Genomic DNA, 72,089 nt, shown 5'->3' with positions numbered 1-72,089 from the left:
ACTGCCAAAATGGCCAACATGTGTTTGGAAAATATATGTGCTACATAGAGGTCAAACTGCTACGCAGTATACACAGTTTTGGGTTCCTTTAGTTGAGTACAGCCCACCTCGTACTCACCCCGATTATCCGCTTCTTGCTGTGACTCTCTGCTGCTTTTTAAATATTTCATTTCATTCATAATTCACACGCTCTGGAAAGTTAAGAGTGCTTACAAAGGTTGTAATTTGAGAGAAGAAACAAGTGGACGTGGGGAACTGCCTCGCGACAGTGATCGATTCAGGCAGCGCTGATGAGAAATGTACAAATGGAAGTTACATGCATGAGAGCCGAAATGGAGACAGATATATCACGTGTTGGTATACATCCTAGCTCAGCAGAGAGGTGGGATACATTAATGTGTAATTAATTATAAGCAGTGTGGCCTTTATCAAATGACCCACATTCTTTATATCTGGCTCACAAAGTTGGGATCTTAGGAAAAAATCCTGGAGTCTTTCTGCAGCTGTGAGTTAAAGTACGTGATATAGATGGAGAGCTCGGGTAGACAGTCGTTATTGACTCCATGTGGGAAATTGTTGAGGTTAGAAATGATAAATGTAGCCCTATGCACTGTAGGGATTCATTCTTAATGGCAAACAGGCGAATGGCTCAAAAATCAGCAAATCTCAAGGATAACTTTGTCAACAGTGACAAAGATCACACAACAGTTGATTTGGATTCCAATTTGTTAAATAACATGCAAAGACAAGAACTGACTAACTTCTATTGAATTTTGGAAATAAATAAAGAAAACAAAAAGGGGAGAAGTATTTGGTTATTTGATACAAGAACCATTTTTATACACTACCATTATTTAGCATAGTTCAACTTCCTCGATAAAACAAAATGTTCCATTCCATAAAGACTACACGAGCAAAAACGCACACAAAAACCAAAAAACAATTTCACTTAAACAGAATTAGAAAATACAGTAGAAAAACTTAGGAGCGCATTTCCTATTGCTGCTAAACAATGCTCAGCGTCAATTTCTAATAAATACATGATTGATAACTGGTTTTATTGACACTCAAATTGAGCATCATCTTTTCATCATCCACCTGAGTTGGCAGTTCAGTTGATTATTGCACAAAGCAAACCTCTGATTCCTTTGCACATGTAGCCAGCGACTATTAGAGATGGATATCAAAGGACATTTCATATGAGAACACTTCTATTGATAGTGTGCAAAATAGTGATCGTTTTTATGAAGGGGGAAAAAAAAAAAAAGAAACATGCCAAACTGTGGTTCAGGTTGATACTTTGCCTGGCTTTGCCCGAGAACCATTAATAAAACATAAATATCAGTGATAAGCATGAAAATAACCCACTTTGTCGGATTGATTTGTATTGATAATTTCATCTCCCTTTAATGCATTTTTGTCCAATGATTATCTGTACAATTGGTCAGTTGTGAAGGCTTCAAGAAATATGGACAGCTTACCCAATTCACGTCATTGGCTGCCAGTGATGGCTCCTAAATGGTCATTTGATCGCTGCACACCGACCAGTGGAATTAGACTGGACGTCTATTGCCGTCAATGGCAGTGAAACATGATCCCTTGAGGCCAGGCATCCCATTTCAATTGATGTTGATTACTGTCAATGAAGGAGTTAAACTGTAATTTCTTGTGAGGGAAATGTTACGTTGTAACAAATTAACCACAGATGAATAAACTGCTAAACCATTATTTTTAGGAAATAGTTTAGTAAAAATAGCAAGGATTAAATGAACATTATGAAAAACTTGTCATATGATGATCACATTAATGAATGTTTGTAGTAGTATGTACATATGTACTAATGCTGTAAAATAATGAAATTATGAGGGCAAGCAACTTGATGACCTAATTAGTTTTTTTGCAAAATAGTGCAAGCTAGTGCACATTTTACACAGAATACACTAATATATACTTTATAGTATCATTATTGAATGAGAAAAAGCAACATTCTAAACCCTTCTTCAATTACAACGGACAGCGAATGTGGAGGAGATCGAGGGCATGATTATTCCTGACCACATGGGACTGAAACCAAGGGAGAAATAATAGCAATATACAGCTGTGAAATGTCCGAAACTCAAGTAGACTGGGCACAGAGGAAAAAACGGAGGTGTGGCTATTGACCAACAACGCATGACACATGAAAGAGTCCAGCCTGCTGTCTGCTGTCCTTCATTAGAACTTGCCCTGGATGCAGATGGCTATACTTACCTTTAATAGAGCTGATCATTAGCTCCGCCATTCAACGTTCTCCCGATGTAAACACACTGCCAGTCACGCACACACACACACACACACACTTGCACAAAACCACCATATTCTCCTTTTTATACATGGAAGGGAATCATTATCAGGGATAATTTGGACACAATTTTGAGGCTCACCTATTACCTCTGTTTTGGTTCCTCCTGGTCATTAGCGAAGCTGTCAGGAAGATTGAATATTACACATTTAGAGGGGGGGTCCCTGACTCCAGGTGTCAGGAGAGGTTAGGTAGAGCAAACGCAATGACAGACTATCACACACTGCAGCCACTGCCTGTCCCCTCAAGTGCAACCATATTTACGTTTCGGTTTGAAAAATGAGTTTGGTTAGTCATTTTGAACGTTTGTCTATTTATCAACAGAGGTTTTATGGTCCTTCTTGAGATAATTCTCAAGTTCAGTGAGGTAAAGGAGGCATGTCGGGACAATTTTTTTATTAGCTAGCAAAATATTCAACTCTTTTTCAGGAGCTGCACTGAGAATATCAATAACGGCACCAATTATGAAAGAGCCTCAACTATTGTCTTTGCAAGACTTTTGTAGAATTAATTATGCAGCGGTCTTCTACCTGCTGTTTTTATTGAAGCTTTCATGTTAAAACATCTATCTGTTCTTTAGTTATTAATATGCAGATCAAAAAGAAAAGTGATTTTCCCTGGCAAACAGCGAGGTCATGCCTTCATATTTGCATTTTACTAATCTACATGAAATTGCTCCAAAGACACACTGCACTCTCATTAAGGTCCACTCAGCAGTGACAAGGTGGAGCGGACTAGTCCGAAATGTACTTAACACCATTAATATTCATTCATCTTCCATACTGTTTATCCTCACAAAGGTCGTGGGGGGTGCTGGAGCCTATCCCAGCTGACTTCGGGCCAGAGGCGAGGGACACCCTGAATCGGGTGCCAGCCAATCGCACGCCACCATGAAACAGACAACCACCCGATTGTGAATCGAACCCTGACTGTCCACACTGAAGTCAGACGGAAGAACCATTGCACCATCAGTTGGCGCCACAATTATTATAAAGTCACCTTTTTGACTGCTTATATTTGCCCTAATGGTAATGTGTTCACATCTTGGGATTTACAAGTCTTTCATTGGTTATCAGTCTTGTTATTTTTCGCTTCTGTCACTTAAGTTGGCTATTAAGATGAAATTGAAAGGCACATAGAGACAACTCTGCCAATGTTTAATAGCTCGCAGAGAAACAGTGATGGAAAAGACAAGGCCAAACCAATGAATAATCTGCATGTCTATAGTTGATATTTTCCGGCAGGATCGGAATGGCATCGTCTTCATACATCATCTTTGGTCTGATTGTTTTGTATTCTCAGTGCATGACGAGGGTAAAGCAAAGAAAATTAAATCTTGAAATCATTGCTTAGAAAAGGTCAAACTATAAATATTTCATAACCTGATATTTTCTAGAAAAAAAACAGTTTATGGTTGGGGATGATAAGGGTTTGTGAATAGAGGGATATCAAGGTGTTACGTCTTTATCACCAAGGGGAGCCGTCACGCTGTCAGTGGTGGAGATCAACTCAGCTCCTGATGGATGTTACACTTCAATTCAGCTCTCTGGAATTCGTTAATACTTTTTAACACTTGGAGCTGATCATGGAGACGCTCTGTAACTTTGCATAAAACGGTCTGGTAACCCGAGTGTCCGCACTGTGCCCTGTGCTGCTTCTGTACTCTGCTTCTCCACACCCTTCTCGCTCTTAATGATCAGGATTAGAGAGGCTAGGGCCTCTACTGTAGGCGGAAGCAGCTGCTTCCATGCTCATTATAATCTCACAACTCCATAGAGTAGGAACAGCTGGAGCCCACGTTTTGGAGTGAGGGAGCCGAATTCGACCGAGTTCTCTTGTGGGAATAAACATTCCACTGTGAGCTACAGCAGATGACAAGGGGAATTTGGGTAAACTGACTTGTGCATTAGTGGAATCATTTGTTTGATTTCTTTAAATCCCTCCAAGCACAAAAGCATGTGGGAGTGAGGTATAGGGGTGACGTCATTTTGCGGGATGCAGAATGTATCCTAGTGACTAACAAATGCATAAACAAAAATATGGCGAGACAGGATTTGTTTCTCTATTTGTTTGAGAAAAGTCTTTGATTCTCCAGGGGCAGGGAGGTCAAAATCATGTTTGTCTAGCGTTGCATATGGTTTCCAAAAGGTGGACCACTATTAACTGTGAAATCATATACAACTTTATTTACATTTTTTTACAGTAATTAGTCAGTCATTCATACATTTTCAATACTGATTATCCTAGTCAGGGGCGCTGGAGCCTATCCCAGCGGATTTCAGGCGAAAGTCGTAGGGCACACATGGAGACCGACAATGCACTTCAAAAATTCGCTCTCATAATCAAACCAACACACCTGAGTGGGGACCGGTCCCTCACTGCTCGTACTGTTGTCAGGCGAAAGAACCACTACACCATTGAGTAGCTCTATTACCGTTGTTATAGGCAACAGATTTAATGGTATTCATTCATACTAGGCTGGTTGAACACTAAACTGTCCCTAGTTGTGTTTGTTTGTCTCCTTGTGCCCTTACATTTGGCCTGCAGCCAATTCAGGGTGCCCCCCCCCCCCCTGCCTACTGCCTACAGTTGGCTAGAAAAGGCTCTTGCACCCTCATGACCTTTGTGAGGAAAAGTGTTATGGAAAATGAATGAATGAACTATTCAATTTGTTCAATTTTAAATACTGTATATGAGAAGCCTGCAAAAGATCACTGTTTTCAAAACGAGATAATCTGAAATTTAAAACTTACCTAAAAGGTAGATTTGGGAAAACATAAGACTTCTTATCCTCAAAAGAATCGTAGAACTGCAGTGAAGCATGGTGGCGTCGCAGCATGGAGGTGATTTAAGTTCTGTCAGGGTGAACAGTTCCAAACAAGAGTCAGTGTTACCATAAAACCTTCCGTCTTCTGTTAGCAATGTCAGCAAAAGTCTACCAGAGCTGCTGCAATGTAACTGGGATTTAACAGAAGCACTTAAAATGTGTCAAGTTTGAATGTGATTGGTTGATTGTGAACACAGCCACAGTTATAGAAGCGTGGGCCTTTTTTCGTAATGATTTTGTGCTTTGATTATTGACTTATGTAGTTCTTATTTCGATTAAATTGTACATTTCAAAGGTGACAATGATTATGCCAACGATAAAAAACAGAGAAGCAAGCGGTTCAACCTTGGTGGAGGTCTGGTCTATTCTAATTATTGCCATTTTCATCCGATTGCTTGTCATAAATTCTGCTGAACTCTTGATTACTCTCAAGCCGAACCATAATCAAGCAAATTCGCGGAAGAAGACGAGGTTGATTCACGGCCAAACAATATAAGCGTGTCACCTAATAGGACACTTTAATCAAGGTTTCGTGGCGGAGCTGCAAGCACGTTAGCTCCGTCGTGACTCTATCGGCCGCTTATGATCCTAACAAGATGAAGTGTTGTGAACGCGGCGTTAGAAGAGGACGATGCGCTGATAAAGCTGCCGAGTCTGAGCGCCAGGCTCTCAAATCTATCTTATGACTTTGATCGTCCTTTGAATTCTGAATGCAGTCCCTAACTAGATGAAAGGTTTGCTGTATGAGAGCAGCAGGATATATTTTATAGCAGATCTCACCTGCACCACGTATAGGTGGCTGCAGCCATGACACGGGGAGCGAGTTGGTTGAGCTTAATAATGTTTTCAAATGTAATAGCCAAAGCTGTCTCGGTGGACAACCTTTAAATATGCGTAGATATTGAGTTTGCACCCATTTAAGTGGTTTGAAAGCTGTCTGCCTCCAGGCAAGATTGGAGGCCCTCTCCCCTGCTGAGAGAAGTCACAAATATTCCCCGCTGCCAAGTGAGGCCAAGGCTGAGGCGAGACGGACTTCGTAAATTACCCAACACCTCGCCTTCCATAATTCTCCACTAATTGTCTGGAAGGTCTCTGCATTCAGCTGTGGAATAATACTGACCGGGTGGCGTATTGAAATTCCACCACTCTGCTCCCCTGGGGTCACATTTACAATATCCAGCTCCACAGGGCTGTGAATCTTGACTTCAGCCTTCCGCATGAGGTAATGAAGGGCCCGGTGCATTCAGCGGAACTCCTCCTCCGCTCTGATGAGGCAGTGGTACCTTCGGGCCCATTATCGGGCCACTGCTATGACAGTAACAGGCCCTCCACTCCAAGACAGCCCGAACTTTCATTACAGAGAGGCTTTGAGGTGGCGTCACAATCATAACAAGGACGTTTTATGTCCCTACATCTTCCCCATCCGGCCTGTGACACAGCTTGCGAGGGAATGGCAAGGGAATGAAAAGAAAACAAAAGAAAGTCAAAGAAATTATGACGTAAATGAGCGCATAAGTGTGTGTGAGGGGGAAAACTGCTAAACAATCAGAGAGAGAACAGAAAAGAAGAGTCGATTTTGCATGATAAAACAGCACCCAACAAAAGCTCCACAGCAGGCCTAAAGCAACTCTATTCGAGTCCCAATTCCTTTGTTACCCTCCTATTGAATGGATAGGCACCATGCGGACGTGCATATTTCCTGTACCACAAACCCCCGTTCAGTGACTAATGAAGTTGACACAGAGCTTTCAACTATTCATGACTTGAGGCCTGAATTATTTGTTGGCTTGATGGGACCAGGCAAATAGTATTTTAGGCTATCAAGCCCGGGAAAAAAAAGGGTTTCCTCTGTGGGAATTTTCTGACTAGGCAGGACTTTAATTTCTTAAAATGTCTGTTCCGCACATCAAGCCCAAGACGATCACATTGGCTCCTCGGGAGGGACGCGTCGCCCAGCTGTGAGCGTGTGGAAGAGGGATATTGAGACAGAAAAGAAGCAAAATTAATTTATTCTTCTTGCTTACAGGCGTTGGGTGGGTGGATATTCTATTAGCAATCTCGGAAGAGTAATTGTACCAGTGGGGTGGTGGCATTGTCGGGGTGCCAAGCTTTCTTTCAGCGCCTAGCGAAGTGTGGTAATCTCACACACCATCTCATTATGGTTTAAACCCCCAGCAGCTGCTCACATTAGACTTTTATTACATGCTGCCGCTCACAGCTGTGCAATGTGAATAGCGTAGACCTGGACGGGACGGCGAGAGACGGCAACAAAGGCGGACGCACATATACAGACCCGGATTTCGGGATTCCAGCACAGCTATTTGGCTGGCTCTAAACAAAGTGGAAATATTGAAGCGGAGGGTTATAACGACCATAACAGCCTCTCGGTGGGATCACGCCGCAGTCTCCTGAAGCTTGGAAGTGAAAGCCAGGCCAAGGACAGTCGCACAGATGGACCGAGTCAGGCCTGCTAAGACTGGGGTTCAATCAAACCTGCATGGCACGTAGTCATGCTACACCTCACGCAGGGACACCTTCCAGAAGCATTTGTTTCATTCTCAGCACTGCATGGGGCAAATGTTGGCTATCACATCTGTTTTAGACGTCATGTGTGACTATGCATTCACAGAGACAATGAACCAATTCCTATTGCAATAAACCCCCTGACTACTTCATTAGGCACAACATTAAAATGAAATGCATTTCTAGGACATTGTAATGACTCCTACACGGCTTTACATATCATGCACAGTATATTTTAACATTTGTTGTTTACGTTCTCAGAGACAGAATTACCACTTTAAAATGTAAATGGAACGCTGACCCTGAAGAAGAAAATTAGTCAAACGAATATAAACCTATATCAGTATCAAATGTTGTAGATGAGGATAGGATTTAGCCGTGTTTTACATCCAATCCATTAGTAAAACTCCTCAGATGGCTAACCGCATTCTGCCCCAATGATTAAAATACACTCACTAGCTATTATCTGCCCCTTGAGGAAAAAAAAGATTGAGATTAAATTAATAGAAGTAAATGTGTTTGTAATATTTTCCTTTCTCATGTAAGTAAATTGCAAAACCACAACATGGAATGCAGCTTTTATGATGATGCAATACAGTTGTACACTACAGCAAGCCGCAGCCACAGTGATCATATTATACGTTGTTGAATTATTACCCCTCCAGCTGTATCGATCAAAAGTGAGCATTATTATGTTTAGGAAAGCACAGAGTTTATTGTAGCTTTTGTATCGCATATAATCTGTTTGTGCAGGCATACCTCATGTTGGGGCCAGTAAGTGCCTACTGAGATGTTGTTTCCAAATTGAATAGTATTCATTCCACTGTGAATAAGCCTAAAAGAAAAATCTATGATATCTTTGGTAAAAAAAATATTTGATTTAACTTGGCTGAACTTTCATACATTGGGCAATGTTCTCCTGTTCACACGTATGTCTTTATTTTTTTTAATGCACCTGGCTGGGGCACATTGAAGGTTCTGAGATTCTATCGACCGCAACCGACGAAACACCCACTGTGCGTAAACTGGCCAAATGCATGCGGCGATGCAAGCGGTGTGACTGAAGTCTTGAGTTTTTCTGGATCGTTGAATTTTCCTGAGACATGTGACTGCCATACAGATCCATTTGGCAAATATGTCCTACATTAAATGTGAAATCAACTCTCTGTATTTGTAATGACAACCATAACCATGGCTTGATGATATAATGTTGCAAGCCCAAATGGGCAAATTTGGTCCAAACCATCATGTCATCAACCCGTAATTGTGATAGTCATCAGCTATATAGTATGTATACCACACAATCAAAGCTGAAGGCTTCCAGTTAAAGCTCATCATGTTCTATTCATATCAAGTCTATTGTGGCGATGTTTAGAGCAAAAAAAAAAAAAAAGGAAACCTCTATGATAGCTAGCGTCAACCTCATTGGTTTTGACGCGTGACATTTAATACTAAATACAAGAGCGGTGTCATTTCTAAAATTGGAATTCCGTGACATAAGGTTCTTAACCATGGAATAAACACACATGCACATTCCTTCCCTCTCTGCAACCCTATGTACACACATGCCCTGCTTTACTGGACCCCATTCCCCCCTTGCTCTCTCTCTCTCTCTCCTTTTCCCTCTCGCTATCTCTCTACCCTCCCTCTCTCGCTCTCCTTTCAACTCTTAATTATAAATACTTTGTTCATACAGAAGCGGCCATGGTCTTCCTAATCACGCGTGATCACTCAGAATTCCCAATTAGAATAGCTTGGGGGAAAAAATGAAATCCTGGACATTTTCAACACAAATTGTCTTGCAAATGCAATAAAATGACATTAAAGAGGATCAGAAATCCTTTTAAAATGTTTGATCTTCCATTAAATGGCAGACGGTTTAATAAACCTGTATATTCACCATTGGACAAACACATGATTTTTATGTGACTGTGTAAGCAGTGTTCAATTGAACACTGAATCAACAAAACTTAAGTCAAAGTTAAGTCAACAATTTTTGTGCTTGGGACTTGATTGACCTCAACCTATTAGATACTTGTCTTGACATCGACTTGGAAATGATGAGAATCGACTAGACTTCAACCTTAACTACATGACTTGAGTTAGAATGACAATATTGTTGTTCCTTTTGTCATTAAAAGAAAAGTATAGTTTTTTTGCTGTCCATACCGCAAAACTTACAACTGCAGTCAGGATTACTGAGGTCACTTCATTAAGTCAAAATTTTCCCGTAATCATTTTTTTCCCAACTTTTTTTTTAACTGGCCTGGCTAGCGTACCTTTCATCTCTGCTCATTTTCCCATTCAGACTCCTGACACACCCAACATGTCTAACTTGGGGATTTGTATCCAACCACCAAAAAGTTGTGTTTCTTCTTAAAACACGACACTTTTAAGGAAAACAGAGCTTGGAAACTTCATTTGCTTGATTTGTTTGGATCCCTGCTGCATATTGCCTTGCCAGCTCGTCTGGCATTTTTGAAAAGGCAAATCTGCTCTAAACAATGCTAGTAAATAGACTGAATTAATCATCACCTAACACCGCCTCACGTACATTGGTTAGTAGTACTATAAAGTATTTATGCAAATGTAAGGGGGAAAGAGTATGTTTCTAAATAATTTATGTAAATTCTATAGGGATGTTGTTCATTTACTATTTAGAGGTGTTAACCTATAGTTTATTGTTTTATGATCATTTTACAATATATCTCTGAGTTATCTTGTGAATGTACAATTTTTTACAGAAACTTGGGACTTAGTTAAAACTGAGGTTAAGATATACATAAATACGATATGTGAGTTACACGAACCTCTGAAACATTTCAAAAAATTGTCGTTCCAGCATTCAGAATTTTTGACATATTTAAGTGAAATACACTTATATATATTTTATTTGTTAATAAGTTCCTTTGCTCAATTGAGGTCCGGAAACACTGCAGTAAATATGCAGAACATATGATTCATGATTCAAAATATTTATGTTAAGTGGTATAGGATTAAAAAATGTATCTTTTATTAGAAGACCAAGCTAAAATGCTCAGCTACTCTATAAAATTTTAATGCATTATCACCACTTGATTTGAGGCTGGCAGAATGTTTACAAAAATTCAATTGTTAGCATAGAGAGTTGATTTTGGGTGAGAGGCCAAACTGGGCTGACCAAACAATCACAGGTCACCTATAGAAAAAACATTCAATGTTGATGTACTCTTTAGGTTCTTTTTGTTGACGTAACATGGATGTTTTTAGGATGTGGGGGAAGCAATGGCATCCGGAGAAAAACCCACACATCCACTGGGACAATAAAACAGAGTTGGATGTGCTACTTGACCACAGTGAAGCAAAATGAATGATAGAAATATAGACACGTTTTCCCCCCCAAATTAATGAGACGACCTCACGCTGTGAATTGAATGAAATCAGTTTGACTGTCAAGATTGTGTATTACAAGCACATTTATGTTCATAGGTGGTGAAGGATGATTGAATTAACTTTTGTGCAGCTGTTCATGTTATTTTGTCTGTCCACATTAATTTGCCCATGCATATAGTGTGTGGCCGCCTGTCAAAGTGTATGGGTGTGCGTGCATGCGTGTGCGTGCATGCGTGTGTCTCACCTTGACTTGAATGGGAATGCGGCGTTCTGGCAGAGGACACTGGGACATCGAGCCCAGCTGGGGAGGGATGAAGCACAGCTGGGGATAATTAAACCCAGGACTGTCTCTACGAAGCGAGCCGGACAGGCAGGACAGGCTGAGCCTGTTCCATGCGGCCCATACGGGGCAGTTTGGATATGCCCCCCCGCCCTTTTGCTCCTCCCTACTGCATTCCCAGATCACAGGAAGGCCACGAGACTTGACAGCAACGCAGTGGTTGGATTTTTTTTTCTTCTGGATACTAATATGAGCAAACCCAAGAAAAGGCCCGATTTGTTGTCACTTCCCTCAAAGAACAACACACGCTGATGCCCCTCAGACCTTCTCGTGTGTGCATTGCCCATGACACACAATGCACTCACATAGGCATCTGAGAAGCAATTTGGCCGAGGGAGGTTAACCTGTAACAGACCCGGCCAATTTCAGCTCGGAATTTTCCTTGGCTCCATATGAGACGTGGATGGCGGCCATATCACAGCCGGGGCTCGCCTGCATCATGCTGGGGCTGGGGTTTGTACAATTTGAGCAGCGCTGTTTCCTGTTTCTCCTCCAAAAGGCTGATTAATTTACAATGGCACCACTCTCACTGCCTCCCACCCGCTTCTTTCTGCCTCGCCGGTTCTGTATCATTTGAAATGAAAAGGTTTACTTTGGATGCTGCTAACAGTCGCAGTAAAGTGAGCCCTTCTCCCCACCGCCCAAATATCTTTTTAAAAAGCTCGACAGCCTGCCAACTTAAACAACTTTTGACTGGATGAATTGACCTGTCCTATAAAAGCCTGCACTTGCCGGGATGATAAAACGCCACTTTCCGAGAATCCTCAAACTCCGTGCTGTTGCCAGATTTACCAGGGCGAATGACCTAGAACGAAAGAAATTGCAGTGTGATTACCCAGAAAAAGGCCAGAGGGAAGAGCATGATGCTGGATGTGTACATGAGCACTAAACACAATTTTCTTCTTCTTTGTTACCTGGGACACTGATGAACATCAAAATTTGATTACAAGAACTGCATCAGGTCATCAATAATACTCATAATGGCATCTTTCATCATGGGGGAATCAAGATGTTGCGGCATCAATTCAGTCAATACAGCAGTCATTTCACTGCCCTTATTACTTTCCACTTAAGTGGTCCGTATAGTTGGACTGCAGGCATTCTATTTGCCTCTTCGTGACAGCTGTGTTTGAAATATGGCCTTTTGGGATCATGCAGGATGTCAGTCTTATTCCTACCTCATTGTAAGCTTATCTTCTCTGGCTGGTAAACAATGCAGGTGTGCTATATCTATGGCGAAACCTTCAATACCCCTGGGGTCATACAACTTGGAATTTAACAAAAATCCTAGTTAAAGATAACTTCTAACCAGATAAAACTGCCATTAAGCAAGAATTCTGCTTGTCTGGTAACATTTCAGGTCAGTGAACATCTTAATTATAGCGAGTACATCAGGTATTGATTTAACTTTAATGAATAGTCAAGCATCAGTTGACTTTTTTTTTTTTTTTTAATCATTCCAACAGCAGTTAAAGAGACTATAGTGTCAAGATGGTTCCATTTTCTTCACTAACAAGCTTACTTTGTGTATTTGCTTGCATGCTAATGTCAATCCATTTTGGAGCAATCTGTAAATAAGTAATTATTCCTAAAACTGCCCCTAAATTATACAGTAATTGAAGGGATTGAACACTCAATTTGTTCATTAACAAGCACACATAAAGAAGTCATTTATTTATGTATACCTTAAATGAACTACTTACTAATAATTTAGATAGAAGTCCATTCCACCAATACAGATATTAGTGCCATAGTTCAAAGTCTATAAAATGCACTTAAAATCTTTTATTTCCTCCCAAAATAGATAATGTTCCTTTAATCCAGTGCGCCTCATGTATGATTTCTGCTTGTGCTTAATGACCTCAAACCTATTTTGTTGGCGCACAACTGGATTATACTGCTTCAGTAAAATGCCCAAGGCGCATTCATTATTCATCAAAACTATAAATAAACTAATAAAACAAGTACTAAATAAACTAAAAAATAAAACACAATTAGCATGTTGAAATATAAAAAACAAATGACAAATCCAGTACAGAAATACTTTAAAGTCCATTATTATCAGGTGTGCCTTTTGTATGAATATAAACGCATATTTTATAGTCTGCTGCACCTTCCCTTGAGAATCACTGAAACATACATAAATGCTACTTTAATTTAAAACAACCCAGAGGTGGATCATTTTCTTGCTCAACCACTCCAATTAATTTGACTAAAAGACACCAATGCTTGGCCATGTGCACCTTAATTTATGTTTCCTTTGTCACAAAATGAGCAAACAAGGCCAACGGGACACTATTATCTATGGTTAGCGCACTCATTTTTCTTAGATGCTATACCAGCCATCCGTTGTCTAGTCTATGACTGAGCAATATATCTTCATTACTGAAATCATTACAATGTAATCCTAAATAGGTGAGAGGACGTTGGAATAAATAGCTAGGTGCAGCCTTTAATCAAAAGAGTTTCATTGTCGATTTTACTATTTATTGCCTTTACCTTCAAATGAAGCCATATTTGATCAATTCAAGACGTCTTCCACAATTGTAGTTCATTTCAATGACAGGCGTTGATCTTAAATTAGGCTGTCAGCTGTTAGCGATGCAACTAGAAAGATACAGATAAAGACATACAAGTCAAGACATGCTCACAGGCCATAATCGGTCACAAAGGCATTTGAAAAATTGCCTTTGCTGTTTTCTCGAGTCACTGTAAGCAACAAATAAAACGGTAATAACACTCATTTTACATCAAGCAACTCTAGCGATTAAAATTTTGTCAATGTGCATTGATAATAATGATTGACGCACATGTGCCAAACATTTTATTTGTGAGCGTCTTCACATCTACCAATAGTTACCGTATTTCTGGACTATAAGTCACACCTGAGTATAAGTCGCCCCAGTCAAACTATGCACAATGAAAAGGAATGTATACTGTATTTTTGAAAGGGCAATGTTTTTACTTTATCCTTAACCAAAAACAAACATTTTAAAGTAACAATCGTAAAATGGAGAACAACAGGCTAAATAGGCATCTGTTAAAATATTTGTTTTTCATATGGCTATAGCCTAAAAGAACAAAAAACAGGCATTCGGTGGTCACTGAGAAAAAATAAAACATAAGTTAACTATTAGATCACATGTATCAAAGTGGCGGCCCAGGGGCCAAATCTGGCCCGCCGCTTCATTTTGTGTGGCCCGGGAAAGTAAATCATGAGTGCAGACTTTCTTTTTTAGGATCAAATTAAAATAAAGAGTATACATGTATATTAAATTTCCTGATTTTCCCCTTTTAAATTAATAATTGTAATTTTTTAATCCATTTTTTCAGTTTTTAGTTCAAAAATCATTTTGTAAAATCTAAAAATATTTTTAAAAAGCTAAAATAAACATTGTTTTAGATCTATTAAAAAAACAGAATATTCAGGGATTTTAATCCAGTTCTTTTAATCCATTTATTTTAAAAAAAATATCTAAATATTATATCTAAAATGGTCCGGCCCACGTGAAATCAAGTTGACGTTAAAGCGGCCCGCGAACCAACCCGAGTCTGACACCCCAGTATTAGATGCTATGGGAAAAAAATTGCGTCTTATAGTCCGGAAAATACTGTAAATAGCTAAATCATGATTAAGAATGTGCTCCTTTTCCTCTCCTGTATGCTTGTTCCTGTTCCTTTATACAATGTGACATCTCCTCTATTATTAGAGGGGCGGGAGCAACCCTCCAACGTTGAAATCCATCAGGCTTTTGGAGGATGTCTCAGAACAGCTTGTTAAAGAAACACGTATGACCATGAAAGAGCACTAATGAGTTGAGCGCTAGCTGGGAGAATTGTGTCTGAACGGCGGTGAACATAAATCTCCTGTCCTGCTTTGCACCCGGGGGACTGCACCAACTCAAAAACTGTGCTATAGGTGGCCTGAATGTACATAACACTTTTGTGTATGTGTGTGTGTGCACCTAATGGAAATGAGCAGAATTGTATCCTTCTGCGGTTTTCATCCACCACAGTTGAAAGAAGCAGCTTGCGTGAATTATGATCCGACAACAGTGTTCCTCTAGTGCTCTACATACGGTAGACGAATCCAAGAGTGTCTTATACATCATTACCACAGGACTAGCTCTCGGTTTCCTCTTTTATTTGCAGCCAGTTTGCAAATCAATCCAGTCACTGTCTGCTTTGCATAAACTATGCTGCAGGTTATGGTAATGTCTTTTTAGATTCACAGTACATAAACTGTAATTGAGTGTGTGGCATTGATCTGATTTAGTGCATATCGCGCCTTTCCTTCCTTCTTTATTCCAGAGAGAACTCTTATCATCTGGGCTTGATTAAATATAGGCTTCTCGTCTGTTTCCCAGTGATGTGCCATTGGACAAATGACTGCAGTATTAAGGGTCGAATGAGGGTTTGAGATGTCTATCGACTGAAAAAGTAAAGGTCACCCTTTCCCCGTAGCTGTGTTTATGCTATAGAGTTTGAGTATGTTTACTTGAAAATGTAATAACAGTAGTCTCTGTTTCTTTCTTTAAAAGCGTGACAAGATTATCAAGATGATTCCTGTTCGGCTTGAGCCACAAATATGTTAGTATTTGGGGTGAGAATGTGATTTATGGAAGTACTACTGTGTATCTGCTTCACACTTCCTTGGCTCGTTCCAAAAATGGAAGGCATTTGATGTCAAACCCATTAGATTGTAATTACATGCAAAACACTAAAATACAAAAAAGAACTACAAGAAAAGAATGCTTGAAAATAATGACAAAAAAAATTGCACCTCCAAAATGCGATTATTTTGACTGATGACCGAATTAACTTAAAAAAAAAATAGTTTTTTATTTTATGAATTGACTCAACAGGTGATTGAGCCAAAGGGGCGGGGCTAAGCAACACACCTGCGGTGAATTGATGCACCCAACTGATGCCACATTCAGCGGATTGTCGGAGTATTGCTTTGTGCTTGCTTACCTCCGTGTGTGCCTGACACCCCTCCGAGATCTACTGTCGTATGGTTGAATTTTGTGATTATTTTGGTACTTTGCTCGGTTGTCCTGTTTTTGTTATGCCTTTTCTTACTCGCATTTTTTGGAATGCTTCCTTTGTTAAAGAAATACCACTGTTCCTCTGATTATTTTTGTACGTCGCGTCCTTTGTTTATTGGACGACTTGGCCATTCTGTTTTTTGTTATACCCTGTGATATTTGCGTTTGTCTTTTAGTTTTTTTTGCTCCCTTTGTCAAATACCAGTGTGCGTTTTCCATCCCTTTGCCCGAGTTGTGTTTGGATCCATCTTTCAACAGCATGCCTTTCCTAACAGTATGTCTTTTATTATTTTTCACTCTGACCGCCAAAAACTTGTTATGTTGTGTGTTTAGGCTATAGTTATCCCAAAAAAACATATTATGTTACATCAATAGGTGCCTATTTTTTGTTGTTGCCTATTTTTGATTACGTTAATGTAGTATAATGTTTTCTTGGTTTTTGATTAGTTAAAAAACTGCCCCTCAAAATGTACTTATATATTTTTCCCTTTTCATTGTGCATTTTTGGCTAGTGCGATTTATACTCCGGTGAGAATTATAGTTAAAAAAACATGGTACTTCTTTTTCTTCCTGTTTATTGTCTCTTCTTATTTAATATGAAATCACAAAAGTCAAGTTTTAAATTCAGTTAAAAACTCTCATTCGATTCTGTGACTATCCTTCATTTTTGTAAAGTTGAATTTTCACTTATTTTTTTTAAATAACAGAAACAACATATGAAAAACAAAACATTTACCTTTGACTTTCAAAAACCTCAAGTAAACGATCCAGTAAATGCTTAAGTTTGGGTACATGCATTAAAGGGTCCAAGCCTGCTCGCATATGTGCCACAGGAATGCGAAGCGCAGTGTGTGAGACAGTCTATAAGAGAGTTATATAGCCCTTGGGAGCTACTATGGTCATATTTTAATAACTCGCACTGTGTTGGATTATGTACCGTGGGCTTGTAATATCACACCGCCAGAGCAAAGCCCGAACGGTCTCTGTTAGCTGGTCCATGGCAGCAAAAACATACCGAGGGACTCACCAAAAACATTGTTTCCAGCACTGCAGCACTTGTGAAAAAGCCAGTCCCCTCATGATTCCAGTTCAAAGGTATGCTTGCCCCTTTTTTGTCTGCCTCAGCATTCATTTGCTCTCTACTGGCTACAATGACCAGAGCCTCAGGTTTGATGGAACTTGCAGTACGACATAGCACACACATTCTCTGCAGCCTTTGAAGAGCAAACACACAACAATTGCGCCACTTTTTTTTAAAGGCAGATACATTCCGCTGTGTGTGCAGTAAAGCGGCTTGTTCAGTCACATCAAAAGGGGAGGTGACGGGAGTAATGTGTGGAATGGTGTGCATGTGTACACCAAGGTTAGGATGCCATTCAAGGCTGCATAGCTGCGGATTTTACTACCAGGACGTTCAAGGCAAACACTTTTCTGCTTTGGGTACAATATGCGACGTTGTTTGCGTAGGCCGAGTCATTTACGTCTCGGTCATTTATACGAGTTCCAAACAAAGTCCAGGGAAATAACTACATGAATGATGCCATGTGCTCGGTAGAATGGCAGCAATATCACTCATAAACGCTCCATCTATAAAAGCAATAAAGAGCAACATCCTCTTCAAAAGGGAGTGAAAAAGAACAGTGCGCATACGCCGTTGAGTGCATCAGCGTGCATGGAAGGACTCATGCATGTTCATTTCTCAGACTGCCAGCTATCAAATAACCCAGTCGCTGCAGAAGAAGGGGAACGTTGCAATTAGCCCGCTGCCCAAAGTGTAGCCCCATTCGTACGAGACATGTTTACTCTTCAGTCACGCTATAATTACATATGTCGTCTTTTGTTTTCTATTTCCCCATAAAGTTGGGAACATGATGAGGGGAGGGGGTACCTGCAACAAAATACTCTTTTTCAAGCTCATTTTGGGCCTGAGAGGACGTCGAAGGGCATTAAAGAGGAAGCGAGGACTGTAAACATTACAGAATGATGCAAGCGCACTTGATAAATGCTCCTGCTTCGAAGAGAAGCCCTAGAAATGTTACAGTAAATGTCTTTTCCCTGCTGTATTCTCTATATGATATCCACTTCAAAGCATACCTGGAAGCGCGGCGTATTTCTGAAATGCTCTTCGGCTGGCCATTTTTCTTGTTTTAAATAGAAGAGCAGGGAAGAACAAATGGGGAAAAAAAATCGGAGACTCACAGGGACGGCTGCAAATGGGACAGATTTCAGCAGCTGCATTAACAAATGTGTTTGGGTTCTGTCTCCTAAGTAAAGTTGTCAGGCCGTGTGTCCAGTCTGCTATGTTTAGAAGAGCTAAAAGACGTGTGTTTTCTGGCAGTGGCACATAATAAACGCTGTTGCAGTGACCTTACGTCTTTCTCGGTGATGTTGCTCTACCGCCATTCTCCAAACAGACGGAGAAATCCTCCTGAGCCGAGGTCAAGAATCCATCACCGGCGTTTTGCAATAACACGCATCTCCATACCGACTCTGTGAGAAAAAGGCCTGCGGGAAAAGATGAGAGCCAGTCAACCTCTTTTCAAAACATCAAAATGCAACTTATACATATTACTTTCAGTTTAATCTCCAGTGTGTTAACGAAGGTTAAAATGCTTGCATCTCTCGCAGCGTAGTTCTTCTTTACAAATGCTAATGCGCCAATGCCTTCTTCTTTGCTCACATTTCCATAATGTGAGTCATGAATGTGAATTAGGATTGCTTGGTTGATTTCCAACTACACTCAAGAAGCAAAATCCATATTTGGCAGGACAAAAAAGAGCCGAGATTGGAGCTTTCTGACGGATGCCAGACTACAGACAATAAAGCGCACATACATAGACACACGTACACGCCGGCATCTTCCGTGGCGTTGTGAAAAAGCTCCATGATTATGAATTACTCTACTATACGAGCTCTCCTGATGAAAATGTATTGCTATGCCCTTGGAAACGATGCACAGCAGTCGATATAATTCTGCAGACTCAATAATCCTCTCCACTGAGAGGAAAACTAACTGGAGTTGCTTCTACTGGTGAAACAATAGAGGCGGGTGTGATTGCATTTAGGGAGTTATTTTTGCAACCTCGGCGTTATTGGATTTGGATTGTAACATGGTAGAATCCAGTTGGGCTGAGAGAATATCATGTTCGAATCACAATAGACAAGGCTGATTGTTATTGCAGCGCTCTTCCATTAATAATTCAATCATTTGACCCCTGACACGGTTTCCCGCAAAACAGGACCATCCTCTGAGGGCCGGTAGACATATTTGAAATCTTTAAGTGTGTGCATTTCTTCTGACCTTTCTTTGCATGACATATATCCCGCGCCTGGAGCAGCAGCTACAATTACAAGATTTAGGTGGAGGAAAAATGGGGGAAGATATACTGTATATGTAGTCAAGAGAATGTAAAGTTGAACTTACTCATACGTCTCTGTCGCCTCTCATAAAAGTTACTTTTTTTACGGTCAACTTTTTACACTTACACCAGAATTAGTTATGTCACTGTTTCATATTTTGCTCATACTTAATGTCCGAATCCATCAAGGTGTATTTTTTGAATCCCGGTCAGTGAGATCATTTCTTTTGGAATAATCCATGGGGTCCAAAAGTTTGGAAAATCATATTTTTGGTACAAAGCTTGGCAGTAGAAGGAGGTCTCGAACTCGGAAATTTGTTCATTTGAATAAAGTTCAACTCGCATGGCCAAAGGTTACGGTTTGATTTTTTTCAATAAAAAGTTAATAAATTCAAATCATGCACAATAAAAAAAACGTGGAATTTATCTTTGCAACGAGCAATTACATCGGAGATGGTTTCTCAGTAACTCTCTTAAAAAACAGTTATAAACTGGAGATTCCTGGCAAAGACGAATAAAAGAATAATATTTCCGTTGAAAAAAAATTGTTATAATTTATAGCTCCAATTTCAGCATCTGGTTTGATTTACAGTGCATTTGTTGCAAGTATATGGTTGCCAATAAGCTTTTTAGAAATAGCACAAAGCCCTTCTGTTGTAATTTATTTTTGCATTATTGTAATTACTTGCCCATCAATTCTTTATTTAACTGTAACAGTAGATTTAAAAAAAAAAGAACAAACATGCAAACATGTGTCTGTGTTGCTCCTTTGTGGTCACTGTAACATGGCCAAAACTTTTACTGGAAATGTAAAATTATCTAACTTGAATGGCTTGTGTGTCATGGTGAAGAATGTTCAAATTTCCTCTAAAAATTGCCTGTACATAAATGTTTTATGACGCTGACAGTTTTGACACTGGAACGGATTCATTCTACATTCATGATATGTGAGAAAGTGTGTCCCTCCACCGAAGTTAGAGTGTCAAAGTAAAGATGTATCGCTGCAACGAGCATACCACAGGAATGGAAGGCCTCCGTTCACACACCATGCATTTCAAAACCTGAGCAGCGGTGACTATGAGGAAAGAGACGTATTAAATGTAAAAACAGTGCAAAGGAATGGAAGCAGTGCCCAGTAATATTGTAATTCATTGTTGTAGGATGCATTAGTGACATAGAGGGAGCATTACCTTTCCAAGCACACACACACACACACACACACACACATGCAGCCAAACAGATGAATGGAGAAAGAAAATGAGGCCTGGGCAGCTCCAGAACACAACAGCGAAAAAAGCATGGGTGCCATCTATCAAGCTACACAACGGGGCCTCGGAACGGGAAATCTGTCCTGTGATGGCTGTAAATGAGTGCGGTGGCGCTGCTGTCACATTGTGTTTGCCTAGGACATGGGAGCGACGAAGGGTGGAACGCAGACACACTCTGCACAAATAATGAAGTGGAAGATGGCTAGAGAGCCTAAAAAAATGGAGGAAGGGAAAAGAGGGCATATTCACACAAAGGAAAGTGCATAGTTTGCTTTCTTTCTTCCGGACCAAAAATACAATGTACCGTATTTTCATGACTATATGGCGCATCGTATTTTTAGCCGCAGTGTCAATAACGAGTGCCATTTCTGTATTTTACACACACAAAGGACGCACCGTTTTTATAGACGCAGCCAGGCATGGCAAAACATACACGCTACACCCACACGCTAAAAACACGTTTTTAAAAAGGCAACGGAAGCAAAACTGAGTTCGGTTGTACTTTATTTAGCCATTTTACAATGTACTCACGTCATCATCATCCACAAATCCATCAAAGTTGCTTCTTAAAGCTGTGTTGATGCCGATCGCCAGGCCACAATCCATTCGCAAATAGTAGCTAGCTAGTAGCTAGCGTCCATGCTTCGTAAAGCTGTGTTGATGCCGATCGCCAGGCCACAATCCATTGAGTGTATTGACAAAAGAACTATATATCCCAGCAGTCACTGCGCAGTACTTTTTCTACGGGAAAATAGTAGAGTCGGAGGCTGCTTGCCATAGTTGTGAGAGCTGTAGAGGATGGTGTACCCTATCGACTGATTTATTTTATTTTATCGTGATAACAATTTTATTATTGGTCCATATATAAAACGAACTGGATTATAAGGCTCCCTTTCTATTTTGGAGAAAATTTAAGACGCATGTGCGCCTTATAGTCGTGAAAATAGGGTATGCTTTTGGGATAAGACAACAAAATCACACGTGCAAACATTCCTCAATAATTGGACAAAACGTTGTGGACAGCGGTAAAATAATGAATATATTATAGCATCACAAGATTTATATTGTAATAATACGAGAATACATCATTTTGTTGCTTAGATTTTTTGTATTGCGAACCAAAGGCATCAACTTTTAGGGACGAAACGTATGTGTCAGGACAAGACTGCTTTTCGATTGATATTGGGAGAAAAAGTTACTAGATTAAAATCGTTACAATACTTATTTTGACATCATTCCAAGCAGAAGTTACTCGGACATCAAATTTTGACAACATAAGGTCGGTGTGAAAAATTAGATTTTGAAAGCACTTTTTGTTTTTTTTTAAATTCCTATTGATAACGATTTTCTATCATTAATATAGCCGATACAGTTTAAAATTAAAATATTTTCAGATGGTGTGCCTTGAGATTTTTTAAATGCAAAAACTGTACTGAAGCTCAAAAAAAATGTTGTGTGACACTGAAGTGGACATTTTGGGTCCTCATTGCCCCACATTTAACCACATTTGATGTCAGCCATCGTACTACTAACAACAAATGGGGATACTAACCAAAACAGCATATCCCATAATGCAGGTAATTTCAGAACTGGTTGCTACCACCACTTTCCACTCTGGCCAAGTCTTGGACTGGCTGTTTGCCCGTCACCAGAATTTTCTGCTTTGTATTCACACCAGACCAAAAGGTGCATGCCACAAACTTCTTGGGTTGAGTCCAATCATAGAGAACAGGTGTGAATACGCCCAGAGGGGGGAAATTAAGTCCAAAAGCACGACAGAAAAAGACGGTCAGATGGAAAATAGGAAAAACGAATCCAAATGCAATGCAAAAACATGCCTAATCACTGCTAGGTTGGTGAGGAAATACTCAAGAGAAACACTTAGAGCCTGCTAATGTGTCTCCTGATATGAACACATTTTCTCGTACAGTGTTTTCCAACCTTTTTTGAGCTGCGGCATATTTTCTGCATTGAAAAAATTTCAAGGCACAGTACCATCTGAAAATCTTCTCATTTAAATCCATGTCACCTACATTAACAATATGAAGCCATTCTCATAAAAGTTTTATCACCCGGAATCAAATAAACCCCCACATTATTCCAAAATCACATTTTTCACAGTGACCTAACGTCACCAAAATTTGATTTTGATGAATATATGACCGGTCTAGTAGATCGCTGCAGACCACTCTTTGTACAATATTAACGCTTCACTGACACACAAAAAAAAAGCACCCAAGTGAATTTATTATGATGTGGTCTTTTCACACATCCTGTTGTTGAAATAGTTATTGGAAAAGTAGCAAGTTTACACCTCCTCTTTCACTCAAAATTCAACGAGGCGTCCAACTTCCCAAGCTCTGTCCTACTCCGACCAGAGGTCATCTCTCCATTTCCCTTCTTCCCCCCTTAATAGATTAAAAACAACAACTTTTGCATCCACTCCGCCGAACCCGTCAACATGATAAATGTAATTTCACATCACCGTGCAATCATCACTTGTTAAAAACACACAATGTCTTTTAAAAAAAGACACATTGCTTCTGAGTCCGAGCCAAATGTATAGATTTACAATTGCACTCCCAACTTCCCAACCATGTTTTAATGCATCATAAACACTTTGGTGTTTTTGGTCTCTGGTCCAATAAAAACAGGGTGCACGGGGGTGTAATATCTGGAGCTGGGGGAAATTAAAGCTGAAGTTCCTCTCCTCCTCAGTGCATTCGCAGCACACACACACACACACTACACACACACACACACACACACACGCCCCACTTAAATCAGCCCGAGAAAAATCTAAGACTACATCTACACCCAGTGGAAGGAACCCGATACAACCACATCTCCCCCTTCCCACATTCCCCTTCATCATCCACACACAGATGCTGATAAATTACAAGCAAGGTTCAGGCAACATATGATTAACTGGAGTTAATGAAGACTAAGAGAGATCTCGAACAAGCAAACCATAGAACTCCCTGACATAAAGCTGGCATTAGAAAACCAGTAGACATTCTTTTCTCTCCCTTTCTGCTTCTGCTGCTATTTCCAAAAGTCCTTTCAGTGTGCGGTGACAAACATAACCCTTCTGACTTGGTGGAAAAATAAATCATACTTTCAAGCGAAGACAAATGCCTTATCCGCTGGGAGTAGCCTGAGGCTGAAGGCACATAATGGCCTCTCTCGCTTTCACTTTTTCTCTCAAGGCAGGGAGTTTCCCCCTCGACAGGCGAGAACCATCCAGCCGCACCAGCCCGAAGCCCACAGTTGCTTCACTGCAGAGCACGAGAAAAAGTGGATATTACGCTTCCATAGGTTGCTTTTTGGAGAAGATGACGGGAAGCCCGCAGAGGGGGAAAAAAAAAAAAAAACTTCAGTCCTGCTCTGAGGGGAAAAAAGACGAAACCCATCAGTAACATGTTTATTTTCAACACACATGACATGAGGTCATTATTCATGCTCGATCCCGTGACCGAGCCGTAAAAGTCAAGGATTTCCTAACGTGGCTTTGGCCCGGCTCCGCGGGCTTGGCTCGGAACAGGCCGGGCCAGCTGCGGGAGCCCGTCTCCTCTCCTCTCGGTGCTATCGGGTTGCCACTCCTCCTCCTCCTCAACCTCCTCAACCTCCTCCTCCTCCTCCTCCAGCCCATTACACAGGCCTCTTTATGCTGTGCTAAAAGCTGCTCATGTTCAAGCACTCCTGGGAAAAGGCTCCTTAAAACACATCAGGATGAGAGGCCCTGTCTGGTAAAATATTAATAGGAACTTAATTGGTTGTTAATGGACTGCTACTTGAGAAGGAATCACCTTCCATTACTAGAAAGGCCACCGAAACAAGCCATTCAACAGGGTCGCCCTACCACCTTCACGTTCTAATTGTTGTCCACTCACTGTAACCGTCCAATTGCATACCTGTCAACCTCTGCCGATAACTGCCCTTATAAATGATTATGATTCCCCTTACAAACCCCCCAAAAAACCTTACAAACACCGTACGAGTCGTACGGTGTTTGTAAGGTTTTTTGGGGGGTTTGTAAGGGGAATCATAATCATTTATAAGGGCAGTTATCGGCAGAGGTTGACAGGTATGCAATTGCTCCAGCCTGCTGTTAAGCACATAATCACTTTACAAAATTAAAAAAAAAAAGTTCTTGCAAGACGTTTGACCTCTTTCACGTCTATTTGCTCCTGCACAGTAGTCGAATCCAAACCGAGCCCTATTTTCATACTTTTCACTCATTTTCTCAGCAAACTCCTTCCCTCTGTTAATTTTCCGACATAAGGAAGTAGTTTTAACTTTTGTTTGCGGCCATTGTGTTTGCGCTCTCTGTGGTTGATGTTAGCCAACGGGAAAGAAAGAATTCCTACTCCGTTAGGGTAAGGCATGTAAAATTGATGCAGAGCAGACTCGGAAAGTCACCCAAATGAAATGGAATCTAAACTGGGTTCAAATGTCGACATCAACGCATACATTTTTGATTATTGCAAACCGACAGGACGCCATTCCTTTTAGAGAAAGCCACAGGGACCAGACAAGCAAAGAATATATTCACAAACAAGCAATGGCCTTCGCATCAGACTTTCCGATTCTTCATGAAAATTGCTTACCCTGACAGTGGTGGCTACTTACTAACCCTTTCAAGCACAATCAAGATTTTTTTTTTTTGTGGTAACCTTTACAGGGCACTCATTCAGCACATGGGCTGCCATCGACGGCGCCAGACATCCAATAACTTTTGACGGGTAGCTGCAAATGACGTTCATTTCAATTCGCCACTATCAAGCTAGTCTTGGACCGTCAATGGCACTGAAACATGAAAATTCACAGCCAGTCCTACAGACTTGAATTAATTCGACATATATCGCCGCAAATGGCAATGAGTTCAATACTGAGAAAAAAAATACTAAAATAAAATCAACTTTAGAGTGTTACTTAAGGCCGTAAATAGTGTCCTTTCTATTTTTCTATTTAAATTTAGTTCACTTAGGTTTTCTTAATGCATTAATTTATATACATGTATATATTTTTAAACTACAGAAAGAAAATACGGATTAACAATTCAAAAACTAATTAATAATGAGAGGCAGCCCAGATTGGAGTGGTTGGCACGTTGACCTCACTGTTCAGGGTTCGAGGGTTTGATCCCAGGTGGGTGGGTCTTCACTGTGTGGAGTTTGCATATTCTTCTGAGCTTGCTTGGGATTTTTCTGGGTACTCCAGTGTCCCCTGCCTAGTACCCATAGTTAGCTGGGATGGGCTCCAGCAACCCCCACGACCCTTGAGGATAATGTTTTCAGAAAATGAATAGTAGTGACAATTTTAAAGATTTTTTTTAACAGACAAATATAGTCAATTGCCCTATAAAAGTTACTGCCCTAAAAAAAATCACACTCTCTGTAACAGGTTAAAGGTCATGAATGTCAATGTGAGTGCTGCTCACTGTAATGACCACTGTCATGAAAGGGCAAACATGCAGTGAAATTGTGTCCATTAACATTTTAAACTGATTGAACAGATGGCGACCCCAATACAGTCGAGTCCCATTCGGACAATGCACTTTTAGCAACTGCCACTGCATGGCAGTATAATTGCAGAGAACAGTGGCTAATTTGAGTTAACACTGATGCAGTGTTTCTGCAGACATGCTTTTCTCAAAACGTTAGATTGGAATCCAAAATAAAACAGATTGAGTTCTTAGATGAACAAATTCACCAAGTTGAATAATTATGCTCCATGCTTCATAAAACAGTCTCATTTGTGTTGACTTGTCCAAAAATGACATATTGCCTTGCAACCTAATGCAATTGTTAGATTTTATATTAAAACAGCGCTTTAATTATTTCATTTTCTGAACTGCTTTATCCTCATTAGGGTGACAAGGGGTGCTGGAGCCTATCCCAGCTGACTCCATGCACATTCACACCCACACCTAGGGGCAATTTAGTGTCCAATCAGCCTACCATGCATGTTTTTTTTTTGTAATGTGGGAGGAAACCGGAGTACCTGGAGAAAAACCCACGCAGGTCCAGGGAGAACATGCAAACACCACACAGGTGGACTGACCCTGGATTTGAACCCAGGACCTCAGAGCTGTGTGGCCGACGCACTAACCACTGCTCCACCAGGCTGCCTCGCTTTAATTATTTCTTATCTTATTATATAATATCACCTGATGCATTAAATGAATACAAGTCCCTTGTCACATACTGTATATGGTTATACACTTGAAAAACATAAAATGAGATGTAACAAATTACTCAAGGACCTGCCTCTAAAAACCCGGTCATTGCTAATTTTAAATTGTATGTTGTCATATACAAAACAAACAACTTCACTCCATCTTCACCATCCAAACAAACACTCTCGTGATCCTGTTTTTATTACGTCACAGAATAACAGGTTCTGGGTTAGACCTTTTTTTGCTGCACAATCAAATGCTACAATGAATACATGGTGATACACAACAATGTACTTGCAAAGAACACTTTAAGAACGCACACTTGTAGAAAAGTTCCAACCGTGGAAAATTTGTATTACATTCAAAATAAACTAGCAAAATGTAAAGTTTTTTTTTCAAGCCAACTACTAGTGTGGATCACATTAGAGTATTTTGTCAAGTATTTTAAAAAGCTTTAGCATCAGATCCATAATTGTTGGTCTTTAGTTAGATAAGGTGCACAGAGTAACATTCAGTATGATAAGGATAAAAAGCTAGTGCATAACTCAGTGCACACAAATCAGTTAACTCGTCAAACAATAGCTTTATCAGCTTACCTCTCAAAATTGAAAGATTGTGATGCTGTAGTAGGCCACAGAAACATATTATGCACTTGAGACATAGCAGGCACAAAGAACAGAATAGATATGATTAGATTTCATTGGACAGGAAGCAGCAGGAGCTTCGTTTACTGCAGGGCTGGCCAATCCGATCCACAAGGGCCGCTGTGGGTGCAGATTCCAACCAATCAAGCACAGACATTTTGAACAATGAGATTTCTGCAGAAAACAAGAAGCACCTGACTGCAATCAACTGATTGCACTTGCAGTACACCAGATTGGTGAAAAGGTGGCCTCTTGATGGGTTGGAATGAAAAGCCGCACCCACTGCAGCCCTTTGTGGAATAGTTTGGACAGCCCTGGTTTAATGTTTTTACCCAGATGTGGAAGGTATGTGCCCTTCCATCATCCATTGGATGACAGCAAAAGTGTCATTCTTGAAATTTTTGCCACAACTGTTCAGAGGAGGGTGTGTCAGCACTCAAGTGATTAATAGCATAATCAAAGAAGCCCCTCTTTAGCTGGAATTATGGAATAAAATGGGTTTGACCATGCCCGAGAGGATCCTGGGCACGTGAACGCTTACAATTTCTGAGATCATCTCCGGGAAGTTGACACGAGTCTGCAAAGACTGAGCTTCAATGAACAGCTCGTAAGTGAATTGATGCAACTTCTTCACAATCTACAAAAAGAAGGGCAAAGAACATTTGAATATTATAAAACAAACTGTTTCACCTAAGCATAATAGCCAGATACTAACATTGTGATGCAGTTCCTGGAAAATGTAACTTTTGCACAAACTTTCTAACAATCATGCTCCACTGCCTTTAGTGTGCTGCCAGACAGTGCGGTATGCATAATCCAACAAATTAGATGCACTCCACGAGATGCGTAGACAATGACATCGTTGAGCTTTTAGAGTTAAATTTATGATGAAAGGAGGACATTAGGAAGGCATCTATCACAGACTGTCAGAATGAGACTTCAATAGAAGCCTTCTTAAAGACAAAAACACCACAAATGTACATTAAATATTTGTCTACAAGGATCAAATGTGTATCTCATCCTCCTAATTTTGTAGTTTGCATGTGATTGGCAAACATTTTTGGAGGAATAAGAAATTAAATAAAACAATTATCCATACTACACTTTTAATTTAAGGTATTTCTTACTGTATCTCTAGTTATGGCAAACATTTTTTTCTCATCATATTCTCTGAAACAGCTCAATGGATTTTTTTAAACCCAACGTCTGTATATTACTACAAAACAAGCTCTTTATTCCATAATTATTTCAAATAAAAACCTGGATGTAAAGATGAATCATACTAATAACGATTTCAAGGTGTAATATGTTTCAATAGGATATTTGACTTCATTCTTTGATCGAATGCTATTCAGTCCTAAGGGAACTTTAGTGAGATATTGACAAACTACGCCCTCTCGTGGTGGCACCAAGATTATCCAATCCATCTAAAATAAATAAAATCCCTGGAAAAAAACTGCTTTGCTTTTGAGAAGAAAAGATTAAAGCCGTGAAATGCCACCCTCATGCTTTTAAACAACACTACAAAAAAGAAATAACATTGCCTGAGGCACATTTTTGTACTCTAGGAGAAAATTTATGATTTTGTGGAAAGATAATTATGGAATAATAAAAATAATAATAAAAGGAAAAACAGCAAGTTCTTTGTGTCACCATGGCTGGCTTTTTTTTTTTAATAGTGTGAGTCTCTCAAGCAATGACATGGTCAGTGTTCACGAGTTTCCTTGTTTTGTATTCCTAAATCTTGCAGACACCGCATCAAACAAAAATACTGACATCATCACTTTCCCCAATGCAGATTTGAGACTTATTAATTAAAAAAATCTTTTTCATCTAATCTTCCAGACAGACTTCTTTGCTTTAACCCACTATAAAGCATTGCCCCCAGAAAATTGAGTGACAGTTTTATTTTTGTATTTAAATAAAAAAAAACATGCACGGTAGGCTGATTGATCAATCAAAAATTTTCCTAGGTATGATTGAGTTTGCACGGTTGCCTGGCAACCAATTCAGGGTGTACACCGCCTACTGCTCGTTGGCTGGGATTGGCTGCAGCACCCCCGCAACCCTGGTGAGGATGAGCGGTTCAGAAAATGAATGAATGAATAAATGAAAAAGAAAAAAATATACTGACAAAAGCATTTTTTTGTCTTTCCCAAAGCCAGAGTGTGGGAATTTTAAACAAAAATTCCTTTGGGAAAGTCCTTGATTTGCCAGTTTTTCCTTCATTACTAAACATTTTACATTATCGTCAAGGAGTGGCATTTCCATAATTCCAGCTCCATCATATGAATGAGGTCAGACAATTTACAGTCAATCCTGCTACATAAACGGAATAGAAAAAGTCAAACTTGAAATCACAAGGGCTGACTGTGCATTTTCTGCACCACGTGGAATAATTGGTAGTAGAGAGGAATTACAAGCCGGACGTAATTTAACGAAAGGAAACGTAATGATGTCAACTGCATATTTGGGAAAAGTCTCTCCTAGTGGATGTCTACATTTAAATACACTTTAATCTACACGATTTTCCACTCAAACATTTCTGCGACACTAACAACAATGACATTTATACGGCAGTTCAAAGTCACAGTGTAATGTGTTTAGGTGTGTAAAGTGGAGTTGCGTCTATTACCGATTGGAGGTAGTCCAGCAGCTGCGTGAGCTGAAACAACCTCTGTGTCCGGGTGGCCTCCCCACGGCGACTGGCCAAACGTTCCAGTTCCTTGAAGTAGGAGGTCCGCAGATCTTCAAAGCAATGCTGGTTCTTCAAGCCCTCCACTGGCACTTATACAACAAAGCAATAACAAAATAACTCTATGACTCTTGACATTGTCTACTATCATTTTAGACTTTGCTGGACTTACTAATGCTAAAGAGGACCAGCGCCTTCATGCACAGGAACTCTTCCTTGGTGACCTTCAGCATACAGAAGCGTTGGGATAGAACCTTCATCCGCACACAGTGCTCATACATACTGGATATCTGCATCCGCTGACTATGTGGGAGAATTAAAAAAAATATCACGTGGGATCAGGAGGGAGCATGAGAGATACGGTAGAGAAAGATTTGTATAAAAACGACGACGGTTAAGAGAATGGCAGAAACCAGGGGAGAAATATGAGCCAGATGGATAATGGAAAAAAAGAGAATGATGGAATAGAGAGAGCAAAATAGAGGTCAGAGGAAGGGGCAGGTGTACCCATTACCATGCAGGTTGGAAGCAACCAGAGCCAAAAGAGTGGCACCAGCACATTCACCGACTCATTGCCAAGGCTTCCAAAGGAAGGCAGACTATTGATTGAAATACCATTTACATAGCACAGTTTCTCGCGCAAAATGAGAAATTTTCTGGGCAATAATATTACTATAAATTGTGGGAGGAGGTGCATAATAGACAATGTGGTTATAAAAAAAGGTCTGTTATATTGTATTTCCCTAAAGGTTAAGGAAATAGGTACCCGTTCATTCTGATAGTATAAGTCCAAGAAATAAAACAGCAGTTACTTTTGTTGCTTTTAAATATCTAAAAGAGATTTAACCATATCAGGTGATCGGCTCCGGGCCAATTTGAAATATTCAGATGCTTAAGGTGAGAACAGAAAGAACTCTTGTCAAATTGAAAATAAATGTCTTTTTTCCCCCCTCGGAAGCAGTGTGATCTTCTAAACAAATGTGGCGCCCCATGAACAACTATTTTAACAATTTTTTAAGTTGTACCTGGTCTCACTGAGTTCCTATTATAAATTCTACCCCAGTACAAGTGCCATATTTGAGGGTAACTTACTCATTGAAAATAAGGTCTGGTGCAAAGTAGAGCATGGAGCTGTTGGTTTGGGTGTAGGACCTCCACCCTAGAGCAAACACCATGACGCCCATCCAGGACAACTGAATTGCTGTCATCTGATCATCTACATGTAAGTTGCGGAAACCTGTCAAGATGACAATTATAATTAGTGTATAATCTTAACGGTACTTTAACGGTCACATTGGACTCAGATTGCAACTGTTGAGAAAATTGTGGGGAATATGATTTTATTTTATTTTTTTATCGGTCAGATAAGGCTTGTGGGTAAACAGGCGTTTATCTCAGAATATACATCTATAATATTTGAATAGAATATATATTGAATATCAGTATTACTCAGAATATATATTGAATATCAGTATTACTCAGAATATATATATAATCTAAATTCATATACTATTAATCAGTAGATTTAAACCTAGAGAAAGGAAATTCTTTATATATATATAAATAAATATATATATATATAACAATTCAACAGAAGGTAATTAAAAGTACTGCACAATTACATTGCATCTAAAAGGAGCAAGAAAAAAATAGCGAAAAATGCTTAGAAATCTTCAATAGATTTGAACTCAAAATTAATTTGTCTTCAATAAACCTGAGATTTGGATTTTTAAAAAAAAAAATTAATTTGTCACCAGGCAGACATTCTTAACCACAATCTCATCGGGCTGCCACTTCAATTTTGAAACTACCCCATTAACTCTTAAAACTCCAAACTATTAAAACTACAGCATATTGTTCTTCCAGAATGCATTTATTATTTGTTGTATGAAATACTGTCAAATAAAATTTCCAGGTTAAATGTGCACATATTGCCCTCTTGTGGTGAATTTTGAAGCCCTGCCTTTATTTAGAACAATTGGCAGGATAGTTATATTGTCTGCAAAAGGGTAAAACAAAGACATTTTGTACGCGTTTAGTGTTATGGCTGCTTAGAAATGAAACGATACCTGGCATTGCCTTGGCCCAGCGTACAACGGTGACAAGTTGTCTTTCTCCGAGCTCATTGAGGCTGGTGAGCAGGGAGGCGGCACTGTCTGGAAGGCCATGGTCATGACCCGCATGGACGGTGGCTGGCTCAATGGACTGGAGCACACTTAGCAGGTATAGGCAGGAGCGTATACTTGGAGGGATGCTTATAACTGCAGCCTGAGATGCTGGAATGAGAAAAATACATGCCATCACAATAGGTTTTACCCACAGAATAAGGTGGGAGTTCTGGCAACAATTTTAGGGGAGGTTGGTTATTTCCGGTTTGCTCTCGTGGCTTGAGATGTACCTGCAACACGACCAGAAAAATAAATTTATCGGTAAACAAAAAACACTTATGGGAACTGCTTTATGTTCTTTTGCATACGGGGACTGCCACTTTCAGAAAAGTCGAAGGATGCATAGGCCAGCTGACATAACGGCCCATATTTTTTTGTCATTTTCAGAGGCTAATTTCTCTATTTTCCTCAACTAGAAGCACTTGTTAACTACGTTTTATATTCAATAGTTCTCAGCATCTTTTTTTCATGTTTGTATGCTAAATTTGTACATTTTGTAAATCTATTTAATAATAACAGCTTTTAAAAAACGGAGTAAAGACCTGCAATATTAAGCCACATTGTTTGATTATTTAAACAGCGAGTTGAAATTGGTGGATTCTCTTTCTTTTTTTAAAAAGAGACTATTAATGGGCTTATTAATTCACTGAAATGGAACTTTACTACATGGATTTCAAAACGTTAAGTTATGATCACTGATCCAATGGATAGTCTTTATCTAGTGTTTAAGATAAGAAATGCAGCAGAATGTCAGATGAACTCAAACTTTTTGTTTATTCATTTATTTTCAAAACTGCTAATCCTTGTAAGATTGCTGGAGCCTATCCCATCCGACATTGAGCAAAAGCCGGACTACACCCTAAACTGGTCACAAGTCAGTCGTAAGGCACACACAGAGACACCATTCGCACTTATAATAACACCACCACTGAGTGGAAATCGATCCCACGCGGCACGCATCAAAGTCGGGTGAATGTCACTATGGCATGAGTGAGCTTTTTGTGCAGGCTATATTCAACATTTCCATAATTTGCTGCAGGCCAATAAAAACTGCACTGTGGGCTGTAGTTGGCCCACATGTTTAATTTGGTCTGCAATGTGGTGGCGCTTTTTGGCAGTATCAACCAAAACTATACAAAGGCATGTCTGCTAACAAATTAATCAAAGGGACTTGGATCCAGACGCTGTAGTAATTTGAAACCACAATAATTTCTGACCTTTATTAATATTTATTTGATTTTATCTATTGTTTGCTTTGTGTATGGGTGTGATGACTGATTGGATTGGATGGGATAACTTTATTGGATGTGCGTCTAAAAGCATTTTCCTGGAAACGCACTTAAATTATGTTGTATTTTACATGCAATGACAACGCTATCCAATTTAATACATAAAACAATAGCAATACAAAAAAGATAATAATCAAATTATTTAATATATCAAATCTATTACAAATTGTTTGTGGTTTCAAGCTCCAATGTTATCATGATCCATAACATTTCTCACAATGTGTTAGCTAATAGGCTATTGTGTATATTTGGTTGATACTGCCAAAAAGCTCTCGCAAAATCGGATTGAAATAACTTTTAAATAACCTTTACCTGCTAAATGCTGCACCCCACCTGCAAGGAGCGTGACATAAAGCAGGCAAATATCGATGCTGACACTGTAATCCATGTTATTTGCTGTTATACTGCAATTTCTATCCTATAAAAGCACACCTGAATATAAGGCACCCGAGAAATTTCACAAAATCTTAGGAAAGAAAAACATATATGTCACACCTGACTAAAACCCGCATGTGTTCATTTCTTAGTTTTTATATTTACATGGATGTATTGTATGGTGCACAGGAACTTTTAATTAACCCAAAAGTAGATGTATTAACCAAATTAACATTAACATGCCGAGTGCATCCTCTGAATGCAGCGGCCTGTAGGGGGAGCCAAACACCACAAGCCATCACTCGTGTTCTTTGAGGTAGTCTGAAACATTAAAACGCACAACTTAAAAAATTCACTACATTTACAAGGAAGATCAAATTACATCCATTTTACCTTCATCCCAATGCTTGCAGTGCAAGAAGTCCTCCTAAAATCCCCATGGTTAGGTTATTTGACTAACTCACGGCTAATAGCTACCAGCACTAGCATAGCGGCTTTGTTGTAGTACAATGTCGCGATCTGTCCAAAACACCCGTGGCTTGCGTTAAACTGTTATTTTGTAATGGAATTAAAAATTAAAAGTCCCTTTTTTGCTAGTTAAAAAAGGATAACCAGCGTGAGCATAGGATCCTCTAATTTAAAAAAACTGTGGGTTTTGGATCATTACTGATAGGATTGGATTGGATAACTTTATTCATCCCGTATTCGGGAAATTTCGTTGTCACAGTAGCAAGAGGGCGAGGATGCAGAAATAGGAAAGGCATTTTAGACATAAATAGATAGGTAATAAGTAAGTTAATAAATATATACATAAATAAGTGTGTTGCTTGCAAGTAAAGTTTTAAAACATTAAAGTATGGAATATAATATATAAAGTAAAGTAACAAGTAAAATCTTAAGAGACAATAAAACGTAAAAATAAAGGATAAAAAAGCTGTAAAAAAGCTGTAAAAACAGAATACGAGTGAGAGTTTAGGGAGCTACTGCAACAAGCAGCCGCTTTGGCGCCTATGATGCGAGCATGATGTTGTAGCAGCTCACAAGCTTTGTTGGCAGTCAAGTCGATGTATATCAAGGGTGTCAGACTCAGGTTGGTTCGCAGGCCGCTTTAACGTCAACTTGATTTCACGTGGGCCGGACCATTTGAGATATAATATTTAGATTTTTTTTAATAAATGGATTAAAAGAACTGGATTAAAATCCCTGAATATTCTGTTTTTTTATAGATCTAAAACAATGTTTATTTTAGCTTTTTTTATATATAATTTTAGATTTTACAAAATGATTTTTGAACTAAAAACACAGAAAAAAATGATTTAAAAAGTACAATTATTGATTTAAAGGGGGGAAAATTAGGAAATTTAATATACGTCTATACTCTTCATTTTAATTTGATCCTAAAACAGAAAGTCGGCACTCATAATTTACTTTCCCGGGCCACACAAAATGATGCGGTGGGCCACATTTGGCCCCCGGGCCACCACTTTGACACATGTGATGTATATAGTTCTACAGGTCTTGTGACAAAAACTGACTTTTGCTAAGCTAAGCTAAGAATAAATGTACATTGTTGCACACGAGTACTCAAGAGCGTTGTTAACTTGTCATAATGGAACGGTCGCGATAGTTGTTAGATACTATGAACACACCGCAACATCATTATGATGTGCCGGGTCACGGAGCAAAATTTAATTAAAATAAAACGCCATTTCTAACGAGTAAATGAAGCCAGTTTGAACTCCCAAAAATCTGTAAACAAGCCACAAAGCCATCCTCAAAATTGTCACTGGAAATCTCTGCATGCATAGACCCCATTGTGGGCAATAAGTAATAAAAAGAAGGAGCGAAAAAGAGAATAACATTGGCAATGGTGCGAGTGTGGCACAATTTGACATTACCTCGAGCCCCAGAAAGTGCATTTCCTTGCCCCAACATCGCATCTGTCATGCCTGGCCTCTCTCCTCCGTCTCGAAGCCCACAGGCAGCAGAAGGTTGCTGCTCTTCCCCACTCCTTGTCTGGCCAACGCCCTTCAGCCGGCGACCTAGAATCCCCCAAAAAACAGTGAGAACAAGGAGTAGAAGAAGAACCATAATAACACACTGTAATGAGTTTTTGGGTCTGACTGAACAATAAATTGCCTGTTAATGGCAAACTTTCAGACATGGACCTACTCGTTGTTATAACCATATGAGTAGGTTTTCAGTCATTGCCTGCTTGGAAACAAAAAAAACCATGGTTTTGGCCGACGTAGAAACAGATTTGTTCCACTGTACTCAAGTGAGAAGAATTGAATTTTTGATCCAATGCACGTGTAAGGTATTCTATCTACATTGACCTCACTGTTTAACACCAAGGCATTCACACTACCTTTTTTTTCTTTTTCTGCTCTTTTCTGATCTCTCGTACCTCACCTTTGAGACTCATTCCTGACATGAAGCACCGCTTTAAGCGACACGAAGCACAGTTTTTGCGCCTCAGCTTGTCAATGGTGCAGTCGTTTCGGCTGGCGCACAGGTGATTCTGTTTACCTGGGAAAAAAAAAAGTGTTTGGGACTGTACAACTTCAATGAGGGCAGTCACTCTGAAAATGCCTTTTATATGAAGATAGAGCTTTTGCTGATAAGAAATATCTGGCAGACATGTGAGGTCGTTGTGCCCGGCTGGCTACAAATGTGAGTGGGTGTAAAAAAAATAAAAAATACAATGAAATACGTGGATATGTGTGTGTGTCACACCCACCAGCGGCGGCCCGCTTAAAGAATACTTTGCAGCTGCCACAGGTGACCGCTCCGTAATGGCAACCTGAGGCATCGTCCCCACACACCTGACACACCCGCCGGTCTGACAGGAACACGCCAGGAAACAGGTCTTCAGGCCTGAACACACATGGACTTTGCTCAACCTGCTTGACTTTCACTGAAATTTACATCGCTTGTCTGCCCAGCGAATCTGATTCTAATAAAACACTGTTGAGCGTATGGCAAAAACACTGCGTTATACAGCAAAGCAGCTTTTGGGAGAAATCGCAGGATGAGCAGCAGGTGCTGTATCTCATGTTGACAGGGACACTGATATATTAACCTGTTTTGCACACACAGCACTGCAAAAGTTAAGGAAAGGGTGAGCTTTGACTTGACAACAGGGCCAAGGCTGAGAGCTGCACATGGTGTTGTGACACAAATTGTGAAATACTGATAGGCAGTCAAAGTGAGCTAACACAGATTTTCTCAATATATTTGTGTGCGTGTGTCATGTAGCACAACGCAGCCCGCGTGAAATTAATATTGTTGTCATGCACGGCACAGTAACTTTGAAGAAATCACTGTACCTAACAAAGCCCCCAGTTCAAAAGAACTTTCTTGAACAATAGAATACCCATGAAGACTAACTGTGAAGCTTGACAGCCCCATACAGTTTCCAGACAAGACGTTTACGCTAAATTTCCCCTTTTGTTACTAATTAGAAGAATGTTAACTCCTTGCGAGCCGTAGACGGCGATAGACGTCTCATCCATTTAGATTGGGGTCACCAAGGCCAGCCCCTCCCTGTCAAAAAGAGTTTTAGGGTGTTTTTAGAATAATCTTTTGCCAACTACCACAACACATATAGAAGAACATTAACTCCTTACGTCTCGTCCATTTAGGCTGGGATTGCTGCCAGCCCCTCCCTGTCAAAAGTAGTTTTTAGAAGAATCCTTTTGTCAACCACCACAATATGAAGTGTAGGGTGAGGGCAAGGCTCTCGAGCCGCATTCGGCTCCTGGCCAAAATGAATGCGGCTCTTTGCTTCAGGTCATATTTTGTATGTCGTGTGTCAAGTTTCTCTTCTTTTTATCCTCTCTTAAAACACACTCAAATTAACCAGGGCCAATTAAACACAAATTTAAAAATTAGATTTAAAAAAAAGGTGTGGCTCTTTGACTCTCACGGTTTAAAATTTGGGCTCTTTGTCCGTCCTGGGTTAGGGGAACTCTACCTGGGCTTGCAGAGAATAAATTGAGGCAATGTGTTGATTTGGGGAATAAATGATTGTTACCTGAAGCCTCTTTCTGTGCAGTCCGTCCATGCAGGCAACTCGGTTTTGATTGATGGATATGTGCGCTGGCCGGGAAAACGTTGACTTGGGTAAGTTTCCACTTGGCCGTAGGTTTGCGCCATCGTTGCCCCGGCTCGCATGCCTCCTTTGCTCTGCTCGCCCTTGTTGTGCCAAACACATCGGCAGTCGGGCACCGATCCAACGCTGGCTTCTCCACAGTTACAATATTTACACTCCAAATGATGTCCGGCCCTCCCCGGCTCCACTCGGTCACTGCAAGCGTGGTCGTTCGAGTGCAACACCCCCGGAAAATCTCGGTAGAAAGTGGGGCGAACGGAGCAGGCGGAGTGCGGTTTGAGAGCGAACAGATGGTCCACTTGGGGGGCGGCTTCCGCGGCCGAGTTGGCGAACAAGTTGGACTCCCGGCTCACGAAGGTGGAGATGACCGAGCCGCGCGTCACGGTGCGCGCGCTGTCGACTTCTCCGGATCTCAGCAGGTCCATGCAGCTCACCTGCTGGATGGCGTGGCACACGTCGGCGAACTCGTCCTCCGCCGGGTCGTCACAATGGCGGCGCGAGCTCATGTTCCGAACCACGCCGAACTCCTGCCGCGGAGCCACGGCGGCCGGGTCGCAGTCACCGAACACCCCGCCGGTGCCGACGGGAGCGGCGGCACCGGCGGCGGGGTTCAGGGGCGAGGACGAGGCGTCCAAGCCCAGTGAGACGGACACGGCCCTGCTGAGTTCGGCCGTGGTCGCGCACGCACAGGTGTCGAAGTGGTCTCGCTCCTTTCTCGTCCTCGAGTTGGCCAAGTCGGGGGGAAAGGAGCGAAAATCCATCCCAACTCCAACAAGAAGTGCTGTGGCAGCACTGGGCGACTTAACTGTAAAACACTACGCGGTGAATCTGGTCTCATATCAGGGGAGGGGGGGGGAAGGAAGTCCGTCCGGGCGAGCCGCCGACGTAGTTCAGCCCTCAACAGGGAAGAAGGGACGTCCTGACGATCGAAACGTGGGTTGGATAACTTTTTTCTTTCTTTTTTTTTTCTTCTCCCCTTCCTCTCTCAAATCCACGCGTGCACTCAAAAATGGCAAAGTAAAGGCGCTCATATCTCGCACGGCTAAAGTTTGCAGATATTCACACAGACATAGACAATAACCATAAACTATATCATTTTTTCTGTTATTGGCAGCCTCAGATGTTACCAGATCTCGCGAGATAAAAGCTGTGGTTGGCGAGGAATGTTACTGCGGTCGGCACAAAACCGCTACCTGTCAATAGTTTGGAGATATGGAAGCGTTGGTGGTCTCCTCAGAGGTCAATGACTGTTCCCCCCTGTTTTAAGTGATCTCCCTATTGTGTATTATGATAATTTTATATGTATAAAACCTCTTCATTGCTGCCACTTGCAGTTGTGGGATTTTTTGGTTTTTAATATAATTGCAAATCTTTGCTCAGTAAAAATGACATTGGCATTTTATTTTAATTGTTATCAAATGGCACGGAGCAAGTATGATTGTGAGTACAAATCATCGTCTGTCTCTGTGTGTGCCCTACGGTTGATTGGCGACCAGTCAAGGGTCTAGTCCAGGGGTGGGCAAACCAGTCCTCGAGGGCCTGTGTGGGTGCAGGTTTTTGTTGCAACCGATCCAGCAAAGGCACTTTAACCAATAAGATTTCTGCAGAACACAAGAAGCACCCGACTGCAATCCACTGATTGCACTTGCAGGACACAAGATTAGTGAAAAGGTGGCTTCTTTATGGGTTGGAATGAAAACCCGCACCCACTGCGGCCTTTTGTGGAATAGTTTACCCACCCCTGGTCTTGGTCTAGTCTGCCTTTTGCCAGAAGTTGACTGGGATAGGCTCCAGCAACCCCTGCAACCCTTATGAGAATGTGCGGTATGGAAGATGAATGAATGAAAGAATGGAGAAAAGGATAAATTATAACTCATCTCAAAAACACACTTTTCAAAGGTCTTGGTGGCTCTCTGGCTTCTTACCTATCTATTTATGTCTAAAATGCCTTTCCTATTTCTGCATCCTCACCCTCTTGCTACTGTGACAACGAAATTTCCCGAATACGGGATGAATAAAGTTATCCAATCCAAAGTGGACATGCCCCCACTAATATTTGTTCCAGTGTTGTGACGTCAGTTGAGTCACTGGTGCCAATCACATTGGAAAACACAGTAATTTACGTCGCTTATGACGTCTAAAAGCTCTGAAAACTACAAGCAATGATCACCGAAATTTATGTGTACACATCTCTTCCTAAACCCACTTCAGATGTGCACATTAATTTAAGTGACAATTGTAAACCCATGATGACATACTATAATCTTGATGATAACATAGAACAAATGGTGAGTTGCATTAAAGTCTTTTTCTTTAATTACTGCAGGACAGTGTGGTTAAAGCTGTACTATGTACATTGATGAGTGATGACTTAAAATGAATAATAAATGTCCCTGCTCTAAAATATGACCGTGAAAGTAACTATAAAGATAGATCAGATCGCCAGTAAAAAAATCCAGCGCACACAGTAAAGTAGTTGCAATGAAGTGCCTTTTTGGTCTTGAAGGAAAGGCAAGATTTAATTCCGTAATAAAAAAAACAGCAGTTATAGTTTCAGCTTTGGACAACACAGGAATGCTTTAACCATCTATCATTTTTATTCATATGTTGGAACCTTCACCTTGACTCAGAATAAAAGCTTCAACCGCAAGCACATGAGAAAATATTGTGCACATTTCACTAAAACAGACAAAACAGAAAAATGACGGTCATTCTAGCAAAAGTAATGTAACATTGCAACAAGTTTGTGATGCAGAGCTATCCCATGACTAAGTTTATTCCGTTTTAAGATTCACAAGTTTTAGACGAAAACAATGCTGTAATTGTATTTACATGATTAATTCCAGTTTTTTTCCGTTGAGAGGGGATTTCCAAGTAAAATTGGACTGTGAAGTCAAACACACAGTTGATGTGATGCTGGGCATTCTCAGCTTTTTTTTTTTTTGCTTGCTCTTGACATGAGTTGCTCTAATGCAAGCTGTCTGCTTGAATACCAACCTTTTTGAAAACCTGATTAACTGGAAAAATATTGTTGGGAATGTGTTCATAGGAACTATACACAAACCGAAGCTGCCTAAAAAAATTTGATATATACAGGGAAACCCCGCAAAGGAACACACACTCTTGTGAAGCGCTGCCGGTACCTTGCAGGCAGAAATGTCACGCCTCGTTATTATATTTAGTGTTTTCCCTTTGAATTATTCAATATTGTAAAAGTTGAAATTGGGACAAATATCAATTGTACCACCATAACGAAACAGACAAGGCCACTATTGTGTGTTGGGTATGACAAGATCAGATGGCCCTTGTGTTACACAAATGTGGCCTTTGCTAGACATGCTTTTTATAGGGCATTGACTCAATCATAGCTAATCTGTTGTCTCAAAAGATTTTCTACCACTCATTCAAACAGCCTTTGTAAGTCATTGCTCAAGGCGTGTTAGGAAAGTGCTGCAATATCATATTAATGGTGTTATCAGAATGAAAAAGAATATTCAAAGCCATTTACACTACATTTACATATAGTACTATTGGGCTGATTTCTTGAAAAACAAATGCTGCTATTTGGCTACATATTCTTCTGGAGTAAAAGGCAGCAGGAACAGACGTGTCACTATTTAAATTTACGATAAAAGTGGGAATCAGACTTTCCATGTGTGAATCTTTTCCAACTTTTTTTGCACGCAATGCTAAAGTGATCTAAAAAACATACTTGGGTTTGTGTGCATTTCATGTCTAAATATCCATCAAATCTCGGACAATTAAACAAGGATAAAATAAATCTGGGACATGATTTTGGGCATAGACACATTTTACTGTTATCAGTTTTAAGCGACTACATATGAAAATAATTTAAACAAAAGAATAGAAAAAATAAATCAAGTGTCAGCTTGCTGCTCTCAGTGATGCAGAGTTAAATCATCATCACAGCTCAAACCTTCAGATTATATCGCCACCGACAACTATACTATTAATCTCAGCCAAAAAACATTTCTGAACTGACCTATAGAGGCAGCATTGTCTCCAAAGAAATTCAGACTGCTTGATACAAGAGAAAATAAAAGAATGAGACAGAGAAAACATTTTCTGCATGCTATACAGCTTACTTTTTTGTTTATTTTTCTTATTGTCCCTTACGTGATCTGCAAAAGTATTTCTAGGATGTGTATTACAGTGTGCCTCCTTTATTTTTGTTCGTGTTATTTTTTGGGGTATATTTCCTGGATTGTTTGTGATGCACCTTACCTTATTTGTGATTAATTAGGAAAAAAAAAACTTCATGCCAACATAACATGAAACATTTATGATACTCACTCACAACAATATTTTGAAGTGGCTTATGTGGTTTGCAAAAGTATTTCTGAGACGTGTATTACAGTGTGCCTCCTTAATGTTTGTTCACATTATTTTTTGTATATTTTTTGTCATGCATCTTACATTATTTGTGATTAATTAACTTAGTTCATTTAGTTTTAGTCAGAAGCAACGAAAACCATGCTTATTTCCCTCCTTTGTCATCTTATTCCTAATTCAGTGATTTACAAATTTTTACACCAAACAGCATCAAAATGATCCATGGAACTCCAAATACCCAAATAATGACAAACCTCTAAAGATACCTGAATACTTTTAGTTATCCATAAAGAGATGCTTGAATGAATTTTGTGTGGAAGAACTTGTGAGGTCAGACCTCAAACATTATTTGGTATGCACAAGAAAGATCAGAGATTGTAAACATCCTAATATCCATGACATCTCCCAAGGTTTTCTTTATGAATGGACAAGTAAGTTCTTTAAAAAGTCTCAAAAGGATTAGGTTTTACTCGTCAACAAACGTTTCTACTGTCAGTTAAGTGAGTGGAATGATGATACACTCCATTTTTTGTCAGTATCTTTTGACAGCTCTGTAATCCATTCTGGTGGCCTTTTATAAAAATCACGTTATGTTCTTTATGAAGCAATTTGTCAAGACAAAATAAAGGAGCTGTCATATCCCCCCTTTATTTTAGGCTTTTCTCTTCTATATGTTCAAATACTTTTTGGATGATTTTTTTTTTATTTCTCATCACCATTTCTTTAGTAAATGGTTAATATAATATGATTTACATCAACACTTGGATTTTTTTCAGCTAATTTGTTCATATGTCCTTACATTGTACTTCTGTTCCAGATCAATAAATCAATATTGTAAATATTTACAATCAAGCTTTTTAGTTTGTTTAAAAAAAAACTAAATATATAAATGGGTCTATAAAATTATTAAAAGAATGAGAAATTGCCATTTGAAATAATGTTAGTGTAGATGGAAAGGCTCAATATTATTTGCTGTCAAAAAAGTGAATGTTAAAACCATTGTCCTGACTAAAACTAGACTAAACTGTCAAACGTTGTTGACTAAACTGTAGTAACAAAAATAATGTTGTCTTGGACTAAGATGAAAACTAACATAGTACTTAAATACTGCATTTAGACGACAAAAAATGACTAAATAACACGGTGATGTTGACTAAACGTAATAAAAAGGGCACTTGAAACAAGATTATATTGACAAAACTTTCTAAATGGACAGTAAATTTAACACTAATATCAGGATAATACAACTTTAAATGACTTGTATAATGTTGTTGTCACCTTTCTGTTTTTGGGGGGGAGAATGACAAACAGTGACAAAACAACATTTAGAAAAAACGCATCATTAGTTATGCTAAAAAGGGACTTTACACTTCGACAATCAACACTTAAGAAACCCCATACTTTAAGTCAATAAAAAAATTAGACACAACCCAAGATCAGGGTGTTGAGACAAATAGACGAACACACCAGCGCTTTATGGGGTTTGATTTAAAACCAACAGTGGTTAAAAAAAAATCTGCACAATTTTAGTTAACCAATGTCCTTTGAACTCAAAGCGGGATTTTAATGATCAATAAACAGAGAATAAGGCTTTTCCTTATCTGTAGCCATAAATGGTAGAACCACATGTCGTAAAATAGTGCCCCAAAGCAGGGTATGGGGCAAAAGAGGCAACGAGGCATTTCAACGTGATCAAGACATCCTTCCATTTTAGATTTCGCTTTTCCTCATTAAAGTCACGGGTGTGTTGGAGTCTATCTGAGGTGACTTAGGGCGAGCTGCTGAGTTAACTCTACATTGGTCCCCAAATAATCGCAGTGAGAAAGACACGAAACATGGAATTGCCTTTACCAAAGAGCCTATGCTTCTTATCGCATGTTTGCTAAATTCTGTCTCTGAGACTAGTAATATTTTGGGGTCAAAAAGAGTTAGCATCCACTTGTTTATCAACTCATGCAAGCTGTGCATGTCAGAAATGTCAATTTATCCTGAAATTATCCTGACCGGTCAGGTGTTGTACTGCAATGTCAAAATCAAGAACAAGGCAAATCTAAGGATTCCTAACTATGATTTTAGTCCTTACTTCACATTGTATGTTTCTGATTTATTGTCACCAGGATCATCGTACCAAGAAAAGCACGAACTGTTTGTGTTTAGGAGTCCGTGTGTTGAAACTTTTACCCCAATTAGTTCAGGAGTTGAAGGTCCAATAGATTTGATGACGATAGACTAACTAGCAATGACTATAATAACTACAACAAAGGTGTTTCATCGCTGGCCAGACAGACATTGTGACTGTAAGGGGGATCACTATCATGTCACTAAATTGTCTTAAATATTCATTTAAAAACTAGCAGTAAGTGATTATGGGTTAAAAATAGATTGATAACAATGGCCTTCTAAAATCAACAGTGTCAACATGTGAACAAGTTTTCGCACATATGCTATTCGTTGTTTGGGTCCGGGCGACCAAAAGTCCGGCGACCAAAAGTCCGGTGACCAAAAGTCCGGCGACCAAACAGCCGGTCACGGCTTTAATGACATCACCAGATCAATGAACATTGATTCAGAGGGGACACTTGCTGAAATAGCTACATCGGTATCTTAGAAGTCTAGAAGGGCCAATGCCTCGAAAGCCGCGGTGGAAGACATTGACATCTTTGCCTTGGTTATTCCACAAGAAGGTTTAAATTTAGTGTAAGATTAAAACTTATTTTTAAGCGAGTGTGTGTATAGTAATCTAAGTTCATTTAAGTTAAATATAAAGTTTATTTTATGTCACGAGCGCGTCCGTCACGTCGCTCTCCTGTCTTCTTTGGGTTTTTTTTCCAGAGGGTGGGAACGAATTAATTTGTATTTAGTTCATTTCTATGGGAAAAATTGATTTGAGCTATGAGTAAATTGAAATACGAGCTCGGTCCCGGAACACATTACGCTTGTATCTCAAGGCATTATACTGTATTAATAAAACCTATTCAGCCATCATGAAATTCAGTGCCCTTAATCAAATTATTTGGCAAAATAATAGACACGTTTTTAATGACATCCAGTACAACTTGACTATATGCGATCATAAGAAGTATGTTTTGAAAAAGTTGGGTAAAGTTAGGTTATGATTAAACTTTCCAACTCAAAGGTTTGCCGCTGAGGTACACAAAATAAACTTAGACATAGACGTAGTCCACTGTGCTTCTCTATGGCACAAGTATGGGGTTAAATTAGGTTCCTGCACCGAGGACAGCAAAGGCTCAAAGGACTAAAAGAAGACCTGTTCCACTATGTGAGCTCCCGTTATGATTTTATTGTAGAAATATCCACAGTTCCCTGATAGAGTTGAATGAATGTGGAAAAAAAAACTTTGTCCTCGTCATCCATATAATACAGAACTTCTGTTGGTGCTTTCTGTACTCAGCAATGTGAATTGTACAGAATAACAAAATGAATTTAACAGCTTTGCTTGCAGTTATTTTTTGTGTCTAAATCTTCCAAGATCTAACAAGTTTACTTCATGTGTATTCTCATCAAGAACTGAAACCTTCAATTTCAGGACTTTGTTTTGGAAAAGTTTGTTCATAACTAACTGGCCGTGATATATGGAATGGATAAAAAATTTGAAATGCAATTGAGATGCACAAATAATTTGCTGTATTCTAGAACACTTATTCATAGCCTATTGTCCCCATCAGGAAAATGTCTTTCAACACTCCTTCATTCAAACTGGTGTAGGCATTGGCTGTGGGCTGATCAAAAATACGTAATGATAACTGCAGAGTATTTATATAACACATTTAGTATATACTACACGTTTTAACCATAATCAAAGTACTTTACATTAGCTCACATTCATCCACCAATTGTGCTGCTGCCATGCAATCAAACTGCAGACCATTCATGTCCAGGAGAATTTTAGCTACCAACTGTGCCACAACCATTCTAACATCCATAAATTCCAAAATATTGGGGTGAGAGTTCTGATATTTCCTGATACTGAGGTGGGCATGAATAGAGACTTTTTTGGTCGTCAAGCTACGTCAAGCTTTTTAGTCACACAGTTGTAGTTCACAAGACCCAATCATGTCAAACAATCATATAACCTTGCACAGTCATGTCAATGCAGGGACAAGAGGACTCTTATCACTTACTATTTCCACGATAAAATACTGTCAAATGTGACATCGATGGCCAACAAATACGAATGTCATAAGCTTCTCAAAACAGAACATTCAGTGCCTTGCCTCGCCCCACTTTTCAATGTATAATTATCCAATATATTTCATTCCACTTCACAATTGTGTCAAACTTGTTGTTGATTCTTGACAAAGAAATTTAAATTTTATATCTTTATGTTTAAAGCCTGAAATGTGGCAAAAGGTAGAAAAGTTCAAGGGGGCCGAATACTTTTGCAAGGCACTGTGTCATCGCAGACATTGAATGGATTGCAACTGGTCCAGTCTAGTTGTCTTAAAAGTCAATACCTCTCATCCTAGCAGGCTTCAATCAGAGAAACCAGACATAGGACAGAACGGGCCTGAAATTCGTTAAGGAAAGTCAGGTTGGTGGTATACAAGGGCATAATTCATTTTCGCATATGAACAAAGCTGTGTGAAATGCCTTGTCGAGAGGTCAGTCCACAAGGGTCTTTGGGTTAAAACTCCTTCATTGATATTTAATGCAACTGGAGCTGTCTAAACATTCAAATGAGATTGTTGTTGTTTTGTAAGCACACTCAGTTTCTATGGAACTGATAAAAGGAATCCATTGTATAAGGGGGGTCGTAAGACACCTCTCATCAATGGTGCTTCCGACCTCTCTTTCAAACCATCTGTCAGTGAAAAGAGGTCAGCGGAGGCTGTAGTTGATCACGCCGGGATTAAATGCTCGCCACTCACACCATGTGTACAGAGGAAAGGTTGGCAGCATCGTCACTCACGCTATCACATTGTGGTATGTGATAAACAACACCCTGGCTGGGAAGAGGAAGCGGCAGTGGGTCATCAAACCTCCAGAGAAGGTCATCAGTTCTCACAACCATTCCATGGACACCATTCTTATTTAGGAAAGCATGAGAAAAGCAGTGAGCTCCCCCAAGACAGCCCTACCCACACCGCAAGTTAGAAAGAATCATCCACTTGGCACTTCCACAATAAAAAAAAAAAAAAAGTGGTTTTAAACACTGGATTTTAAAACAAAATCCCAATTACTTGGCTAGAATACACATTTAATGGTAAATTATTGAATGCAAATAGGTTGTCCACTTGTATTCTAAAGGTGTCTACATTGGTTTTCGGCCTCATGATCCCTCGTGAGTAGAAACTTAATCTTTCACTTTGCTTAAGGGCTCTGTGGCCATTTAATGTTACAAATTGAATATACTATTCATCTAGGGCCAGTGTCTGAAATGGATCCTCAAGTCAGACTTTAATTTTTGTGGCTAACTCCCACCTCTGTTCCCCTATAAACTTGCTGTTCCAGTTGGTATTTACATCTTGTCTGGAAAACCTGGCTGAGAGATATGCGCACTTGCAGGTTTTTAAGCTCTCAGATCAGGCATCTGATATGTGACCATTAAGTACTTTGGTGTTAATATTTTATACTTGAGAGCCATAAACAAAGATAAATAGAGCTCCCAAAGTCGTGCTCTTTTAGTAAGAGTAGATGTTAGCGAGTCTCCCATGAGATGACAATTTAAAGAAAGCATCTTTTCAGAAAGATGCCTCTAAATCAGAGAACATAAAGAGCAACAACAGACCCTTTGGGGGATGTGATAAAATAGCTGTAATTCTGAATAAGTGTGAGCTTGGTTCATTTATTATAGCCGCGCTAATGAAATCAGCACTGATGGACAGAGAGACAGCAAAGATAAAGATGTCAGTGAAATGAAAGGAGGGTCACTTGGAATGAAAGGGCCAGGCTGAGTTACACGAACTGAAATTAGGGTCAATGTGCCAAGAACCCGGCCGGCAAGGATTCCAGTTATTGTTTTTACCATTCTGCACTGGAATGAAAAGTCTTGTGTGTGGAATTTAAACAGATATTCAGAAGATTCACAGAACATGTAACAGTTGCTAATATGGGCTGTAATACAGTCTGATTGACTACTAATTCCTTTCAGTTCAATTAAAGAATAATGCTAAACTGCAACAATATTGATTGACCCATCTCCAAAAAAGTGTACAGTGACAGTCTTTTACTGCAAACTCCAAAGAAACACAAATGCAGGAGACATAAACTACCAATAAAAAGGTTTGGTCATACGTTTTCATGATATCAAATAAGACACAAGAGAAAAAAAATAGTCAAGATTTTTGTAGTTGAAATGACTATCTTATCTTGAGCATTTTCCTATTAGTAATTCCAATTGTTTTTGTGAAGTGTATTATTTGGCACATAAAAGAGAATTTGAGGTAAAAAAAAAAAACGTGCAATCGGCGAGAACAAGATGAACGACTTACTTTAAATGCCAGAACTGCAGTTGTATTATTCATAGGAGATAAAAATAAAAAGGTAAATAAACCGGAAAGGACTACGTGGAGACATCATACACGCTAACACAAACTCATGAGATTCAATACTACTCTGTAATTCCGACTGCTCAGTTTTCACTGACACTGTCAGAAGTTGTTTTTTCACGTTTGTTTGTAAGAGATAGTTACGTAAAACTAAATATTTACGCCTAAAATGACTAGACAGTGAAAACTAGCGTAAATATTAAAAACCATCAGATTAGGTTGACCATTATAAATTACCTAATCAGTAAAATAATAACTCTCTGTCAGAGCTCATAAAACCAGACTTTATTAAGTTTAAAAATGCAGAAGACATTAAATCTGATAAAGATTATGACACTAATTAGGTGCGGGTATACTCAATGATATAGTTTGGTATATATTTGGAGTAAGGTCATTTTCCTCACAGACTCATGTAAAATCAAGATTGAAAATCAAGGACAGTTACAGTGTGCTATTTGTTGTCATGTTGCAACTACTCATCAATCTGAGATATAATACTTGCATCTATTCAATACGGCTCGACTTCTAATTCACTCTCTACAGTGGACTTTTTCTCACATGGACTCAAATTCATCAATGCGCTGTTTGGTGTTGCCCTGACGAATCTTACGAAGGGTTTTGTATTTGTCACGACCAGCCTTTACATTTTCAGCATGGATCAGGTCATTTGGGGTCTTTTTGCTCTCGTCTACGGCTCGAGCGAGCTCAGTACTCAGAAACTGAAAGGGAACACAAACACACAGAAAATGAAATGCTCATAGCTGAAACTACCGAGAATCCTCAGCTCTCTCTCTCTCTTCCCGCACCCATGTTCCCCCCTCAGTCCCAATTTGACAACATTCTTTTGTCCGTAGTTATTAAATCCAATTTTGTATTGGAGATTCTATGCAACATCCAACTGTATTTTGCTTGAGAGATAAAGTCCAATTTTCTCTGTGGATGACTTGCAGCATGAATAAAACCACTCGAATGAGAAAATACCTGCAAAAATGTTCAATTATGCAGAGTGCACTTAGTTCTTGGAAAAACATGCTTTTGGGAAGGGCAGATTAAATTGTCACTTAACTGCACAATTAAAACCATATACTCTGTGGTTTAATAGAATACCCAAAAAATAAAGGGCACCACAATGTGCATCAGAAGGTGATTAAGGATATTTTTTTGCTCCTTGACAGTACAGCATCAATTGATCCTGAATCAGTTCAACCATAAAATATGAAGTTGCGTAAATTTATGTTACTGCCATTGCTGTATTATAATAGAGTAAATATTAGGGATGCATTAAAAGTTAATGTTGTTGATCCATTACTGGTAACATTTTTGTAATTATCGCAGAAATCTAAGTCAAAAAGTTGTATTAATTTAATGGGTACACACGCAGACATAATGGACAAATAATTTAAGACCAAACTAGTCTGAATATCCAACCCTTATGAATACCATACACTTTAAATTTCAGAGGTTTCAGTGATGGTCAGATACACAATATCTAAATCCCAATAATATGGCCGCAAAATCATGGAGTTGCTTCTATATTTGTGTAACCATACCTTCAAATTTTTCTGCAGTCTCTGGTTCTTCTGGGCCTCTGTTATTCTTTCCTCTTCACTGCGGTCTCGTACAGTGCCAGGAGACATTAACTCAGCACTCGCCTCTGCGCTGCTCTCATCTGTCTCGTCGTGATCATGCATGTGAGTGTGAACAGAATCCTGGATGTGGATTCCCATTATTTTAGACTTCAGCTCTTCTTTTGTTCGCTCTAAATCAGCTTCAACCATCATCGCCTGTCAATAGACAAGATAAAAAATTGTAATTTTATCAACTCCCTGGGAGAATGTTACGCTATTTTTAACGTGGCCCGTGCCCATCATTCATTCATTCATCTTCCATACTGCGCATCCTCGTAAGGCTTGCGGGGGTTGCCAGAGCCTATCCCAACTGACTTCGGGCGAAAGGACAAAACCATAGACTGGTCACCGACCAGTCCTAGGGTACAGAGAGAGACAAATGACCATCCACACTCACAATCTTACCACCACCAGCAGGAATATATATATATATATATATATATATATATTCATCATATTTTCATCATGAAAGTCTTCAATGTCATATTGACAGCAACATGAGTACATGAGTACTATATATTGTAAAATAAAACATTTTCACTTGGGGTGTGAAAAGAAAAATGAAAGCAATGATCTGTTGTTATTAAAAAAAACAGGTACTGAAAGAATATTTGGCAGTCAATCATAAAATGAATGGATTTCAAAAGAAGAAAAACTGGATGAAAAAACATGGGAAATGAATTCAGGTCATTTTGACCCATGTTGTCCATTAGAAGGAATGCACGTACGTTGTGCATCAATGGATTAAAAAGAAAGGCAAGGTAGGGATGTGTTGTGGAGGTAGAACCTCAGTTTGAGGGGGACAGCAGAGATAGGTTTGTTGTTATGTTGCCATTGTTACGGTCAAACGTAAAGCATCCTGTGTTCATTGTAGTCTAACACTTCCTTGCCATCCTCACATTGTCTGATCAGACACTACAATAAAATAAAATACATAAAAAAAGAAGAAAAAAACAGCTGCTGTGACGGCATGGCACACACAGTTCAAGTTCAATTTATAGTTCCGTGAGATTGAATTACTACTGTTGTGTGTGTAATAGAAACAAAATGCACAGTTCAATCAATTAGTAAACAGTGCTTCATAAGCGATTGATTCTGAAAAATCCTGTTGTCATTGCAATCACATCAAATATTTCAAACATGCACAGTACTTCTTATGTATTTTAAAATTAGTTCGTGAGTAACTGAAGTAGTAATTTATTATCAGTACAAGAACAGAGAAATCATGTTGAATATATTTTTTATAAATGCAGGTAAATGTAATATCATGTAAGTGAGCATATGCACAATTTAAGCAAATGCACTCATTATCAATTGCAGAGACACAGCCATTAATATTTTTGAAATACCAAAAATCACACATTTTAATCTAGGATCAAATGTTGGATGCAATAATAATAAGTTTCCTGGACTGTGGCTTATGTTATCTCTCCATAAATTCTCAAATCAATGAAATTCATGCCTCGGATTGGATTTCTTCTATCTATTATAGCTCATACCGTGTTCATTTAATAGTGTCAGACATCCTTCTTAGCTCATTCTTGATTCACCCTTTATCTGGCTTTTGCTTCTTCCATTAATTCTCACCCTTTTCTGCCATCTCATTGCCTCCTCATCCTTTTTCTTCTTGGCATCTTCCAGCTGGGAGATTTTTGTTGTAAGCTCTGCCAGCTCAGTGGCCTATCCACATGTGCACACAAATGGGCAAAGAGTTAAGAGGGCTCCTGATCTAAGGTCACTGTGTTCTGTCTGTCATGACAATTGTCGTGTGTGTGTGTGTGTGTGAATGTGTGTGTGTGTGTGTATATGTCTTTGTGAGTGAGCGTGTACGCGGTTGCGTATGCAGTCTCTTGGAATACAGCATGCAGAATCAAATTTGGAATATTTTCACTTCATAAATCCCCCAAAATACCTACTTTTATCATTAAAAACAGTAGCGTTGTAGTACCACTATTTTCTTTTGAAATTAGTCACAATAGTGAAGGAGTACAAGGTAGAGACTAGCTGGACACGTTAAGGTGCCAAAGAGGCTAAGAGATGCCCTCAAAAGAGATGAAAAAAAGACTGTTCAATTTAGAAAGTGACACCCGTTCTCTGGCAGATATTAGTAGCCTTTTTCACAACCGGGAACAAAATATATAGGAGCCAGCGGATACAAGTATGTGGGTGATGACATGCATGAACAAATGCCTTTAAAACGTATATAGTACTTCAAATATTGTGTCCATAGATGAGGTTGTTAAGATATAATCTATTTTTGGCACACTTCTAAAGAGTGGAGACATACCAGCTCTTCCTGACTCTTCATGTCAGACAGGGGATGTTGAAGCAGAGCCTCTTTTGCCTGCATTGCAGCCCTATGGTCATTGTCCAGGCTGAGAGCTTCCTCCTGTGCAAGTGCCTTCTCCTTCTCTAATTCAAGCGCCCTGCGGGTTTGCTCCTCCAGCTCTAAAATACAACAACCACAGTACAGATACTATACACTGTAAATTCCCAAACCATGAATATTTCAATGTGGGAAGACCCTTTTTAATTTTTAAATGTTCCCAAACAGAAAAAATTGTTGTATTTTAAAAGTTGTCAGACCAGCTTGAGCTCTCTTTGTCTGCTCTTCAATCTGTCGCAATCGCTCCATCAGCTCCATAGTCTCACGAGCAATCTTCTCTGTTTCCTTCTCAGCATTTTCGCGCTTTTTTTTCTCACTTTCAAGGAGAGCCCTGACAGGAGAATTGTGCATAAATACACATCTGAAACAACTGCATCCCCTGACAGCTCTTTTTGAGTGCAGAGAACACACTTTAACTCTGGGGGAAAAAAAGAAACAAAAAGAGAGAAGTCCTTATTGCTGCTTTTTACCTCTCCATCTGCCTCTTGCTCTTCTCCTCCTTTGCCTGGGCCTTCATCTGCTGCACTTCGATGGTGTCCGGTTTGCGTCTGCGCATGTACAAGTCATGATTCCCCATACACAGTGCCAGTATACGTTTGTTGATGCGAAGACGGGGTACATAGAAAACAAAGTCCTTAAATACAAAAAGCATGGATTATTTATAGTTTGATTCACGACACAAATTCTTAGCATCTACTTTATTGCTTGGTTGTGATGTAGTGCATCTACAAAAAATGTGTTAGTTATGAAAAATAAGTGCTCATCAGTGAAATTATTTAACTGCAAACTGAGATTCAGGCATATGGGAAAATGATAATTTTCTATGGTTGTTTGATTGTATTTAGTGATTTGAATTGTATTTGGCAAAAAAAATCGAACATATTGTCATTCTATTTATCTGTATGTGATCAAATTCCTTTTGCCTAAAGAAACAATAATAAAAACAGGCCACTCAATATGTACCATATACTATATATCATATTCTTTTTTTTAAGCCATTTCATACCGGAGATTTCTTGTCAATAGGTTTAATGACGAACTTCTTGTCATTGAAGGAAATGTTCCTGATCTCACTCCATGGGAAGCCAATCTTTGGAGTTAGCCTGCAATATTGGAATTCATTATCACGTTGATCATCACGAGAGTCATGGGTATTTAGGAGCCTATCCCAACTGTCTATTGCAGAAGGTGAAGTACACCCTGAACTAGGTGTCAAATAGCCATTCACGCAAACACTCATACCTACAAACTATTTTGAAGTGTTCAATCAGCCTAATATGCATGTTTTTGGAATGTTGGAGGAAGCCAGAGTACCCGGAGAAAAATCACGCAGGTATGGGGAGAACATGCAAACTCCACACAGGACGATTGAAACCCACCGGGGATTGAGCCCTTGATCTCAGGACTGTGAGGTGGACACACTAACCACTGTTCAAATCCTGTCCAATAAAATTAATCTAGCCGAGGTTAAAGCCAATTAAGATGGAGGAACATCGAAAAAACACGGTGCTCCTGAGCTCAATTTTGAGCTTCCTGACAGAGGCTATGAATAAGTTTTTCATATTGTCATTGTCGAGTGGTATGTGTAGAATTTTGAGAAGTAAAATGAATTAATTCAATTTTGGAAAGTGGCTGCAATCTCATAAAATGTGAAAAAGTGAAGTGCGATACATAATTTCTGGATGCACTGAAATCAGAAAGCTATCTTATTCTATTTTACTCCATCCCATCAAATCAATCTGGCCCAACCAGATTCATTTTTGAATGGAGTTTTATATACATATTTTCTAAATGTCATGCTTTTGCAAGCATTGGTCAGTGGAGAACAAGACCGTCGATATTAACTTAAATATTTTTTTAACCCATTACTAGATAAGTGTTCTAAAAAAAAATTCTCCTCCAAACTGCTGATCTTCAAAATATTCATTAAATTTAAGTGCACCTGAGATAGATTGATGCAAAATGAAAAACAGTCATATGGTCTGTTGAGTCCACAAATAATTATGGGAAATCATGGGAATCGTTTGTTGAGTCAATTAAAATAAATAAATAAATAAAATATTGTTATTAACCATTTTTAATATGTATATATATTTTTAACATCTTAATCATTATTCTATTTTTTATCTTGATTTTTACTAATTAAAGTAGATTGGACGTCCAGGACCATCAGTGGCAGCCAATGAGTTCAATGAGTGCCTTCATTCATTCATTTTCCATATCGCTTATCCTCACAAGGGTTGCGAGAGGTGCTGGAGCCTATCCCAGCTAAATATGCGCACCAGGCAGGGGACACCCTGAAACGGTGCCCAGGCAATCACAGGGTGAAAGGAGATGGACAACCTTTCATGCTCACACTCATACCTAGGGGCAATTTAGAGTGTTCAACCAGCCTACCCTGCATGTTTTTGGGATGTGGGAGGAAATCGGAGTACCTGGAGAAAACCCATCAAAAGTTTTGACCCCTTTTTGCCCAGCTGTATTTGTAAATAACAACTACAGTACAAAAAATAGAGGGAGTTTGAAGATTGTCCTAGGTGAGTGTTGAAGACCTACTTGTCCTTGTTGTCATATATGTTGAGGCCTAGGGCATCCACTCCCAACCACAGCTCAGTTCCTTTCTTGTTCTTGATACTGAAGTAGTTGACTCCATACATCTCTAGATCCTGGGCTATCTTCAGGTATTCCACGATAGCATCCTCCCTGTGACAAAGAATCATGGCATTGAATTACTTATTTGCAAGGAGGGATAGATTGACTTTGGGTTACCTTAGCATTCCCTTGTGCTCTTGATGCCACACTTGAATTCTTTCCTCCCACTGATTGTTATTCAGTTTGTGCTGCTCTAAAACCCTGGATTTATCATTGGTGACAAGACACTAGTTAGAATTCAGATGGCTGAAAAAGATAAAGTTTGTATCCAGAAGATGGCCTGCCTACCTTTGGGGAAGCAGCTTCTCTCTTGTTAGGTAGCCTGGTACATGATAATCTTTCCTGAAGTCTCCGTGTTTGACCTGAACTGCATATGAGGCTAAAAGCACAGCAGACTCGGGTGGACAGTAAATGTCGTCATTTAGGATGCTCTCTTTTACCTGAAGCAAAAACGATTGCAGTCTCCCATTGCTGGTATTCATATCATTATACAGTAACTCACACAGAAAAGAACATGTCTCTTCTGAAGTTTATTTGAAGCCCATGGTGCCATTTCTGTGCATGGAAATTCCCTGGTGAAAAACTGAGGAGAGTTACCCTAAGCCTGAGCTGCCAGCAAACCCCTGAAGGTTTTTTTGACATCTGTCTTTGGTGAGATACTTGCGTTGCTGGTGCATCTACAAGTCATTCATTCATCCATTCATCTTTGGTACCACGCAATATCGTAAGGGTTGGGGGAAGGGGGGGTTTGCAGGAGCCTGTCCCAGCTGACTTCGGGTGGGAGGCAAACTACACCCTAGACTGGCTGCCAGTTTACGACAGGGCAGCCCATCTACAAGTCACCATTGGAAAATCTAAACTAATTAGTTGAACATATTTGTTTTTCTTGTCAGTGTTGGACTTGTACTTTTAACATGCAAAAAAGAAATGTATCTGTTATAGGCATTTGGAATACCCTATAGTGGACGATTATTTCTAAACAAATTTTTATTGAAATATTAAAACGCAAAGAAATTCCAGTTTTTGCATGCTATAACATCACTAAAATTGTTTGTGTGTTTACTAACCTGCAGAAAGAAAAGACGTTGTGTTGCCTCCTGAATGAGTTCTTCTACAACATCCTCAGGGTAAAATTTGGCCCTGAACTTAATCAACAGAGGGTTGTCCCTCTTCACATCTTGGGTGGTCACCTGGGATTGATACCCCACAACAAAGGGATGAACATAGCAAGCAACTAATTAACCTCAATGGATCGACAATATCACGTTCATTTGCGAGCATCTGTCGGGGGTAGGAGGTGGTTTGGCCATGTGAGACATAAAGGCAAGTTGATAAAAAGGGCCCTATTTTCGTAGACTGTGCCCGTATGTTTGGTATCAAGGTGCAAATTTATTTTCCCGTCATGTGTTTTGGAATTCAGTAGACCAGTCTGGGCCAATACAGATGGACTAGCGTAGCAAGGATGTGTCCTATGTACGTGATCAGATCCAGCCGTTGGGGAAAACATTTTTTCTCCTACCAGATAATGGAAAATTTGCGCTAACAAACATGGCCTTGTTGATGGGAATGAAAACAAGCTTGCTTATTTATTTGAACAAGTCATCATATCCAGGGCATCCCACCCTTTTTTTGAAGCGGGAACTTGCATGAAAATAGGGCCCATGAACTTTCTTCTTACCCTTTTGTTGAGCCTTAGCCAGGTAGAGAAGCTTTTGCTGTCCTGGTACTGAAGACCGAAGAACCAAGTTTCCCTCAGCCCAATAGTTTTCACGATCTAAACAGAACAATGGCTCACATAAATGTTCAGAGGGGTTTTATTTTTTTAAGGTGGTACCTGATCGAAAAGCTGTTTGCCTGTGGTGCTGGGCAAGATGGCAAATTCCAGCTCGGCATCCATACTCGTCACCCGAACATTTATCTGCCAAAAAAACACAATACACAGGAGAAACACATTCTGTTACACAATCATGTGTCATTGCAAAATATGAATATGATGAGCAACAACCTATCTGAAAAAGAATACATTACTTTTAATCTAATCTCTATTGTCTACTAATATCATTGTAGGTTCTGTTGAACTAAAGTTTGTATCTTTTTCTGGTTTTTGGACAGAACAAAAGACCAAAAAGAGTGTTTCTTACATTTTTCTGTTCAACCAGGAGCATCCACTCACAAGAGGTTGGTGGAGGCTATAATAAAAAAAATGAAACCCACAGTAGATTTTTAGATGGGGTTCATTCTATCGTAAATATTCTATCTGTATTATGAATGAGTAAAAAATAGGAGAAGGAAAAAATACTGGTATTATTACAGTTAAAAATCAATACACCAGAAAAAGTTATAAAACAATTACAATGATGATTTGAATTTTTTTAAATGAAAGTGTACACTAAGCAGTTGGGCATTAGGTGCCAATTTTTACATTTGAATATGATGGAAATCACTGTACGTATATCGATATCTCCAATTAACACACAGTATTCAGTTTATTTGTTGCATCATGCACAATGGGGGAAAATGGTTTCTAAAAGCAAGGCACTTCTATCAAAGACAAAAATAACCTTGAATGTGTATTGCAACACTTACAGTTGCCATGAATCTTTTGGCTAACAGAGCAAGTACTATGTACCTGCTCCATTTTATATTACAGAGATTTATTTTTAACTGCCATACTGTACATGTTAATTACAAATCCGTAATGGAACAGCATAATAAACCCCCAAAATATGTTTTCCAAAACGTGGAAACAAACAATGAAAAGTTTCTACTCACAGTTGACATTTTTCTTCTGTAGTAAAAGAATTCTTCCAGTAGTTGCTTGTCGCCTTTTCTCTGTGGAGTCATATGAAACTGCTTGCAATACCAACACGGATTAGATCGAGTGAAAAAAAGACCATTGTATTGTTCCCAAGTACCTCTCTCTCATTTAATCCAATGGCAGCCTGGGGCCCAAGCATTGCTTAGAGGCACACTTCATCTGACAGCATTTCTTCAAATACAACTTTGATCAAGTATCACTTACCCTGGTATGAATCTCTTGTCTTCCACAATAGCGACTTTTCCTCCATCTAAAATAAAGAATGATTGTTTTCCTTTGATATCCAATGTATTAACAGGAGATGAGAAATCTAGATCTGAATCAACATCGCCCACTGGGCACTGTTTTCGGATGTTTTGATGTATTTATGTACTCACCACCAAAACTTGATTTTTTTTCCTGATTGAAAATAATTAAAAATCTTCCACTTAGTCTGAGATTTAATTGTGATGAGTATGAGCTATCCTTGGAGCGAATTTAGCCCTGCATAAGAGAATAGTGGGTAAGTCGCAAGCCTTTCCGGAGAAGGTTGAAGACGTTATTGTGGTGGCTGTTTTCATTTAAAGGTACTCTTACAGTAGTGTGCGATGCACATGAGAAGTCTCCTGCCATAAATGATAGAGTAGCCAGACGTTTAATCACTACATCTGCAAATTGTCATTCTTGAAGCTTCATTTCTATGCGATTTGGCGAACAGTGTGACATGTGTTTGGCTAAGGAGAATGACAAGATTTGCTGTCTCTGGCTTCAAAATTCAGGATCGTGCATCAACCAAAACTTTTTCTCATCTGTGATTCAGAGGAATAAGCATCTCCTTAAAGAATCTTGTGGATGAACCTTTTGGTTGGTTCAAGTTCTTGAAGGGGACAGGGCTTAGAAAAGGGGGTGGCATTCTTTACATCAGGGTTCCCAAATCAGTTTTTCTGTGCACTAAATGCTCTTTGATGGAAGCCGGTTGGGATTCCTCTTCATCACTTGTGGGGTTCATAAAAATAGATCAATTGTCTGTCACTGTGTAGAGCATGAATTGCTTGAATTTTACTGTATTTGGAAGGGCACGGAGAGGAGAAGTGGGAAGCTGCGAAATTCATTTGCACACTACGTCATTACAATTAGACTAAACTTTTTAGCATTACAAAATAACTCATAGATTAAAAAAAGCCCAGTGACTCATCCCGCTGTTATTATTATTATGATCATTTTCATATTTTGTATATTGCAACAATTTTTCCATTTGGTTACTAGTAACTAAAAAGGCTTGTTCTGATCGCTGGTTCGAAGTTCTCACACCAAGAAGAGTTTCTATCTCCACAGTAACATTTTACTCATGCAAAATTTCCATTTTGAATTAGATTGCAGTGGTTTATTGTATATAGTACCTGAAGTAGGGCTTTAATTATTTATTTTTGCTGTCTAGTTGCTAGGTTTAGTTGTGAAGTATACAAGAGTGAGTCACTACACACTTTGCCCTTGCGGGCCATTTATTGGGGGGTGGCTGACTTATAGCTTTGTTGGGTGGCGGACATCAACATATCATCATGTTTCATTCATTTTGCTAGGCTAGGGGATAGTTACGTTTTGTAACATGTCATGTTTGTTGGGGCACAGCCATAATGCTACAGATGTGCTGAGTGTACTTTTGTTTGAATGGATTTTACTGCATTTTTTCCCAACAGATGCATCATGCCCAACGATTCATTTAAAAACCAGGGGAGGAAGGCAGAGAACAGATAATGATAAACACATTCATTACATCATCATGTTCTCAAGTCAGGGTCACCAATATGATGCTTGCATGTATAATGTCCCAGGATGACATGACGAGCCTGGTGAAAATGAAATTATACTTGCAAGGGTTCACAGAAATAACTTATTGTATAATGATATCAATTTGTATTCTATCTTGGAAGATTTATTGATATTTATTGTGAGAAACCATAACACATGTCAGTGTCTTCACATTGATGAATATCTTTCATTTTTAATAGCTGTTAAGTGTTGGCTTTTGCAGGTTTAGTTTGCATTTCTAGTCTTGGCTTTTTCCCCTGTGAGAAAAAATGGGTCCTAAGAAAGACGGTGCAATGAAGGGTACACATTTTTTCCCCGGTAACGTAGTAACCCTCTATTTTAGAAGCGTGATAGGTAACCCCTGAAATAGAGGGTTACCATTCTAGGGTTAATCACGTTTTATTTGTATTTACCTTTTTTGCGCAGGTGCCTTTTGTTGTTATAGCATTTTGGCTGTTAGAACTCAGCAAGATGTCTTCATTGTTTATGGAAGATTTTCTCTTTTTCTCTTATAAACTCTAAGCAATGTTACTTCTTATTCTTTGCTAATTTTAAATCATGTTTTATTTCTCTGCCCATTATAGATCTTTTTGAGTCCATTTGTATCTTTATAAAATCCTGGAAAAGTCATGAACATGCAGTTAAAGGCATTCCTGGATGAACATGATGTTCTGCAGACCTTCCAGTCTGGTTTTAAAACCCTACAGAACACAGAGCTTGCTTTATTAAGAGTTTTTAAATGATATCCTCCTGGAAAATAGCCCTGGCGACAAAGGGCATGTGGAGAAATTTGAACAGGCAGGTGCTAAAACTATTAAATGGGCATGTGGACCAGCAACCATCATCGGCTATCATGCCACCACATCCGGCAGTAGCTCCCAATGTTCAAAATTCGAAATTTCATTTGTTGCTGAAATATATTATCGTACTTTCCAGTTGGTAGAGGATTACGAAAGGGACTAGTAGTATTTTGGACTGGTTGCCAGTGCATCTGTCTTTAAGTATGTTGTGGGGCTATTGATCACCTTTCCTTAAAATACTGATATTTTTTATGGCCATTTGGAACCAAATAAGATCTGAGGAAAATAACAATTTCTATGAAAACAAGTTATTAATTCCCATATAATTTGCCAATATTAAAAAATAAACCATATTGTAAGAGCCATAAAACTGAGTCATGCTGATGACAAAATGGTCTTCACAAAGCTGCAATTGTACAAGTGTTTTCTACATAGTTATATATTTTTGAGTACTGACGTCAGTCTAAAAGAAAAGCTTAGAGACACTACAGAATGAATATATGTACTCATTCATTCATGGCGGGCCGGCGGATTGAGTGGTTAGCCCGTCGGCCCCACAGCTCTGGGGTCCTGGGTTCAAATCCAGGTCGGTCCACCTGTGTGGAGTTTGGATGTTTTCCCCAGGCCTACATAGGTTTTCTCCGGGTACTCCGGTTTCCTCCTACATTCCAAAAACATGCATCATAGGCTGATTGGACACTCGAAATTGCCCATGGGTATGAGTGTGAGCGTGAATGGTTGTCCATCTCCTCGTGCACTGCAACCGGCTGGGGACACTCTGAATTTGTGGCCAGCCAATCGCAGGGCACAGGGAAACGGACAACCATTCACGTTCAAACTCATACCTAGGGGCGATCTAGAGTGTTCAACTTGCCTACCATGCATGTTTTTGGGATGTGGGAGGAAATCGGAGTACCGGGAGAAAACCCACGCAAGCCCAGGGAGAACATGCAAACTCCACACCAGAACTGTGAGGCTGACGCACTAACCTGAGTGGGTTTTCTCCGGGTACTCCGATTTCCAAAAACATGCATGGTAGGCTGATTGGACACTCTAAATTGCCCCTAGGCATGGGTGTGAGTGTGAATGGTTGTCTGTCTCCTTGTGCCCTGTGATTGGCTGGCCACTGATTCAGGGTGTCCCCCGCCTCTGGCCCGAAGTCAGCTGGGATAGGCTCCAGCACCCCCCTGCGACCCTAATTAGGATAAAGTGGTTCATAAAATGAGATGAGAAAATCATTTAGAAATTTTCTAACATAAATTAATTAGGAAACCTGTATTCATCTTACACAATTAACTGTACAGTTGACAATGGAAGTATTGGTACAATTATTGCATTTTTTTTACTTGCTGTGTTTTTAATATTACCTCAGCCATTTTAGAGGGAAGTAGTCTTCCTGTTCTGGTCTTGTTTCGCCACGACTTCACCTTGTTCGAGCGTGCCCGTGTGCGCGATCCCGTCAACTATTTTCCTTCTTTTTTTCTTCTTCTTCATCATCAACAAGAGAAGACCACCCGGCAACACGGCGGCCCCATCTGGGTGACGATTCAAGAAATTTCTTCACCATGACGGACGAGCAAGAAATCATGTGCAAGTTAGAAAACATACTGGATGTACGGTAAGGCTGCAAAACATGGCAAAAGACGACCAGGCTGATGTTTGAGAAAGGTCAGCGAATGCAACACGAGCCCCCCTTTGGCTGCTTTGTTACCATGTTAGCTAACGGGGGCTAGCGGCTGCCCGTGCTGCTTCACCGGTAAAACGAAAGAACATCGCATTGTTTATTTGCCCCGTGTTATGTCGCTGTAGGAGACACAGGTGTTCTAATCATCCATTCATCATCAGTCCAGATGTTTAGGACATTCCGGATGTGGTCTAGTCTCCATGGCGCGCTTGAGCTAGCGAATTAGCCATCATCATTCTGTCAGTTTGGGACCCATTGCACGTTGAGTGCTGGCTGACTGCCACGCACTGATCTGAATGCCATATGAATAATACATTTTTATAAACTTGCAGCTGTAGATCTTGCTTAGATTGTGTGATTTTTTTCCACTACGATCAGACAATTTCAGCCTGCGTGTTATGATGCTAACTATGACATTGATGCAGTTGCATTGACAGTCCTTTGTCTATCTGACTACTGTACACGAAAAGGCAATGATAATTTGACAGACTTCAGATATAACCCAAACTTCGTGGTTATCATCTGTTGTTACCACGGAAACCACATTTCCCGATTGTCGACAAGTCTTGAATCAATTCTATCAAAGTTGCAATAGAATATTTACACATATTTTACATACCAATCTCATTGGTACGGGTAACAGATATTTCAAACTAAAGCCATCATATTTTTCTTAGTCTTGCTGTTATTACTGGAAAGTTGACAATTTCCCATAGCCTAAAGCTGAAATATTTTAATCAAACAGCATCAGTCAACTAAAAATAAATTGAATGGGACCGACCACAAGCTGGTTTTAGTTATGAATCAACATAGCATGTAACATCACTGCTACATTTATCATGATTTTAGTGAAATAATTGAATTCCTGGCCCACCGATGGTGCATAGGTTCTTCCACCTGACTTCGGTGCGGACAGACTGGGTTCGATTCTCATTTGTGAGTGGTTGTCCGTTTAACTGGGACAGGCTTCAGCACCCCCCGCGACCCTTGTGAGGATAAGAAGTTCGGAAAATGAATGAATTTAATACCTTGCCACGTCCTGAATTATTTAACCAACCCCTAAATCTAGTTGAAAAGTCTTAAAAAAACATTACATTCATTGTTTTAAAAAAGGCCTTAATTCGCATTAAAATGTCTTGAATTTTATATTCAAAGTCTAAAAAATATTTAGTTCATTAATTTAATTATTTAATTAAACACAGTTTATCATGTTAAATACGATTATTAAATTAACTTACCTAAAATATAAAATACTGTAATACTCAACAATAGGAAAGAAAAAAAAGATTCTCCTTAGCATCTCTGAGATGCAAATGATTAATTTAAATATATTAGCATGTTTATTTTAAATGCTCTATAATTTATGATGCTTTCACTTTTGCCACCTGGAGTATGATGTCATATGAAATGTGACGTCATGGTGATTTGAGTATCGTATTTTTTTATTACTAATACTAAATAGCTAAAGTATATGTATTAGTCCAAAATTGCCTTCATTTCTTTCATTAATAGTTTATTACATGCCGCTCTTAACCTCGTTGTGTCATATGTCTGTACCATCCTAAACTGATAACTTTTAAATTTTTACTATTTTGAGGACCACTTTAAATACTTGAAGTTTTGGGCCCTTATCTACCATGTAAGAATCACTTTCTGACATGGTTGTTTACAGGTTACTACTTACTGATTTTCTCTTGTGAACAAAATTCACCAAGTGTCCTATTCTTGTGCCAACAGGAACAAAACAGTCCAAATGCAGAAGATCAAGTCTCGTCTGAAGATTGAGTTTGAGGCGTTGGAGTCTGAAGAGAAGCATCTAAAAGAGTACAAGCAAGAAATGGATCTCCTCCTGCAGGAAAAGATGGCACATGTTGAGGAGCTCCGACTCATACATGCGGATATCAACGTGGTGAGTACAAACAGGAACATAGCATGTGCTACAGGAAAATTGCTATTTAGATGCAATATATTCCCACAGAAATCTCCAAATGTACATCTTACTTTGATTTTTGTTTTACAAAAGATGGAGAGCACAATAAAGCAGTCTGAAAATGACCTGAACAAGCTGTTAGAAACAACTCGCCGCCTCCATGATGAGTACAAACCTCTTAAGGAGCATGTTGATGCACTGAGAATGACTTTGGGGCTGCACAGACTGCCTCACCTCAGTGAAGAAGAGGAGAAGCTATCTCTGGAGTCAGTATTTTACACACACACACGTATTTGTAGACATACCACATTTGTGGAAGGGTATCACACATGACTTACTGCAGGGGTGTTCAAACTTTTATGCTCCAAGATCTACTTTTCAAGGAGTTAACCTTCCACGGTCTATCTTTTTTTTTTTTACAGGCTACTGACAAAGCTCAGCAATTATGTAAAAAAACACAAGTTCCATGTACCTTGCAATGAAAATTTACAGTAGCTGACTCCCCTGTGTATGACTTTAACTTTTAATTGAAAGTATCTGTCTCCCCAATTGAACCTGGAAAATGGTTCCACTTGAGAGAAGCCCAAATAACAAAAGTTCCTGCATTGAATTTAGTCTTACCGATTTTGGCAGCCAGTAGCCACACAATTGTAAACCTGTGAGCGTGATGCTCTGGTCTGTTAAGTTGAAAAAGCATCACAAGCTCTTTAAACTATAAGAGTCTCTGACCTTTTAGTTTTTTATGGTTGTGAAGAAAGGTTTTACCTCCAATTCAAAATTTTACAGGGTGGCAGTGCAGTGAAGCCTGCACTAGACAGATTATTTCTCCTTCAAGTTAGTACTGACTCCTGAGTCTATAGTTTTTTATACCAATTAGGAAGCTTCTAAAATGGATGAGTGGTAAACACTTTTACAGAAGCTGGATTAGTTTTTCCTGTCTAATATTTCTACATTAGAGAAACATGTAGAGTGAACAGTAAAGGTCCAAGCACCTTAGGTGATCGACAAGTGCAGTTTAAACCACTTTAAGAAAGTTCCTTCTGTCCTTGATAAATTGGGGGAAAAAATTGATGGCCTGTCATCTCAAAGGTTGCACTTTGATCTAATGAGTGCCAGAGAGATGACACCTGAAGTAACACGGATGTCATAAGCTACTTTTGCGAGTGATCTCAGTTTTATGATGCCTTCTAGTAAATCTGTTGTAAGAAGCGATTTTTTTTGTAGCTTTTTTAAATTAAAAGAATCATTGGAAATGGGTCTATGACACTCACGTGTGAGCTATTACAGTCTAAAGGTTGCCCTCTACTGGCTAACCCGTCACCTACAGGCAACTCGTAGTCTACAAGTAGCAATAATTCCGCACTGCCTTTACTTGGCAATATCCTAACTTCCAGAAGGCAGCCCTCTACTGGCCAACTCTTAGTCATTATTCCGCAATTAGTTAAATCAGGCTTGATACAAAAAAAATGCTTCAAGGATCGATAGATACTGGTCCTAGCTACATGGCCACCTAATTTCAAGCCAATCAGTTCACGAATGACATAGGACTAGGACTATAAAGTTAGTGTACACAAGAACAACAACCTGAGTAGAGACTTGAAATGCCTTCAGCCTCTTATAAGTTGGGAAACCTCAAGCGTAAAGTAAATAACCTTAAATGACTGGCACTCTTATCAAAAAGTACATTTCCAACAAATGGTAGAACATCCGTAAACACGTGTAATGATTCAGCTGTAGCTTTGAGAAGTTTGAGAGGAAAAAAACAAGGGTGAAAAGACAACTCTGAAAACCTTCACAAGCATCGAATAGTGATTATATTGTCCTCTAGGGGAACTGAAAAACGTGATGGCAAGTGGTGAGTTCCACTTTCACAGTAACATGTTTGAGGTGAAAATAATTTTTAAAAAAGAAATCACCAATGCCGAGCCTCATAAAAAAAACATAGATCAGTACCTGGGAAATGGAAATTTTTAGTTTCCATGCGTTTAAACTTTGCTGACTTGTTTGGATCAGTTAAATTCAATGTACATATTCATTACCGACTTGTGTGAAACGCAGCAATCAGGCTCTGCTCAATTGAGCAGGTCAATACTGTCTGGAGGAGTTCTGCCTAAGCAGATGTGTGCGTTGAAGCAGGATAAAGCAGTTCATTTGGAGTCTATTTTTCTAAAGCAAGGTTCTCTAAACCAGTCCTCATGGGCCGCTGTGGGTCTCTGTTCAACCCAATGACTTTCCAGTTAGAATAAAATTCTTCATCCCCTATATCCCTTTGTTGAATAGTTCGAAGACCCCTGATCTAAAAGGTTGTTGGCTGGCTAAATCAGGAACCTTTTAAATATTTTCTGTAGAGCTGCAATGTTGTAATTGAGAAGCTCTTGGCAAAATTGGTTGATCAACTCTTTGTTTTTGTAACTAGGGTGCTGGTTACCTTTATTCTGCTCTCCGTTTCACAATGCTGCAAGACTGCAGGCATATCTTACTAGTAGAAAAGTAATTCTGTAATGTTCTCTTTTCAACAAGTGCCTACTGAAATTATATTTGAAGGTGTGATAGAGTAACTTGGAAGAAAATTAAGTCACACCTTATATCTGTTGGGTGTTAAGAATATTTTCTAATACACCCAGCGAGAGTGACATGCACACCAAAATGAGCTATTGGTTTGCTCCAAAAAAATACAATTGAGATAATAATACATTCAAATGCATTGAAAACGTAATATTCTAATTTATGTTGTGTTAAACAAATTCATTAATACATGGTACATTGATGGATAGGGGGCCTCTTAGATGTATTCCACTGTGAATTGGACTTCATCACAAACCTATTTCGAGAGAAACCAGAGAGAATAATGAAAGAGGATATCACTTTTTTTAGGGGGAAAATGCGCCAGAGGGGCATAAAAACCAAGGCAAAATTTATTCCTAGCCCTCCATGCTCGGAACAAAGACACTCACATTAACTCAGGCAAACACTCTCACTAGGAGTGTACTTTGGCCAATAGTTTTACATTAAGAAGAGGGGAGGGGGGGAAAGAATGTGAGCTCGTATTCTTTGTGGTGATGTATAATGGGATAGAGGTTTGTGATATCCTGCAAATGAGACTAACAGCCGGGCTCGTTGTGTCTGTCTTGCCTCCGCTAGTTACTTTGAGAAGCAAAAAGCAGAGTGGCAAAAGGAGCCTCATGAGCCAGCTATCCCAGAATCCCTTGCTGCCGCAGCAGCGGCGGCACAGCAGCTTCAGGTGTCCCGCAAACAAGATGCCCGTCAAACCGCCACTTTCCGACAGCAACCACCACCCATGAAGGTATTTATCAGTCCCAAAACAACAAAGGGGGAAAATTAATTGTTCAATATGTTAGTACTCAAAACAGTATGGGATACATATTCATGAATATAATATGGATTCGGAATGTAAAAAAATCATGTCTTCCAACCCTGCCAGACAATCCTCTCAGCGTTTAATAGTAAATGTTCTACTGTACTGAATAAAAATACACTGGCTATGTTACAGGCTAAGAAATTGCAAAGAAATAAAATGTTTTGCATTACATTCTGGTTGAGAAATGACAACGGTTTGCCTTACTTGGATTCATTTTCTGCTAGGCTGAACATAAAAACATGACTATTAAATTTAATACGCTATGGACTTGAAGTCCCATTTTCGATTGTCTTTAGACTAAACAAGACTGTCCCTTTCATTCTCACTCTAGGCTTGCCTCTCGTGCCACCAGCAGATTCACCGCAATGCACCCATCTGTCCCTTGTGCAAGGCCAAGAGCCGCTCACGCAACCCTAAGAAGCCCAAAAGGAAACCGGATGAGTAGATTCCTAACAAGCTACAGTATTTACTCCAAAAACTGGCCCAATTTGCTGATCTTGAATCAGTCATATGCACAGTTGTGCCAGAGCTAGGCATTAGGAAGAATCCCTCACACTTTGAATAAATGTTTTATTAGTATTATACTTCATTCAATATCAGTCTAGCACTAAGCCAGGTTTGGATCCTATATACGTTGTGTGTTTCTATCTGTGTTTTTGCTGTATTAATATGTAACTGTATAGTCTCCCTTATTAGGTTTATTATCGCTCAATCGTGTTCCGCCAATAGAAGTTAACAAAATAGTCATTGGTAATCATCCTGTTTATTGCCTTAGATAGTGTATTGAAAGTTCAGTTCGGTTTTTGAGTCCGTTGCATGCGTGCATCCGTGGTTGTCAAATGTGATTTGTGGCCCTAAACATGAATACAATAGGTTTAATTGCTACATGAAATGAAATGTTGTTTTAATGTTTACAATGGGAAAGTGACCTTCGACCCATACGTGGAGAAACCGGCAGAAGTACTTGCTTTAAATTTGGTTCTAAGTTTTCATACGATGATATGGGAATAAATGTTTCTTTTGTACTAAAATGTGTCTTATTCAAACCCCACAAGTCAAATCATGACCTCAAAATGTAAATCAAGCCACAACGTTTTGGACTTGCATTTACCGTATAGTATTCCTTTTATTATCCTTGCAGCTGCACCGCCCGAGCAAAGTTCTTTTTCTTCCACTTCTCCAAGACACGTTCTGTGTGCAGTTTTAATCAAAGGCAAAGTGACTTCGCATTGTTTCACCAGCCGTGAGAAGGTGACAAAGAAAACCACGTCACACAGAATGGTCAAATGCGGATGGGGAAAAGGACAACAATCCTAAAATCAACAATTTGAATGGCAGACCTGTAAAACGTGAACTGCCATCAAAGTCAACCCATCCTTACCTGGGTTTAAAAAATCATTTAATCATTTTACGTGTTATCTTTCTAACAAACTAGTGTAAACAACAGATTTTATATAACAGTATTCAGTTTTTTCTTGTTCATATATATATATATATATAAATATATATATCAATATATATATATATATATATATATAAATATATATATCAATATATATATATATATATATAAATATATATATAAATATATATATATATATATATATATATAAATATATATATAAATATATATATATATATATATATATAAATATATATATATATATATATATATATATATATATATATATATATATATATATATATATATATATATATATATATATATAAATATAAGACATGCAAGCACATATGATCTAATGAGGCATCTGGTGAGTATTTGTAGTAACATGTGAATGAAATGAAGCTATTGGACCTTAAGGTTTGTGTGGCCAGCATAATATGATTCCATAAGGACATCTTTGACTCCACCTTAACATTGTCCCTCACTCTTACAAGTGCTCTGCCTGTCGTGTCTGCTGCTATCTGTCTGAAAAAGGACAGCGAGGTCCTGCTAAATGAGTTCCTGTAGTGTTTTTGTCACGGTAACCCCTCATTTCATCTGTTGCCAGGGCAACTCCACGTTCCTTCGTAGTTGCTAAGGAGACCACAGGTTGCTGTGACCCGCATATTTCCACAAAATAGTTCCTCCCAAATCCAGAGAGGGGCATTGGAGGGCGACCAGGCGTTTTCGAAAAACTCGGCTAACAAGCTCACATCACAGGAAAAAAAATTGTGGAAAATGGTCTAACAGCATTAGATTAAACATGTCTCCAGGAGATATCAATATTAGAGATGTTTGGATTGAAGCCATTTAGTGCATGGGTGTATTTAGTCTCCCTTGCACTGTCTGGTACCGCAATTGTGTCTTCGTTCTGATAAAAGTTTTCAAGGCCACAGAAATCTGTTACTCCTAACACGGACCACAGTGGGAAACAGGAAGCATATACGCACAGCGTGAACGTCAGCCAGAGTACACAAAACTCGAGGAAAAGGCAGAATCGGATTCATTTGCTTTCAATTTTGCTATACAGAATGTGCTTGCTGTCATCTTGACCCCAAGCGTGAAATAGGACCAAAGTGGAGCAGGCTTTTACTTGAAATCTTTGAGGAGGCTGCTAAATCACAAGGTCCTCAGAGGCCTTTGATGGATTTGGTTCAAGACATAAAAAAAATGTAAAATAAAAAAAATCAACTTTCCGTCCATTTTTAACCAAAGAATTTCAGTGTAGACATGCTCAATTTAATCAACCTTTTACTACACTGCAATCATGTCACAATCATAGGAAAAAAACATCAACTCCTTGATAAACTACTACTACATAAGAGCTCACAGCTGTGCCATATTCATCATCAGGACAATCCAGAACCAAATGTTTATTTTACAACCTGACAAAAGCATGAGACATAAATAAAAATATGTCAGACTCACCAGATATGTTGATTAATAAAAGCAAGTGCACAGACTGTGTCACTTATGTATTTTTTCAAATCCAAACCTGGCTGCAAGGGATTTTGTTTATGACATGCCATCAGATGATGGAAAAATGCTGATATTATTTTTGGAGGACTGAGAAATCCACTTTGTTAAATTACTAAAAGTTTGCGATATTGTATCTTGGGCAGAATTCTAAATGGTCAGGGGAAGTTTGATGATCATAGTTAAAAGTACAGGATAAAATCTAATTTGGTTCTATCTGGTGGCGATTTGAACATGTTTGATATTGGAACGTTGTTCATTCATGTATTTTCAATAATGATTTTACTAGTCAGGGTCACCTCACAGTTCTGGGGTGGTGGGTTTGATCCCAGGTCAGTCCTCACTGTGCGGGGTTTGCATGTTCTCCTCGGGCTTGTGTGGGTTTTTTCCAGGTACTCTGGTTTCCACCCACATCCCCAAAATGTGCAGGGTAGGCTGGTTGAACAGTGTAAATCAGGGGTGGCCAAGTCCGGTCCTCGATAGCCCCTGTCAGATAGGGGCTATCGAGGACCGGACTTGGCCACCCCTGGTCTAAATTGCCCCAAGGTTTGAGGGTGAGCGTGATTGGCTTGCCACCGATTCAGGGTGTTATATATGCAAGGTTTGGGATTGGAAGGGAATTCCAAGTGAGCAGAATAAATTTAATGCATTTTTCATTTTTTCTTGTTAATCATTGTTTTCAATAGACACATAATGTG

At 39.3% G+C, this 72,089-nt stretch overlaps 3 protein-coding genes across 4 annotated transcripts; 1 reads left to right on the top strand and 2 right to left on the bottom strand.

Annotated features, from left to right (window-relative positions):
• Positions 1-27,422: 27,422 nt before the first annotated feature.
• LOC144082578 (progesterone receptor-like) lies at positions 27,423-39,492 on the bottom strand. Its single transcript, XM_077609830.1, has 9 exons — positions 38,467-39,492; positions 37,171-37,307; positions 36,843-36,959; positions 36,329-36,472; positions 32,668-32,874; positions 31,691-31,835; positions 30,771-30,901; positions 30,539-30,690; positions 27,423-28,540 (listed from the first exon to the last, which is right to left on the bottom strand). The coding sequence occupies exons 1-9, from the start codon at positions 39,303-39,305 to the stop codon at positions 28,376-28,378; spliced, it is 2,037 nt and encodes a 678-aa protein (XP_077465956.1). The 5' UTR covers positions 39,306-39,492; the 3' UTR covers positions 27,423-28,375.
• Positions 39,493-49,669: 10,177 nt separating this feature from the next.
• LOC144082624 (moesin a-like) lies at positions 49,670-63,411 on the bottom strand. 2 transcript variants are annotated; one of them, XM_077609897.1, is made up of 19 exons: positions 63,087-63,411; positions 62,847-63,013; positions 59,095-59,137; positions 58,988-59,014; positions 58,845-58,904; positions 58,214-58,261; positions 57,907-57,990; positions 57,751-57,846; positions 57,140-57,262; positions 56,361-56,512; positions 56,190-56,273; positions 55,977-56,123; positions 54,427-54,523; positions 53,891-54,054; positions 53,621-53,751; positions 53,322-53,482; positions 52,622-52,714; positions 50,957-51,190; positions 49,670-50,125 (listed from the first exon to the last, which is right to left on the bottom strand). In XM_077609897.1, exons 2-19 carry the CDS (start codon positions 62,852-62,854, stop codon positions 49,961-49,963), a joined length of 1,917 nt encoding a protein of 638 aa, XP_077466023.1. In that variant the 5' UTR covers positions 62,855-63,013; positions 63,087-63,411; the 3' UTR covers positions 49,670-49,960. The 2 variants fall into 2 exon arrangements, with proteins under 2 accessions (XP_077466023.1, XP_077466024.1); XM_077609898.1 differs by lacking the exons at positions 56,190-56,273; positions 56,361-56,512; positions 57,140-57,262; ... (6 more) ...; positions 62,847-63,013; positions 63,087-63,411 and having other exon boundaries at positions 53,891-53,968; positions 55,977-56,116.
• On the top strand, positions 62,867-69,502 carry LOC144082626 (zinc finger C4H2 domain-containing protein). The gene is made up of 5 exons (XM_077609899.1): positions 62,867-63,096; positions 64,900-65,071; positions 65,186-65,358; positions 68,234-68,396; positions 68,803-69,502. The coding sequence occupies exons 1-5, from the start codon at positions 63,044-63,046 to the stop codon at positions 68,914-68,916; spliced, it is 675 nt and encodes a 224-aa protein (XP_077466025.1). The 5' UTR covers positions 62,867-63,043; the 3' UTR covers positions 68,917-69,502.
• Positions 69,503-72,089: the final 2,587 nt, after the last annotated feature.

This window comes from Stigmatopora argus, chromosome 9 (genome assembly GCF_051989625.1).
Source record: "Stigmatopora argus isolate UIUO_Sarg chromosome 9, RoL_Sarg_1.0, whole genome shotgun sequence".
Classification (NCBI taxonomy): Eukaryota; Metazoa; Chordata; class Actinopteri; order Syngnathiformes; family Syngnathidae; genus Stigmatopora; species Stigmatopora argus.
This window is presented reverse-complemented; position numbering and strand designations above follow the sequence as displayed.

What these genes read in the sequence shown, in the direction of transcription:
- LOC144082626 (XM_077609899.1), top strand. Translation starts at nt 63,044, where the DNA reads ATGACGGACGAGCAAGAAATCATGTGCAAGTTAGAAAACATACTGGAT. An exon ending in GAAAACATACTGGATGTACG is followed by an intron (nt 63,097 to 64,899) that starts GTAAGGCTGCAA and finishes TTGTGCCAACAG; the next exon opens with GAACAAAACAGTCCAAATGC. An exon ending in TACATGCGGATATCAACGTG is followed by an intron (nt 65,072 to 65,185) that starts GTGAGTACAAAC and finishes GTTTTACAAAAG; the next exon opens with ATGGAGAGCACAATAAAGCA.
- LOC144082578 (XM_077609830.1), bottom strand. Translation starts at nt 39,305, where the DNA reads ATGGATTTTCGCTCCTTTCCCCCCGACTTGGCCAACTCGAGGACGAGA. An exon ending in TGCACAGAAAGAGGCTTCAG is followed by an intron (nt 37,308 to 38,466) that starts GTAACAATCATT and finishes ATGTGTGTTCAG; the next exon opens with GCCTGAAGACCTGTTTCCTG. An exon ending in TGCTGGACTACCTCCAATCG is followed by an intron (nt 28,541 to 30,538) that starts GTAATAGACGCA and finishes TTCTTTTTGTAG; the next exon opens with ATTGTGAAGAAGTTGCATCA.
- LOC144082624 (XM_077609897.1), bottom strand. An exon ending in CTATTGACAAGAAATCTCCG is followed by an intron (nt 54,055 to 54,426) that starts GTATGAAATGGC and finishes TTTGTATTTAAG; the next exon opens with GACTTTGTTTTCTATGTACC. An exon ending in GACTGCAGAAAAATTTGAAG is followed by an intron (nt 50,126 to 50,956) that starts GTATGGTTACAC and finishes GTTCCCTTTCAG; the next exon opens with TTTCTGAGTACTGAGCTCGC.